Source organism: Netta rufina, assembly GCF_964035555.1.
Source record: "Netta rufina genome assembly, chromosome: 16".
Classification (NCBI taxonomy): Eukaryota; Metazoa; Chordata; class Aves; order Anseriformes; family Anatidae; genus Netta; species Netta rufina.
The window spans coordinates 1,676,769-1,748,857 of NC_140140.1; positions in this window are offsets into that span (position 1 = coordinate 1,676,769).

Consider the following 72,089-nt stretch of genomic DNA (forward strand, 5'->3'; position numbering starts at 1 on the left):
CAAAAAAATTGCTATTTTAAATCCAAGATATCATAGTATCGAACTGATAAGGAACATTTCACAAGGTAAAGATGAAAAAATGTTATATAAAACTGTTCTTCAAAATGCTATACTTCGAGAATTAAACAATAAAACCAATCTCTTTATGGCCTCACTATCCTTGATGGGCCTGACCTTGTTCCAAACTCTGGATACTATATTGCATCTGTCATCCCTCCGACTTAGCTTGCATGTGTATCACAGGAAGCCCAGGAAATCAAATCCCATAGGAAACTAAGTCCAGCTGTAGTTCTCTCCTTCACCAAGGTGACCTGAACATTTAATATCAAAATTAGAATTTGTGGAAGAAACTCAGTGAAAATGAAAACCATATTTATGGAAAGAGCTGGTGATCTTTGACAGAAAAAAGTCACAAGCGTAAGTAAAAGGTAGATGCACTGATCAGTCAGAAAAACAATTTCCTAGCAAACAGCTGATGGCAAATTTTTCAAGAAAGAAGACTTTTTAATTCTGGGTTTAGAGACTGCGTATGAATATTTTTTTGAGTAGTCCTCAAAGAGAAGACTTAATGTATATGCTGATTAAGGCCTTGATTCTGTATTCACTTGCATGAAGTTACTTATTTAGTGCTTACACATTGTAACTGAAGCTAACCTAAACCTACAATGAGATCTGGAGGAACTATGTGCATTTAACAGCTTGAGCATGTTATCCTTTTTTCTTTAAAAAATTATTAATTCACATCATGCTCTACATAGAATTCTCTAAAATACACTTTTTGTTGAACTCACACCTGCTTCTGGATTCTTCCCCCACCATCTGCTCCATTTGCTGCCATTCCCTTTCACTATGAGATTGCTCATCCAAGTCAGTGTTTTTGCTGTTTAACTGAATGATTGGTGCTTAAAACCAAGAAAAAAAATATATTTTTTTTTAAAAAAGCTTTATTAAATGCTTATTTTTTCCCAGAAAAATTAATTTGAAGATATCACAAAACTGTTTCTCTCTTTATGGTTTATTTTTAATTTACTTTTAAATGCAATTACATGTAAATGTAGTTTAAATGTAAACAAAGCTCTTTGTCTATTAGGTGACAGTTTTTGAAACTAGCTTCAGTTTAGGGAATATTTTCCTAACTGACAGCTTGGATGGACACATAGGAGCTGTAAATACTTCTCTGGCAACTGAATAAGCTGATCCTGAATATCTGTGCAAACTCACACTTTGCTCTTTGTTTCTCATTATTTATTATTAAAACTGCATCACTTTATAAGGACTTTATATTCAGTTCTGAGTCACTTGTAAACAAATCACAGTCTCCAGTGAGAGAGCAGAAAAGGGAAGTTTCTCCCTTTCCTAGTTGCTATCAGCCTCAAAATATTCATGCTGAACTCCATCATATGCATGGGATGGCCAAACTGTAGTTGCTCTGAGAAACAGTGGTAGATTGTGGGTTCATAAAAACAGGCAAGTGCAAACAGACAAAAAATATGTCAGAAAAATATGTCCAATTAATGTCTAAGGAAAGCTAGTCAGTGATCCTCCAGTGAAGAAACAGAAGGAATGTCATATGGATCCATTCCACCTCCTGAACATTCCCAACAACATATGTGCTCACTGAAAAAACTGAAATGACTGCTATGTTGGAGACAAGGAATGAAGTATTTGTAGAGAATTACCTGTTTGGCATTGCTTAACATGTTAGTAAAAATCAGAATGTTTTAAACTCTTACTGAGTCTGTATTAAAACAACCAACATCTGTCACAGCATTCAGGAGTCTTTGCTGAAGGATCCCACAAAGAATCCTTTGCTGAAAAGACAAGGGGGAAAAAGTCTCTAGAGAATTGTCTTGCTTGCTTCAAATATTCTCCCCCTAATTCTCCATCTCTGGAGGACAAAGGAGGGGGAATCTTCTCCCAGATGCTAGTGTGAATTTAGCCTGTGTCTTTGTGTCTCCATGGCGACTATGTCAACACATCTGTTTTCTTTTTGCACTTGTGATGGAAGCACTCCACACAGAACTCATCATTGTGGGGAACAAAAACAGTATCTCAGGGCAGAACCAGGGGGAATTCTTTGCCACAATGACCAAAGCTGTCCTGCTTTAGGTCATTTCCATCAGTGATACATGCCACCAGAAGAAAAGACTGGTGAGTGTAAAGTCATAGCCTAAAGCTCAGAACTTGTATATCTCTCGATACTTTACTTTTTAATTAAAGTAAGAATAATAGATATTAAGCCTTTGCAAGGGAAGAAAAAGAAATATAGATCCAAGATATTCGAGGCTGTCAGGTGAATTACAACTTTCTAGACTTGTGCAATGTTAACATGGTATTATAATGTGCCCACAGCTGTCAGACATTTTTGCCCCTTTGTATAGGCACTACAAATGAGTACCTCCCAAGACCTCACTGCAGAGCTCCATTGTATATACATTATTTGTAACTTTATCTCCCATTTCCAACAATATTTATTAATTGCCAGCTAATGGAAGAGGAAAATGCATTGCAATGCAACTATGTCCAAGTTATTTGTTTATCTCACTAAATATATTTCAGCTCCAGAACTGGCAAAGGAAAGCAAAAGTTGAAACCAGCATTGTTTCAGTAGCTGCACATTCATGCAGTGCCTGGAGCGTGTTAAACTGGGTTTTACCAGTCATAAGAATGTCCCATGTTCCTATTCACATTAACTTATGAAAATGAGTAAGTCACTCTCAAGCTTCACTGTCTGCAAAAGGAAATACAAAATCAAGATATTCTACAAGAATTTTAATATTTTTAACAAAACTAAACCATTGATTTTAGAAAACGCACCACATTTACCACAACCACTGTACATTCAATATGCATTCCTGGTACTCCAGCATTTTTTATTTATCATTCCTGCTTGTGAAATCTTTGGCCTTCAATATGACCTAGTTCCGTGATCCACTAGTGAGCTTTTGGCTGTGACTGCAAACCTAGAAATAAGGAGAAGGTCTTTACTCTGTAAAGTGCCTTCTCTCAAGCAGAATTAATTACTCTTTGCCACACAAAGTCCTCACAATAGCAAAGAAACAGAAAAAAAAGGTTTTCCGATATTTTAGATATACTGGAAAGCACAAATAGCAAACCTGTCTGGTATGGACTAGTTAAGTACTAGTTGCTTGCTTTAAAAAACATCCCCTGTATATGCTTTGTAAGGGGAAAGTATTGAGAACATTTAAAATATGGAAAGCAACTACTTTGTATATTTAAAAGCTTATCATTTTAACAGCCCTTTAAAGGTCTTTGCAATAACCAGTGTAATGTCATTCTTCTAACACTCATGATCCAGTACTCAGAGCTTCAGGTTCTGACAACTACAGAGCAACTGGGGCTTCTACAAAACACGCAGTGAAGATAGGATTTTTCATATCTTTTTCTATTTCCTACTAAGCTTGTTACATGCTTCATTCAGTGAACTGGATAGCCAGTTCCTGGAGAAAAAAAAAAAAAAAACAAACACCTTATCTTTACTTTTGAGATGTCACCTTTATGGATTTAAATTTATCTGATAAAGAAGAACAGAGAGAATTATAGATATGAGCCCAAGCTTAGGATTTGTCCCTTTCGATCTTCATACTTCAAATTGTCCAGAAACTCACTCGAACTGTCCAAACTCCAGACACAACAGACATTTCCCTGACCTTCCTGCACAGCTAGTACTGAGGAGGCATGCATTCTGGGGAAGGATTATGCCTTCCTTGCAAAACTGCTGACTTTGAGAAAGGTACAGTAATCATATGCAAGAAAAGAAGCCCAGGCATAAACTTACTTTACAGTAAAAATAAAAATAGTAATACTTACAGCTGTCTGCAAAACACCAAGTCAGTTTATAACACATGGTTTTAAACCAATTTGGTGACAGGCATAAATGATGAGAAGGCATGAGGCAGTGTCCTTACATGCACACAGAAACATCCTTTTATGGTTTTCTGGTTGTAGCAAAAATCCCACTTTACTTCTGCCCAAGCCATGAACCAGGTGCACCTAAGTCTCATTTTCTTTCATGAGTCACAGGTAGAACACCCTGAAGGTGAAACTACTCATATCATGGAAATTTGTTTCTAATGAACAGAACTTTATTTTTCAGTTTTATGCTAAATTCATTGCAATCAACAGGAAAAGTTCTTTGGCATCACTGGATTTTAAATCAGCCTTCAGCCTCTAAGCCCAGCATGGAAGTGATGTGGCAGCAGAATAAAGACCTTAAAATCAGGGGCAGGCAACCAGAAAATCAAATGTCTAGAATTAGACAACACTGAGGCTAATGAGGATTACCCTTCTGTTCAGGTAAGAAAGCAGCACCAGATTCATTGTTTGCTATTTTGCTGATATTCAGACAGGTTCCTAAAAAGAAGCTGTTGCTTCAATTTGCTTTCAATTTCCTTAAGAGAAAAACTTAAAAGCATATTCCCAAGGTTTGGAAATGAGCTTATGTGAGCAGCAGAAGCCTGAACAGCATCCAGCTTCTTTCTAATTAGCTAGAGAAAAAAACTGGAAAGTGAGAATTTGTTAGTCCAACCTTACCATATAAAAGACGTTGCCTTGCTAGGACAACAAAAGGCATGTGGTGAAGAGTTCATATTTCTGCTTTAGCGTGGAGCTTATCCATTCAAATGTTTCACTTTTAGTAACTTTGCTGCTGCCATTTTTATGCTAGTTTAACATCTCAACACAGTATTTATTTTAGAAAGGAATAGGAACCTCCATTTTCTCCAATAAGAACCTCTGAGGCAGGAAGGGACATTAGTATTCAAATGTTGTAATTGGAACTGTTAAACTGCTAACTGGATATGCATGATGTCCCCTAAACTGCCAGAGACATGTCACAGAAAAGACACACAGTGAGCCGTGTTCTCTTAAAGGACAGGGCAGATGATGAAAGCTGAAGCCATTTGTCATTTCACAGCTTGTTTGGGTTGGCCTTGGGTTTTTATGCCTTTCAGAATACTTAGCTAAGGAATTTCACGACATGGCAATACTTAAAGTGAAAAGGGCACAGTAATTAGTTCAAGGCATGGAAGGAATTTGATTTTATAACGTAGACTTTTTGAATGCATAATGCGTATTAAAAGGAGCTTGCAACTTTTAGATTGGCAAAAACTCAAAATTATCCTTGGCGATGGTATGAAAAGTTTCCCACAACTTTGTGCAGAGTGAGACAGAAGTCAAAATGAGCCACTTTTAATAAAACAAATCTTTTTAATTCTCAAAGATAAGGCCTTGAGTTCTTATCCCAGGGCAGGAGTCATCATTCAGTATATACTGATTGTGATTTTTGCTTCAGCTCTGGCTGACCAGCCGCGGTGTGACAAAGCCCGGCTCTGGGCACACACCCAGCTGCCATTCTTGGATCACAGGAGTTCTTGTCCCTTTTTCAACTTTGCTGGCAAAGCATCAGCACAGATCCTAGGGATGAATTAATCTACTGTATAAATATATACTGTGGAATCTTCCCTTGGGAAAAGGATACAAGTTCACAGAGAACTGCCAGTCTAGTTGAAAGTTTCATTGACGCTGGAAGTGGTATTTTGTTACATTTTAGGACATTTATCTGAATTTATTCCATATCTTTTTCAGAAGGAAGTTTCATAGAAATTACTTCCTAATATCAATAAAAGCACTGAATGTATTTTTTCTTGAAATATTTAAAACATATTTCAAGATTTCAGTATTTTTGTATTTCATTCTTTCAAAAGATCAAAATACTAATTTGGAGGAAATCCTAGAATTAAAAAAAAAAAAAAAAAAAAAAAGAGGTAAAATGACCAGGAAAACTTTGGGGCAGTTTAATTTCTTCCTTTTTATAATCACTCCTGGTTTTCCAATGGAAACAAAACTAATAAGATATTTTCTATTTACAGTTTTTTAAAACACTGAACAAGCAAACCAAAACACAGACTTTTCTCTCCTTCTCCCTACCCAGACAACTTTAATTTTCCAAGTAACAGTACCTTTTCATTTATAAATAGGGAAATAAAGATAGAAAATGAAAATAGAGTAAGTCTAGAAAATAAACTCAGAATTCTTAACCATTGTAGCTCAAAATTGGTAGACTAAGTGGGACCACTGCTCATTATTTTCAGGCACAAAGAATGGAAAATTTTCTATTGGGCAATGAAAGTTCATCTTATTTATAAGATGGCTGCTCATTATTTTCAGGCACAAAGAATGGAAAAATTCACATTGGGCAATGGAAGTTCATCTTTCTTTATAAGATGAGTTCTTTTGTTGGGCAGCACCATGCAATTACTTATGACATTGTTACCAAGCTGAAGAGTTTGTTTGTGTACTATGTAATAATTCTGACTGGTGTCATGAACTGTTTTTCTTTTTTAATCAGTGAAAAATGATGAAACTCATATGTGACATGTGAAATCCATGAGTTCCTAACAGATTTGTCACAACTGCTGTTCTCCCAGTCAGAAATACAGAATAGCCACATATTTTTCATCTCCCTCCTGCAAATGGGAGCTCTCTAAAACAACAGGTTGGACTTTCTTGGGAAGCTTGATTTCTCTTGACTCACCACAGAGGACAGGAGCAGAACACAAAAAACATCTTGTCAGAGATAAAACTAGCCATGTGTTAATGATAGGTATCCAAAGCCACAGAACAGAAGTGCTCTGAGACACAATCAGGGAAAGGAAGCTCAGTGACAGAGCCCCGAGCACATCATCCCCACGCCTGCAGGTTTGGCTGCCTGGGCTTAGGGCCAAAGCAGAGCTAGTGCAGCCAAGGGCTGCTTGTGGCTCTGAAAATGCATGCCATAAATTCAACACTCAGCTGGAGATTCAATTGTACGTTGGACTTTTCAACCCATGAAGCTGGTTTGCTTGAAGCAAGATTAGATGTTCTCAATTGAAGAGGTGTGCTGGAGGGGGTGGGATCAGAGTAATTCACAAGACTGCTGAGATTCAAGTGTGAAAAAGATGGAAGTTTTATACAGAACAACTGGTGGGGTCCTGCCATGGATGATTTTTATCAGGTCCATGTCACAGCATTTTTTTCTATTTCAAAATACCTTGTCACTGCAGTATAAGGTTGTGCATCAAATCCTAAGGCCAGTAAGTCAAGAGAAATACCAAAGTTTTTCCTATACGGTAAGTGGATATGTGTTACAGATTTTCAGAAAACAGAAGAGCTACCTTATTTAGGATGGTTTCTGTCACCTTGCAATGCTCATGGATACATATCATATCTTCTGTTACTTCGAGTATAGTGATACTTAAAATGCCCCGTCCTCTCCAAAGAAGCCTTGCCTCTGCCACCCCAATTCCACATGCTGTAATTGAACAGCATACAGGAATCTGTTGCAGAGCAACAGATTGTCTTTTTTTAAAAGACAAGTATTTTAAAAGCAAGACTTGCCCTTGCTTCCAAATAGGTCCTGCACAAAATCAGGATGAACATAACTTGAGTCTAAGCACTCAAATGCAATACACAATTCCTATGAACAAATAACCAATGCTAATTCAGATATTTAGTTGCATATGCAAACATATTTTACATCCCTTTAGCATACTGTGCAATAAAAGCTTATCCATCATACAATTAACTAAGCACTTCAGAAGTGTAAGAGCAATACATAGCTCTTACACAGCACTTGTCTGAACCTCCAGCTTTCAGAAATCATGAACAGCTGCCTTCTAGGGGAAAAAAAAAAAAAAAAAGCTTTTTGAGAATGGCTTTTTAAATATGTTGATCAATTTTTGATTCTTTATTCTTGATGTTTAGAGCCTTTAGGATTCACATCCATCGTTTTTTACCTCACATCCCACTCCAAGCAACAGTCATAATATTTAAAACATTTTTCTAGGGAGGCTCATGATTCTGTGTCAACAACTGTTTCCAACAGCTAAGAGCAAAAGTGAAACTCCATGTGTCCCAAGAGCAAGCCAAGAAAGGATATATGAAATCATATAAAAAGGAGAGCTTACCACTAGGAAATGTCAGTTACAAAAGGCAAAGGGGATATCAATATATAGTTGCTGTTATCAACTCTGCAGGCTGTTGTTTACTCCTTACATTATTCACATCTAAGTGAAATAATAATAACACAGAACGCAACAGAACTAGTAGTTGCTATAAAGCCCTGCTGAATTTATTTCCCAAAGAAACTTTATAAAAAGCAGGATATCATTACTGATGTGAGAGCATACACATAAATCCAATTCCTGCTTCATTTTGTTTAGATTTTTTTACTCTCTCATAATGTTTGGAGTTCTGCATACTCTGTAAGGAGCCCTACCTCCTCAATGTGCATCATGATCACGATGTAAATTTCTAATTTTTCAGATTTTCACAAATTATGGTGGTTTGGTTTTGGGTGGTTTATTTTATTTTTTAGAAGGGGGAGAGAAGCAGATAGCATACTGCATTTCATCTCCCCTGCCATATCCCTGTGCAACAATGTTTTTGCAGCTGTTAACCTCCTCCACCCCTCTTTTTAAATGACTATTGAATTTCTTAAAGGAAATTGGGAAGCCCTAAAGATTTTGAGGTACGCCAAAACAGCCCCACAGACTCAGTTAGATCCTGTTCATCTAATTTATGATCTTTTGTCTCAAGTATACATACAAATCAGGTATGTGCAAATGCAACTAGTTACCTGATTAATATCTTCAGCCAGAATTAACTGCTGATGTAACCAGCACAACAGGCAATTTATAGAGAAAAGAGCCCCCCTTCTTAGAGCCTGTATTCAACATTCCCAAATTGTCTTGCTCTTTAAGTAAGCGTTTAACGCAGTCACAGAAGCAGTAGGGAGTGAGGGGAGAAATGACAATCAAGCTATACAAATATCTCAGAATTCAGGCTTCAACCTTTAGCGAATGATATCAGAACTGCTAAACTCTGGCAGAAGTGCCAGTATGGAAAATAAACTAAAGAAACAGATGGGTTTACTCACTAATAGAGTAAGCTTTCCAAAGGCAGACCAGCTGCAACACACGTAATGTGAGCCACGATCCCACGTCTGTGCTTCATCCTACTGAGAGAACCGAAGTGGAGGTGGGAAACAAAGGACACTGATTCCGACATACCACACAGATCTCTCTCTATCCAAATTAACACTGTCCAAGACATGCTCCTGCTCAGTAGACATTGCATTGTGCTAAGGACAAATTTCTTCTACCCCAGTAATCTGATGCACATTGAACTAGACTGAGAAGCGATGACCTTGCTGTAAATGACAGTAGCAGCTCAGGGGACTGGATGAGTACAGGGCTAGTGAAAAAGCCACACACTCAAATACAAGAATTTGGTCCTCAAAATGGTTCTGCAACAGACTGATTAAACATTTACAAGGAATTAATCCCTTGCCTTCAGTACAGAATAGTGTAGGACTAGTAGTGTAGGACAAAGCCATCCTGTAGAAATCTGGGATTTAATTTTCTTTTTAACTTCAAAAGGGAAAAAAATGAAAAGCAAACACCAAAAAGAGCCCGAAGTTTAAGACTGGCTCTCTGCCAGCTCTTGAGCCATAGACAGTTTGGAGACATTCATGCAGTGCTAAGTCAAGTGATCAGCAGTGAAGCCATTCTGACACAGGAACTGTTGAGAAATGCACATAGCTGGGCAAGTAAGCCAAGTAAGTTACTGAAACCAACATCAGCAGGCTCACCAGGAAACAAGCTGCAATGCTAAAACAAAAAAATGAGAAACCTTTGTGATCTTCTTCTTCTTCTCCCTTTCTGTTAAAGCTTACAAGTGAGTAGATCCAAAGTTCTGTGGCTCTGCGCTATCATAAACTTGGTAGCTGGTCCTCAGTCAGAAACTGTAGTCCACCCTCAGGAAGCTCATCAGTTTAATTCAGTTTATGAAAAAGCAAGATGCCAACCTAGCAGAGCCAGAAACTGAACCTAGGACTCTTACACCATGGAGAATGAGTAGGAAGAACCCTATCCACTGGGCTTTACGCCTCCTGCACTTTAATCAAAGACAAATTGGATTCAAAGTCTTTCTCCAAGTTGAGAGAAAAAATAAGTAGCTGGGAACTGTAACAAGAGAGAAACTCTTCATCTGCAAAGGCCAAAGGCTAGAAATAAAGCAAGAATTCCCTAATTTTTAATTTGGCTTTAACCCATGAAATTGGAGTCCATGGCTTTCCTTGGGGCCGTTTGCTATGCCTTACATGTTGCTTGTGTTTAGTAAATCTGGGTATTGAACATTGTTGTGCACCTATGATTCCTCCACCATTCATGTTTATATATTATTACCCTCTACACATTTGCTATGAAGAGCCAAAGGTAAGAGCCAGGAAGCTGGCTGCTCTCCTAATGCAGGAACAGACTGCTGAAACTGCAACCACAGGAACTGACTGGGCGATGTGCTCTCACCTGCACTACCAATACTTTGGATTATCTTCATCACTTGAAAGAGCATACAGTTATAGTGCACACTTTAAGCAAATTAGCATAAATAGCATAAGCAGTGAGGAAAAGACATTCTACCAATTCATGTGAAGAGTACATCTGCTGTGTAACCCAAGAGTTTCTAGTTAATCAGTATTTTTGCTGAAATGGATGATTTTCCACAGTCTCAGAATGACTACTTATGATACTACATTATGCTTTATGAGCACAGTGAAAAGCAAACCAGGAATTAAATGGATGAAATTAATAAAGCCTTTATTATTTGGGGGAGTTTGAGGGATGTGCTTGGTACTGGATGGCACATCTGTGGCACAGAGTGAGGCAATCCAAAACCACCTATGGACTAAACCTTGCTTGACTCTGAAGGACTGTTTTGTTAGGAGACAAGTGTTAAAGGACTTGTACATGTCTTCGATGAAAATCAAAAAAGCAGGATATATATAACCTGTACATATATATATACACACATATATATACATATATCTATATATCTATATATAGATATAGATATAAGAGAATTGTTCCTCTGTCAAACAGTAGAAATATTTGAAAAGAGATCCTCTGGGTAGTATTGTTGTAAACTATTTTATTTTATTTTAATATTTTCTATATCAGTTTGAATAATAAGAATAGAGGACAGTTAAAAAATCTGTCTATGACACCTACTTTGGGGCCACTGCAAGGATTTCAGATGACAAGCTGAAAATTAAAAACAATCTTGACAGGCTGGAGAGAATCTAAATTCAACAAAGTTGAGTTCAGTACGGGTAAGGGCAAAATGCTCTACACTTCAGAAGGGCAAAGGAACTGCACAAAAGTAAAATGGGGACCATCTGGCGAGGCAGCAGTTCAGCAGAAAAAACATCTAAAGCTTATGGTGAATCAACATGATGCTGATATTAAAAAGGCTAATCCCATTCTGGGAAGCATTGTTACAAGAGTCATATGTAAAACACACAGGCAATCTATTCCACTCCATTTGAGAAATGAAGACAGTATTTCCGCTTTTTGGGAATCAGATAAGAAAAAAAAGTAGAATTGGAGAAACTCTGGAAGAACAGGGACAGAAAGAGGCATGGTCGCAACTGGCAGAGAAAATAAATATGGGACTGTCTGAATATCCTGTAATACAGAGAGTCAAGAGGTACATAAAAGAGGTCCCTGCAAAAGAAAAGATTTCACAGCAGAAATTAATTTTATTTAAGGATAGTCAGGAGATCTTTATCCAAACTGGCAGAGGAAAAGATAGCTATAGGTATACAAGGTTAGCAAATTCAACTCAACACAAAAGTTAACTGAACTTCAAGACAGTGCAGCCAGTGTTTCACCTGGTAAAAAGTATAAAATTAAAACTGTCCTTAAAGAAGGAACAATCCCTACACTTTGCAAAGCCTTTGGTATGCACTGCAGGATTTTTAGAGGGCAGGCAATTTAATAGAAGAGAATGAGGCACCCCTAAAGTCCCAGCACTCATAAAGAACAGGACTGTTGTTTGTAGTGAATCCAAGATTACCATTACCCAACACTATCAGACCTGTTCTTTCCTTTTTCAGAGTTCGAGAATGGCTTTGCCCTTGATGCTGTGCTTAACTTTCCTTCAGTCTCAGTGAAATCAGCCTGTAACTTACGCTGACGTTGGCTTTCACACAGGAAAGGTAATCAAACACATGGAGGCACTGTGAATATCGGACAGAATGCTGCAATTCACATCACTGGAAAGTGGGTGCTCCGTTAGAAAATGCTAATGAAAAAGCTATAAGGTCCCTATACCTCCTGGTTAAGTTTGTGCCTAATTATGAAGAAATAGCAGAGACACAGCAGGATCCATCTAAACCTTTTTGCTAAATAAACACAAAATGAGAGGCTTAGATCCATACACTTACTGTTATGCTAGAAGGCTTCTTAAACACAAAGACAACATTTAAAACCTTGCAAGCCATATGCAAGTATTCTGGCCAGTTATACTATCAATTGGTCTAATCATTTTTTGGAAATGTAGATAAACCAGTCTCTTTCCACTAAAAAAAAAAAAAAAAAAAAAGTTATATTAACTGGTATTAAACATTATTCTGTCTTTTCATTTCCTTCCTGCTTTGATCATCTTAGGCAAATAGCATCCATGGATCCGCTCAAGAGAAACAGAGTGTAACACACTGAAACTTTTCCTCAATTTATAATGGTGTCCAGCACTGAAATCAAAGCTCTTTCTGGTTAGCAGAGGGGACCGGGGGAAAAAAAGGGAACTGTATATGCTGATAAGCATTTTTTGATAGCAGAAGAATAAATTATTGTGGTTCTACTGCAAGTAGATTATTAATCTTCCTGTGAATTTACAATACTCAAACAATGACCATCGAAATACTGTAGATATTTATGAGCAAATAACTCCAGGGAAAAATGTGCCCTATTTCATTGCTTGGAACCAGAATTCACTCCTTCACAATGATTCAGTATTAGAAAGCAGTTCCTATATCTTCCTTTTACACATGCACCCTTTCCCAAATTTGGATTTTAATTTTCTGATGTCTTCTAGTGCATCTTTGACACTGATGATACAGCAATATTGTACTACAGAATAATACAGAAATATTGTACTCATAGCATCATGCGTATGAGGTAAAATTATCTCTCCTCTCACACTACCAGTGATTGACTGTGCTGCTACTACGTATACTATAATGGGAAAACACAACGATTAAGCATCAGTCAAAACCTCACTGGACCCTTTTCACCTTCCAGCCACTTGCTTCTCATTCTGCCCACTGGAAATAATAATAATAAATTAAAAGAACAAAAACAAACAAAGAAAAACTACTAAAAGCTGAAGGGATTCTCTCAGGCAATACGGATGGATTTCATATTAGCTTTTCTAGACTGCTTCAACAATGACAGAGAAGCTCGAAATTAACTTTAGTATTTACAAATACTACTGGTGTGATTCTCCCAGGAGGAACACATACAACATCCCTGAAAACCGCACTCCCAAATTTCCAGATTTAATTCGAAGCACACTGCCTACCTCAGGACAAAATGCCTGACTCCTAAAAGCTTTAGCATCCTCTCTGCTCTGCTGCTGAAGGATTGCTATTTCTAGAACTCAGCTCTGTAAGATAAAGTGTTAATACATTATTTCTGTAGGTCTGTAGGGCCTGAAGTTTGAATTTAATGTGAACTGAATAAAATCATTTGCTTTTTATCAGCATGGTCCATGAACCATGGTTTGAGGCCAAGATGTGACTCTAAGGAAAATGAGTTTAGCTGCAACTCCCTAATCCCTGGATAAAATCATAAAATCACCACACTTCACTCAGTACTGTTTAGTAAGGAATGGCTGCCTCCATAGTAATAATAATAATAATAATAATAATAATAATAATAATAATAATAATAATAATAATAATAATAATAAAGAGCCACTAACTCCTTAAAGACGATGGCCTTTGTAGGTTCAGGTGAGGTACCTGGCTGTGCATGGAGAAGATGCAGCATAGCCAAGACAGAACAATAATGTCCATTTCACTTTGATGTTTGATTTCTGAAAATCTGCTCAGAAATCTACTTTCAAAAGAGAGGAAACATCCTCTTGCACATTCTTTCTCTCTTAACACATGCATAAAGATGTACTTTTATGTCCAACAATTCTGTATTAAACTCATGCTTTGCTGCAGCTATAATTCCAGAATAAACATAGGAGTAACTCTTGATACAGATTGTTGTAATAACCCATGAAAATATAGAAACTCAAATGTAGAGACTGTTGCTGAAGCAATTATTGTTTTCCATAAAATCCACAGAATTACATATGCTAGGAAGGAAAAGAGCTAAGTTCATATGAATTGACCGTTGTTTTAAATATCGGTTCCACCTCTCTTAATTAGATGCAAAGGAATTTCACTAACATCAAGAAGTATACCTACACTTAGGCCTGTAGCACACACAGATACTGACCATTCCTTGGCAGAAACTTGATGGTGTGCTGTAAGGGAGCAGAAACAAACCAACACAACCAATCACAACTAAACCTCCCATTGAATAGGTGAAGCATAACCAAATGAAATACTTCTGACAATTTGATGGAATAATCTTGCATGAGGAATACTCCTGAGAGAAAATGCAGAGGGAAAATACTCTGAGAACATTATTTCTTACAATTTCTTCTCAGAAGCCTATGAGCTCCCTTAAGATTCTCCACACAGTAAGTATGAACTTAATAGAACATGCTCAATTTCTTTCTCTGAAGCAATCTTAAATATTTTTTATTCCATCATATAACTTTTTAAAGTCCTTTCTGTGCACCAAACCATAGTTAATAGGCTGATAAGAGTTTAAAAAACAGCAAATAAAAAGACATAAGCCAAAAAATTGATCGACCCCACCATGGCTCAGATTTTATTTTGTAGAACTCAAGCAACTTCAATCACGCTAATTCTACCCTGTTCTAAAGTGCAACTTCTAAATCCTGCAGAACCATCCCAGTATTTAGACACCAGCAGAATAACTCCAGATTTGGCACATGCAGAAAATAATTTATTTTGTTTGTTTACATACAGTTATACAAGCTAATTTAAGATTCAGCTTAGCAGTGGTATTTTTCAAACAAGGAGGCAGTACTTGTTAGTTTGACCACAGTCCAATGTTAATCTGCACAAACAACAAACAAGGCTGGATGTGAACAGAGCTATCACACAGCTATCTACATCAGCCGTGTACATCTAATGCAAAGTTATTTAGAAACATAGTTAAGTAAGCATATTAATCAATGAAACCTGAAATAAGGGTACCTATGAAAACAGCTGTACTGTTTAAACTAAACTAGTATAAGTATGCATAGATTGGCTCTAGCAGTTTCTGCAGTTCCCATTTCCACTCTAATGCAATGGATTATCTGACTCTACCTCTCCTTAAAAAACAATTCTCATTTGGTACAGAATTTTTAGCTAAGGGTGCCAGATAGGGATATGCTGGGGCCATCTGTACATATGTATCTTTCTTAAACAGTACTAAATAAAATATCCATACTTCTTAAAAAAAAAAAAAAAAAAAAAAGTGTTCAATAAGGAACTTCGGAGTTAGACAGTGGTATTTTGTAGAATATATTATTTTACACTCTGGATTAAACTGAATAACTCATCTGAAAGATATCAATTCCTAATAATTCATAATAAGCATATGATATTATCATATAATTAAAATTTATTATTTGGTGTAGATATGCTGCAGGATTTTCTTCCTGAAGGGTTCACATAGGGTCCAATCCAGTTTTTCAATGTTCTTTTTTCCAGTTCCCTTCTGACAAACAAGAAAATGATTGTCACTGCCTTACACATTGTTTCAAGCCAAATCTCTTGACTCAGTTTCCATCCTTCTACTTGATCACCCCAAATTCCTTTTCCAACCTCTTTCTCGATAACTGTTGGGAAGTTGGGTAACTTCTTTCTGGATAACTTTTTTGGGAAGGGAAAGAGATTTATTTATTTTTTTTATATATAGCGAAGCTAACTTGATCCTGGCTAAAACGTCTGCCCTACTGAAATTGTGCCTGAGAGATACTTGGATCCCAAAGATATCAGATCTTAAGCAACAAGAAATAACTTCAGAGCACTCATCACAAGCATAGCAACAACTCAGAGAAATAAGGAGTATTTTCTTTCAAATGCAAATCTACCTGAAGTAGGTAGAGTTCTGTCATCTGGTGAGAGACCTGTCCTTTCATTCAGTGCACATTCCCAGTAGTAAATAGGTAATTTGCCTGCATTGCCTTTTGGGACATTTTGAGTTTATTTTCATAAGGATAAGCAGAGAATGCACCTTTACTGACTAGCAAGAGTGGAAATAGCATCAAAGCATCCATTAACTCGCAGCTGTTTTAAATGGCACCCTAACAATAACAGGCAAAGTGTTCCATTTGACAGCCTTTCTGTCTACGGAAAGTAGTGATCTGTGGAGCATACTGATATTCCTGCCCTGATAAATCTGTGCTGGTACACAGGCAAAGCACAGTCTGGGAAAAAGGACTCAAAGCAACAGAAATGAGAATCATTGACAAAAACTACCAAGTGGGAGTCTTGGACTGTTATTATAATACCTTAAAAAATTGTCATGATGCTGAAGTTAGAACAACAAGATATTTTAATTGCATGCAAGAAACATGTCTCTCTGCTCTGATTATCAAGGACTGAAATGATTCTTCGCGGGTACATGCCTAGAAGTGGACTTTTCAGCTTCTCCACAAGAGACATTCTAGGAGGTGATTATATACTGAAGAAATGTAAAATCCTATAGGTTTTTACTGTAATTGATAAAATGAGTTTCAAGGATAACAGCTGGGTTTGAGGTATATACAGTGAAATCCTTTGAAAATCCAAACATAATATGCTTGACATTAAGACGTATTTCAGTGACAGCCTGGAGCAAATATAAAGAGCATCCTTCAGCAGAGGAGACAAGGACAAAATATTGGGAACACTGAAAAAGGACTATAAAATACCCTCCCCAGCAAAAGGTTTTAGCACATTATCACTGCAGATTTACAAGAAGAGTTTCAATTATTAGTAGGAATGAGAGTAGAGAGAAATCATTGGAGAGTTATGAAGAGGGCAGAATGATCCATCTGATATTCTCTGCTTCTGCCAGTAATGATTTGAAGCAACAAGGAACAACTGCAAGTTCTCTCTCTTGATTAGGGTTAGAAGCTTACCTAATTATGAACAGTTGTGCCTCAGATCAGACATCACAAACAATGATCAAAGTTAAGATATTCAATACAAATGGCCTCTGTGGATGTCCTATTTGATTTGCATATTTTCAAATTTTAAAAAGCTCAACTCTGCTAGCATTTGTTCTTAAGCCCTCAAGTTTAATAAGGTTGCCCTCTAAAGCCTTTGAAGTATTCCTGCCTATGAAAAAAAAACACTTGACTGCATCACAGAAAGAAAGAAAACACATAAACGCTTCCAGAGCCAGTTAGAAAACAGAAACTATGGACTCAATCCCATCAATAAGGGGATACATCTCAAGCTCATCTCTAACTGAATTGAATGGAGCCCTCATAAACCTTGGCAGCCTCCTTGTAAATGCCTCTTACAAAACATAAATCAAGCTATGAGCTGAAAGACATGACTGAACTGAAGGTAATTTTTCAGTGCCCAGAGGCAGCTTTTTCCTTTTTTCCCCATATTACTGATCCTGTTACTGCCTGATAAGCAAATTAATTTTCTCACAATCGCTACATAAAACATGTAATTAGCATTTCAGTACACTAAACTGCTACCAGCCCACTACACTGGTTTGAGAGCTAGGAATACTCAACAGACAAATCATGCTTTTGATACTGTCTTTGGACCATCCATGCAGTGAAGTTGCTAGTAAGCTATTTTGCAGTGATGATACAAAAGCTGGGTCATCATTTGCAACCCTAGTAAACTTTAGCTGTGATAGGAAATAAGTGTGAAAGGTGACTTACCCCTAACTTGGCCAGTGACTCTTTCATAAATGAGGAACAGCAAAAGAAAACCTGTGAAGTCAGAGAGCTGAAATGCCGCTGATTCTTTTTTCTTAATGGTGGGTCAGTTTGATAAAATTGTACTGTGTTTTGACTAGCCAAAACAGTTTCATTTTCCTATAGGGAATATCAGTGTGAGGTTAAATAAATAAATTAGTAATAGTTTGATATTGTAGTGCTGCATGTTAATGAAGCTCTGCTAATCAAAAGAATTACTCTGAGTTTATGTATATCACATGTAAAACAAATAGTACCCATGAATTACATTAATACATACAATTAATGAATGAGTGCTAAACTTTCAGAGAGATTTTCTAACATCACCTTACAATGCCAGCTGCTCAAAGATGATGAGGTGACAGCAGAAGAACTCAAGTTTTCCTATAACTAACTGAATCTTCCAGTAATGACTCTGTGAATGTTCAGAGGAGCAGACTTACATCCAACAAGGTTAAGATGACCATGCCAAGAAACGTAAGTGTTACAGGCGAAAATAAAGGGTTAGTGGTTACTTACAGTGTATGTTAAGAACTAATAGTAGTGAAACTGATGTCAGTAATTTACTTGTATTGTTTCATTTGAGCGTTGGTCAAAGTTTATGGAATTCTTTCCCAGCTGACCACTGTGGGGTACTTAAGTCACCTGATGGTGTTGTTGAAAAAAAAAAAAAAAGTGTAAACTAGATCAATCTGGACAGTCAGATATTACTCTCTTTACTAACATGCACTAAAGAAAATGAGTCTGTCCTAAAGTTTGACAGGAGATTTAGCAGTCACATTTCTGGTATTCCCTTCAATCCCTATTACCTCAGATTAATAATTACTAACAATTCCCATTCTCACATAAGGGAAAATGATTTACTTATTCTTATTAAGATCAAGGTGTAATCAAAAACAATTTGTTACCTTTTATGGTGAGGAACAAGAAGGTCCAAATAGCAAACATGTAGATTACCATTAAGAAGAAAGAAATACCACCTTCTTTTAATTGCATATACTTTCTTTAAATAGGTAGAAACATTTTCTTTGAAAATTAATAAAATTCTGGATACAGCCATGCTAATGGTGGAACAAGTTGGTCTTAGTTAAATTGGCTAAGATCCCATCAGACCAAGTAATACATTTTGAAAAGTATTGCAAGAATACTTTAAAACACTGGAGAGTTCAGAAAAATACCATATACCCTATCAGTTCTAGTCTTTGGACACACTAGCGCTTGTTAATTGGACAATTAAAACTAGCACTTTAATGCTATGGGAGCTAATGAATGGTAATGGATTTATTAGCTCCCTCTATTTTATCAGGTCTTCGGGCCTCTAGCTGCTTCCATGAACGAAACCATCCTTTATTATATGTGTACAAATAGGACTGAAAGACATCAATCATATTATTAAGGGAATGAAGGAGGAGTCTGATTAAATGATTTTTCCAATTATTCAGAAAATTTAAGGGCTAGCTAGAAGGAAAAAATGTTATTTAGGACATGCATGAAAAAGCCCACTTGTTTAATGAAATTCAGACGAAGATAAATGGATTAAGTACACCAGTTACTCAATAATGAGCAGGCAACACATAAATGTGTAGAAAAAGAAGTAATTTGTTTAGTCTATGGTGAGTACATGATGAATACTGTGTAAAGGCATTAAGATTCCAAGCCTGAATAAAGATGCAAAGTGTACTTATTTGTATTGGTCTGGCTGTTTCTCTAACAGACAGAAACTAAAAGGTAAGTATTTTCTATCATGTTTCAAAATTCCTTAAGAAACAGTTAGATGAGTAGAAACTATAAAACCTCATCCAAGGCACAATTTTGTTTTCTTAATAGAATTTGTTCTAAGTTAGCATCCTGAATGTCTTTTGTTCACTGTATTCCTAGCACTGTTTGATCCAGATATAGATGTTTTTACACAGACATCTGCCACAGATTTTGCCAGTTTTCTGGAGGGTGACATCTAGAACTAACATGGAAGGTGTTTCCCCAAAGAGAAGTTCAAAGTTAGCAAGCACTTTGCAGAAACAATTGGTTTTAAGAACACAACAACACGTGGGGGTGCAAAGTTTTTGGCATATCAAAGTTACCTGCTGTTTCAAGGAAGGTAGCCAGAGAAACCAATCAGAAAGCCTCTGGGCATAGATTTCTGCTGTGTGTCCAGTTAAGTTTACTAAATGCAACAAGGCTAACAGAGAAGAATATACAGTGCAAACAAGCAGTATTGCATGGTTACTAAAGATTTACAGCTTCACCAGGGTTGACCTAACTGTCCATGCACTGTTCCATATCCCTATTTTATTTCCACTTAGTCTTTGTCACACAAAATTCCCCCCCCCCCTTTTTTTTTAAAGGGTTGGATAGCTTCCATGAATTAATGCAGTTCAGAGAATTTAGCTGAATAAGTTACATTTAAGACACACAGTCCATTACTGAACTTATGAAACAACAGAATTCAAACTGATAGAGATTGGCTGACTCCAAAAAAACATGCATTAACCCCATTTTTATGAAAGACGAGAACTAGCAATATTTACATGCCTGGAAGCACATATAAAAATGGGTAACAGATAAAGCAATTGCTGTAGTTAATGCTGTATATAACAAAAGAAAATGTGATTTATTTTTTTTTTATATATTTTAAAATAGATTTACAGTGGTAAGATTATTCCAGTTCTCTGAGATTAGAGGCAAGGGTAGTTATTTATGGTTTTTCTCTCAAGGAAGGGACTCTTGACTCTAAAGGATTTTTGTGAAATAAGGATGGGCTTTTGGTTTATTAGGCAGAAGCATATTAAACTATAACTTTGATGAGAAAGGTGATTTACTTGTGAAATGGATGTTGTCTTGTTTCGCTAATTGATGTATGGGGTTTGAAGGTAGGTAATGTCCCACATTAGAGTTCTGAAAGTTTGTTAACTCAGCAACAGCATGGTGATAATGTACAGACAGCTCAGTCTGATGCTGTGCCTGAGCTGGAGTATCTTTGCAGGATCCAGACCCCGTGGAAACACAATGGTGGGATGCCTACATACCTTTACATGTCAGCACAGAGCTAAGATGAAGGACTCAGAGTGGCTCCATGCCATGAGGTACATTTACAATGCATTCCCCCACGTGTCCTGTAGCAGCTGCAGTACCCAAACTTGTCCATAACTGGAGGAATCATGTTTTCCTAATACTCAGCAGGTAAGAAGTTAATTGTGTACAGACTAGAGAGGATCTAAGCGTCAGACCTGAATGCATTCAGTTACAGACTGATCCAAAGGCTTCTGAGCCTCTCTTCTTACTTTACATTAGTAGCATCCAATGTTTCTTCAACAAAATGTAGGTGACACTTTCAAAATTACCTCCAACATAGATATGGCAAAAACAGCTTGGTAACTGCAACATATGCTTTGAGTTTGATGGCCTAGACCCCTGCTGCTCCATAACAATATGTTAAAAACAAATTACCAGACGTACCACAGTGACAAACGTCTGCTCATTAGCAAAGGTTACTGTTTTGCCAGGGAAGACAACTACTCACTTAAAAAGAAGCATACTTCATGCTGGAAGACAAAGAACCACAGAAGCATTGCGCTTTTACAGATCTTCAAATTAGTACACATTTTTGTTATGTCAGGGCTTTATGTCTGTTTAAATATTGCGAACATTTATGAATATTAATTACCATTTGTTCCAGAAGAGCTGTAAATCAGTTAATTAGGAACCTGTCACCATGTTTATATTGTCTAAAGGAAAATCCAGATCGGAGCAGAATAAGAAATTAAGCTAAGATTTAGTCTACAATTACCATTTTATAAATACGTAACTTGGTACACTCACATTAGAGACTTCACAAAACATGACGTGAGCTACATTTTTTTTCTGCTGGTGATATTTTGGTCTAACAAATAAATACAACAGTTGAAAATTAAATTGTGATGACATTCCATTAACAAATTCCATTAGGCAAAGCACAGATCAAATGGGCCAGTTTTAGATGCTCAGCTCAATGAGGCCAACTTTGGGAGGTGCTGAATACAAAAACCTGAGAACGAATGCCTGAAATCAGCAATAAAAGTTATTTACACATAAATAAATGATATAATGACAAACAATGAAGGCTTAACTGGCAAATATTTAACATTGGAAGTTTCCTTCCTATATGTCCTCTTCCAGTACTTATTAAGCTAATCACTTAGTGTTTTATGAATGTGAATTGCTTTTCCTCCATACTCAGTTATTTTTTTCTCTTAAACAACCAAGCCTCTTCACTGATTCACATCACTTATGCTCTGGATTATTTATATACTCTCTGTATAGAGTATAGAGTATAGAGTATATAAATACTCTAGCAATAGAGCTAGCAATACTTACGATTTACATCCTTTCCTCACATTTTGGGGAAAATATATGTATATGTCATATATATACTGGTAGCATGAGTGTAACAAAGAGCCCTTTGAGCTATCTGCCTGGCTTTGACCCTTCTGTATGCAGCACATATTATAAAGAAGCTCTGCAGAAAGGTTCAGCTATAACCAAATGTTGTTTTCATTAATGTTCTAAGATCCAGAACATTTAACCATACACCAGATTCTTCCTAGGTTTTAAGATTTCTCACTGAAGAAAGCACACAATTTTAATCTGTTAATCAATTTGTGTGAAGAAATTAACAGTGCCTTTAGTGAATAACAGACTCAGACTGTTAACATAGACACAGTAAAGTTATTTCAGCACACCGAAGAAAATGACTTGTATGAGGGGTGTACTTGTTATCTGTCTAACATTTCAAAGTAAACCTCTCTAGTATGGAGAGCAGTTAAGGAGACAAAGTAAGCAACCAATAAGAATATTTCACTACACAATCTTCCTGGTGTGCATGGCCCTTTGACTTCAAATGACTTTTGATGTATTCTCATGCATTCCATTTCTATAAATTTGCAATTAAAACTTACATGCTTTCAATTTCAACATTATCAGAAATACCTGAAAACACTTCCAAAGCTTCCATACAGCTGACAGCTAACACTGAAACGCCTAAAATTTTAGGCATTCCTGAGGAGTATCTCAGGAATATAATTATATATATATATATATGTATGTATATAAATTTTACATCATTTTTCCACTTTTGTGCAAATGAAATAAAGTAGGGCATACCAGTAAAAATATGCTTTTATGCTCTTATGTTACCACTTTTATGACTATCGTGACTCACGTACAACAGAAAGCAACGTACAGGGTGTTTCCCTGCGAGTTAAAGACCCACTGAAGTTAATGACTGCTATCTCTTTTTTTGGGCCATTAAGCCTGCTCACTGGTCATCAATCCCCAGGAAATGCCTGGTTCCTGAAATCTTTATTGCCTAGTTGAAAGGATAGCAACCAACACAGTAGAAAACATACAGCCTTCTACTGGGAATGTACAAACTACAGGCTCACATTGACGAACTCCTTTCTTCCATACCCTCAGAGCAGGGGCTGAGAACAACCTGGGAGGGGAAATAAATCTGAGGATACAAAGAGCTTCAGCAACAAACCAGCAGGTTATAAATAAAATCCCCCCACAAATGCCAAACATTTTTGTTTTTCTTTCTCTCTCTCTCTTTTTTAATCATTACTCACCCTGACATGAATCCTAATTAAAATTTTACACAGTGTGTCTTTTAATTAGCCATGGCTGGAGTGGTGAATGCTATCAATATTTAGCAGGATAATTGTATGAAATGACTTTTCAAAAATGAACAGCAGGCATGAATCCACTCAACAGCAGGGGGTTATTCAGACACACACTGTGCAAGATGGGGTGCCTCAGATAATGTGTGAGAGATAATAATGCACACAGGGAGTGACACATGCTGCCATATTTTGTGCTTCATTGGTTTTCTGCAAACAGCATTTGGCTCTTGTTGCACTCAGGACATCAGGGTTCACACAAGCTACAAGCTGGTGATTTTTATCTTTATGTTGTTGATTTATTTTATCTTAAATAGAAGGATGTGTTTAATAACAACTCACACAAACAAAAGACTGAGACACAGCTCCACGTATGACCTAGTTTGATTGTACCTAGCAGAGGCTAGCGACAAACAGATCAAAAACGGAGTCTTTCTTTCTTCCTCTTTCTTATCAAAAAGAAAACAAAAAAGCTTTGCCTGTCCTGGCAGAGTATAAAGCAGTAAATTGATTTCTGTTTTGTGAATGCACGTAGTAAATATATTCAGACTTATTTTTAAATAGCATTGTAGCAGTTCACTTCCCACATAATTTTTCTCTCCTTTCTTTCATAAAAGAACTAGGCCAGACAAGTTGCTATGGTACAGTAAAATAGGGGGAAACACCTGCAAATCTTTCCCACTTGAACTAAGGAAATGTTCAATGCAATCAAGTAAAACGGGGTTCCAAGGCTGTTAGTCACAATGCGAGCAGTTTGTGTGACCAAGCCCTTGAGGAACGAAGTATTCCAGAGTAAGAAACACAAATCCCAGCACAAATTCCAGCACAAATTCCCACCACAGAGAGCCAGATGTAAAGCCCAAATGAGAACAGCACAGTGGACATTCAGGTTAAATCCGTGCAAGAACAAGTATCTGAGTCAGCTGTTTAGATGTAGAAGACGTGAAGGAGTGAATGAGCATGTTTCTACCTGCTCCCTGCAGGAAGTCTCTTGCTTTCCCGTCATGGGAAAGAGGATTCCCACAGCTCCACGACATTCTCTGCAACTAAGTAGGTGGAGGAGAACGCCAGTGCATGTCCAAGGCTCTTAATGAGACTAGAATTAAATGCAAAGGGCCAAACAGGTACTGAAATGTCTGCTCATCAGTAAGGCAGCAGACTGATGACTGAGAACTGCATGGAATCTGTACAAAATGGTAGTATGCACCTGTAGGATTTCAGCACAACTAAACAGTGGGACTGCCTCCTGAAATGCACAAAAATTCAGAATACCTTGGCCTCTTTTTTTTTTTTTTTTTTTTTTGTTCTTTCTTTCTTACATAGTATGAGATGACTGGAAAAAGCCTGAGCCCACAATGTGATATTCCAACAGAAGTATTAACTCTCTCTTTGCTATGGCATATAATGCAGCATCAACTGCATCCAAATCTTTCCCATAATCCTTTACAGCCAAATTAGCTATAAAACTGGGAGACCAAGACATACAGCTGCATTGTATATCATCTCAGTGCACTGCATACCAGCAACATAACAATTATAAAGCAGCTAATGAAATTAGATTGACAGAAACATGGGAGGTTTACAACACAAGACCGGTAGGAAAGACTTTTCACAACTTAATGGAGGTGTAAAGCGCTAAGGTTTACAACATACCAGGCAGTTGCAGTACTATACCACTAATGAATTGCCCCTTCACAGGCTCTGATCTAAAACCCTGTGAAGTCAGAGGAGGCCCTCCACTGAGTTCAATGACTACTGCAATGGGCTCCCAAATTAAGTTTGTATGTAAGTCTGGGAACCCAAGATCTTGGTCTCAATGCTGCAAGAGATTTGTTGAGTGACTTTAGCCAGTTCATTTCACCCTTTTGTGCCTCAGTTTCAGTTTCAACTGAGAATCACAGCAGTTTTTACAACCTCCATTGAGTAACAGTTATAAATCTCTCTAAAATTCCTAGGAGGTGGTATGCTGGTGCTAAGTATTTTTAACACTAAACACATTACCATGGACAAAGTTGGCGCTTAACAGCTAAGAAGACAGCTAAGGAAAGAAAAGAGGCACAAAAACCTCAGAGAAGTAAAAGCAATACATCAAAGTATCCTAAAGTTAAAAATAGTACTAATAAATAAAATAAATAACAATTAAAGCTAAAACCCAAGACAACTGATTAACTACTTTAAAACAGTTTTATATAAAATACCACAATTTGGATCATAATCAGAATTTGTTTTGTCAAAAAAGGGGAAGACTAAATGTGAATTTTGGAATTACAGTTAATTTTCCAAGGTATGTTATATAGCAAAGTATTTCAATGAAAGAATCATAGAATGGTTTGGGTTGGAACGGACATTAAAAACCAACTAATTCCAGCCCCCTGCCATGGGCAGGGACACCTCCCACTAGTCCAGGTTGCTCAAAGCCTCATCTAGCCTGGCCTTGAACACTTTCAGGGATGGGGCAGCCACAGCCTTTCTGGGCAATCTGTTCCACTGCCTCACCGCCCTCTGAGTGAAGAGTTTCTTCCTTCTATCCAACCTAAATTTATACTCTTTTAGTTTAAAACTGTTTTGCATTGTCCTACCACCACAGCCCCAGACAGATTCCCTCTTCATCTTTCTTGTAGCCCCCTTTAGGCATTGGAAGGCCACTGTAAGGTCCCCCTGGAGCCTTCTCTTCTCCAGGCTGAACACCCCCAGCTCTCTCAGCCCGTCTTCACAGCAGAGCTGCTCCAGCCCCCTGACCATCCTTGCAGCCTTGCTGCTCCAGTGGAACATCAGTTTCTATGCACTCATTCTTACTGTAAGACATAATGAAATGTAACTGACAGAATTGTAACAGGACAGTCAAAAAGTCCAGGAAGACTGACTGAGTGGTGTATCAGCTATAACAGTGCTAGCTGACTGGTTATATACAGCATCAGACCAAGGTTACTATCGTCAGTAGGCTGATGTTTCTCAAGTGTTTTAAATGTGTGAGGTGTTGGCTGAGAACTGGAGCTGGGGTTGGGATACAGGTATGAGAAACTTGCTCCTTCTGTAAATGTAAATCAGCAAAGGAATTAAGTTCTCTGCCAGTGTCCATTACATACCTCGAGAGGCACAGCCTAGGCTCCAGCACTGGTTGCAAGCTCTTGTCCCCCTGGAGCTCGCACAAGCCATCACCCTGACTCTCCCATCTCCCACAAAAATAAATTAGAAAAATAATTACATGCAATAATCTATCTAGAGCCAGCAGCAGCTGGATTGGGTGAGTAACCCCAGAGATACTGTTACACATTCACATCATTCACAATACATTAATCTTGCTGCCAGTAAAAGTAATTGCTTAAGAATTAACTTGGGTATTTATGAAGGCACCTTACCCTTCACATAAATGAAAGCTCTGTCATTTAGCGAGTCTTACAAAAGATACAGTAACTGAAGGGACATTTGAATTAAACATGAAAATAGTGTTGCACCCTAAGGGAATGGAACCTGCCAGAAGTAAAAAAAAAAAAAAAAAGAGAGTGATCTAAACACAAAGTATTATGGTAATTTACAAACTGAGTGGCTGTCTCTCTACCATGTTAATAGGCACTGAACACCCAAATCTCTCAGATGTTTTGAAAAAAAACACCCTAAACAATAAGGCCTAGATTTCAGACAGATTTGTAATCCATGCCTGGAACAGAGGGCTCATTAGTTAGATATACCTCAATAGTAAAATAGCGGACCCTATTTTTCTGTGGACTACGCATTGGTAAAATGCTGCAATAAGAAGTTAGTTGGTTAGAACATCTGTCTGAAACACTGCCAAACGTGCTGTTCTTTGTATAATGGAGGACTTTCTATTTAGCTTCGCTTCCATCCAACCAAAACTGGTGAATGGTGTTGATGTTATAAATGAACTGAACACAGATTTATTTCTCTCTCTTTTTTTTTTTTTTTTTTACTACCAACATGTGTCATCATCCCTGTCATAGTCACCAATGTTTTGTGCTATGATATGTACCCTTGATTTTTTAATAAAAAGCAAATGTGTCACAAATATTCCAAGCACAATTTACAGACCTTTAGTCTAGGAAGCACGAAAGAGAAGGAAAGGGAGGGGAATGAACATCTGTGTCAGTTCTGCTTCCTACCTGTTTGCATAATTGCTCAGAGGCAACTGCAGGCCAGATTTCGATGGAAAAGACAGTTGGACAGGCAGGCAGTTGACTGTTAAAAGCAAACATGAGAGAGGGAGGGGAAAACCATCCACAGGGAATAGAAAGGAGATGGAATCACTGGTGTGTAAGTAATCTAGAGCACCTGTTGGGGAACCTGGAACCACCATGGGCTGAAAACTATTAAGCATTGGAGAAAACAAATGTCCACCAACAAAATGGATGAGAAGCCTGAAAAGCTTGGAAAACTTGGAAAAGAAAACCAGCTTGCCCTGGAGCTCTTGTTGTATCTAGAACAAGTTCATAAGCTGCTTTCATTGCATTGATGCGGCCATTTCAGATCCTTATGAAGAAAGCAGCTAGAGGTAGTGGTAGCACCTGGCCCTTGCCAGTCTAGACTGAGAACAAAAGGCATTATTGATATATATGCCTTGAGAACAAAAGGCATTATTAAAGCCCATTAGCAACAGTGCAGCTGCCAGTTAGGACAACACACAGGACTTACGGATTTGAAAGCCACAACTGTGGAGAAAGAACAGCTGGATGTACAGAAACACAGACAACCTCTTTGCTGCCAGCAGGAAAAAAAATGTCCATATTAAAATGCATCAGACCTTTTATATCTTTGAAATCTAGAATCTGACTTTATTGCAAGCTCTGGGCCTTGACCCCAGACTGAATCACTGCTCAGCAAGAAGGAATTTAAGGACAGACTGAGGATTATTACCAGCTGGATATGACAAACTCAAAAAGTTCTGATAACGTTAACTTTTTAATTTGTGCAATATTCGGTTTTGGACCATATCAGTTTTTGTCATAATCAGTTATTATAGCAGACTTCAAAACACAGTAATCCACTTGGGAATCCTTCCATCAAAGGGATCAGGCAAAGGTGCAGGAACGATTCATGGAACTATTAGATAAACTAAGCAATTACCAAGAAACAGCCTGGCTTTAGTTTTGGAATATTCCAAAATCTCTAGGACATTACAAATGAAGCCAACACAGCTGCATTGAAACACAGACACAGATAAGTAATGAAAAATCCAGAAAATGTAACTAATGAACTTCATTGGAGATATTCCTAAACAAACGTTGATTTTCCAGACCTGAATAGAGAAATTAAAGCTCGATTTTAGTTTTCAAAAACTACCTGTGAGATGTTCATCTATTATTTGTGAATTCTAACACCCCGCAGTAATAAACTATCTTTAAAGTCAAGGCACGTAGTATGAAATTAAAACACTACCAACAGTGATTGCAAAATCCTTTTTACCAGTATGTGTGCTAACTATTCCAGTTTTTCTGGAATATAATATAATAATTATAATATAATAATTATTATTAATTATTCCACAAATAACGTGTGTATACTTCCCATACATCTACAACTGTGTGCACGTACTCAGGAAACAAAACAAAACTAAAACTGGTGAAGACAAAAAGGAAAAGGGAGATATTCAGCTGAATTTGTTTCAGTGAAAGATTTTATCATAGGTTTTTTCTTTGTGTGTGTATGGTTGGTTGTTTCTTTATTTATCATTAAAAATCCTTACTTTCAAGGTCAAAGACAGTACAAAGTAAAAAAAATCAGAGGATACTATTAAGCAGGCTCTGAATATTTGATGCAGATAGCTTTCAATTTCAAAACTGACCAACAATTCAAGCCAAATTTGACAGAAATCAGTTTCTGGTTTGTAAATCTATCTAATAAGCCTGCTTCTAGATGAAATAAATCCAGTTTTATTTACATCTATCTGAATGATCTAAATTACAAATTTCATTTTACTGCAGAGTATGTTAAAGCTCGGTGGCTTACCTAGAATTTCGTTCTGCAAAATGGATATTCAAAGCAGAAAGTAAAACTTAAAATTGTAAGAATCAAAGGCAAAACAAAAATAATAAAATGGCAGTGTTCCAAATTTCAGAGTTCTGAAAACCACCCCAGGAGCTGAACTTTGCTGCACTTGCAATATTCCATTTGGAAGCAAAAAGCAGAGGTAGATCATTTTGTGTAAATGTATTTTAAAAAGACAAATCTGTAATATACAGCAAAGAAAAATTAGGAGCTAAGAAAGCATTAGCAAGTACTCTCCATAGGAAGTGGGAAGCATTCACAGCAGATGAACTGGATTATGAATATTTGACTTATGTTTCTACCAATAGGAATAAACAACACTATTACTGGACAAATTTAAATTTTTGGGGAAAAGAGCGCCATTCTTTCCCTCTGACATACCCATCTGGAGAGCAAAAATATGATCTCTGCTAATTGGGCACGAATACTGCAGATACTTGAGTAAGAGCAAATGATGTTTCTTTACGATTTACCTACAGAAATCCAAAATGGCAATCAAAGTTACAATGCAGTGTGTGACCCATTGATTCCTATCTACAGTTAATACTCCACAGTCGTTATCAGACATCTTTATTCACTTGCCAAATGATATTATCTATTCTGTCTCACATAGCTCATTTTTGTTTGGGTGCACTCATTAAAACACTAACAGTGATATGGACAGAGCCCCTCCCATATTTCACACACATTTCAATTTGCTTCATTTCAGTTGTACTAAGCCAAGCTTTTTGTGTCTGTAATGTCAACACTACAGAGCAATCGTCTATGTCAATAACCTCACCTATAGTGACTCAGACACAAAATAATACTGTGGTGGTACACGTTGCCATGCATTTGCAGAGCTGCAGTAATGACCCTATACACACTTTTAACCCAGAACAAATGCAGGGCAATTTAAACTTGGTTTAGCATGAAATGAAAAAGAATTAAGGTAACCAGTGCAACCTTGAAGATGCTGTTGACAGGCTGAGAGAATGCAAGTGGACAGTCACAGCAACTCAACTGATGCTGCAGAGCTGCATCTTGTTCCTGTGTTTTAGGTCCCAGCCAAACCACTTCTATCTTAAATACCGCACAATCATAGCACTCTATGCTATTTCTAGCCCAGCCAAATCATCTTTCTGAAGCTCTCAAATTGCTGTCAAATTATCAAAGACACAAATTATAATGTAAACTTGACAGAAAAGGGGTGTCTGTGTGTGCACGTGTTTAAAGAGAGGGAAAAAAGCACAAAAGAAAAAAGGAAGTGAAAAAAGCTCCTGATGATAGCCGTGCAGTGTGCCAGTCTGATCCACCAGCTTTTGCTGAGTCCCAGCCAGGTTTCAGTTATCATCAAATACCTGTTTCTGCGAAACAGTTTGTTAAGACAAACCAGCTCATTCTAATAGCTGCTGGATTTTCTATCAAAGAAGTATGAGCAATGTGTTAGGAGACACAGAGAACAAAATCCTTAAAATGGACATCACACTTCTATAGATCAATAAAATCTTTCAACTCAAACTCCATCAACAGCTTCAATGTCAAATATAGACAAAGGGAGCATGTGCAGAAGAGCACAGAAGGTGCTTCTTGCAACAAACTTCACAAATTGAAGACGCTCTCAGGACAGGCCTCCTGATAGCTGTGAACAGTCTAACCTGCAGGCAGGAGGCATGCTCCCTCCTTGCCAGATTCCTGTAGGAGGCATGCTGTCTGCTCCAGTTATCTCTTAGAGGATAGATAGTCTTTGACCTTCTGCTGGATGGGGCTGGTAGTGCTTCAATTCCACCAGCCATGCAGTGACTGCACAGCCCACTCACTGCCAGATGCCGTTTAAATTGCATGTTATCAAAAGGTATGTTACCGAAATTAATTCCATAATTCAAAGAAGCTTGTGATTTATTTTTTTTTCCTAGAAAATCCTTAAATGTAGAAGAGGGTTTGTTTGCTTTTGCCATTGTTTGTTTTTCTGAATATGTCAAGGGCATAAAAACTTCCCCTGAAACATAAATATGCCCCATGTCTCTTCTCCTGAATTAACCTGTACCTTTAAAATGTTTGTTGTTGTTGTTTGTTGTTGCTGTTTTGTTTGTTTTTGTTTGTTTGTTTTTCTCTGAAGGTGTTTCAGTTTGCATTACAGCCATGTATTAACAGATGGACTACAATTTATTTTTACCACATGCTCAAGCCACATGCTCTTTCAAGTTCTCTACTCATTTCTTGTCTCCAACTTTAAAAAAAAAAAAAAAAAAAAAAGTGGAAACAGAGCAGTCACAGTCTCTTGAAGCACTAAACAAACACAGCAATCTTACTGTGCTCAGCAGAGAATTTAGCATGTGGACCAAGAGCCAACTAGGTCAGGTAGCATTAAGCTCAGATGCCACTATACAGGTATAGCATGCACACACAAGTTGCAACAAAGGAAATTTCAGTTAGATACTGAAAAAAAAAAAAATCATGATGACGGTAGCTGAACACTGGAAAAGGGACCCAGAGAGTGCACGGAATGTCTGTTCCTGGAGATACTGAAGAGTCAGATAATAAGAACGTGCAGTATCTGAACATATCACAGCATGTTCTGAATAAAATTTACAATGATGAGAATGAGCAGTAACTCAGTCGTGGCTCACGGTCAGCACATTCTGCAAGCACACTCCCAGATGCTCCTGTCCAGCCACTTCAGGTGCAACTGCCTTACTTACTGACGTACCTACTGCTTGGCATGCAAACTGTTGAAAATGCTGCTTGCTAACTACAACCAAATACAGAACTCCAATTTTTTTCTTAAAATTAAACCTTATGGAAAAATGTTTCACAACATAATCCTCATCAAAATCTTCAAAAGAATCAATAAGGATCATTATTACTGTCATTTGTAGCTTGACACTTGAGAAATTTCAAGAACAGCTATTTTACTCTTGGATTAACTAAGGCACCGAGAATTAGTTAATATTAAATCAAAGTAAGTCAATGGAGGACTCCTAAGTGACTTTTCGATGACCTAAGGGCTGTGACAAGCCATTAGTCCTCATTCCCTTCCCAGCAGTAAATGATTCCTCAAAGGTAAAAAGTTAACTTAAGTTACGGTGTCCCTGAGAAGGGTACAGTCCTTTATGTAACCTCTTCAATTTACCTCTGTTATAAATGGCTCAGTCTTCAAAATAGGACTATAATCATAGTTTACAATTTATTAAAGGAACAGAGGTAAGCAAACAGCGCTGGGTGCGCCAGGAGTCTCTGCTCCACCAAGACACACACCAGTTACATCAAGCAGCTGATTTTTATGCTGCTAGGCTAATACATATTCATTACTACTTCTAAAAAAAACCCAGGGTTATTATAATTAGTTTCCAGAATCCAAACCCTCCTACTGGAGCATGCGTATCAGTCTCTGGTGGTCCCTCTGGTGGTCCCTGGGGATCTCTCGTGCTGAAGGCTCATAGTCTTCCTTCCTCTTTGTCCAACTTGGCTGACTTGTGCAGCGTCCCCTGCAAGCTTTGTCTTTTAGTCGTCCTTCAGCTTTCCCCTTCTCCTTAATCTTCTGGCCAGATATCAGAGACTTGCATAGTTTCCCATGCAATAGTCATAATAGTTAGCAGTTATTCTGAAACCCCCCCAAAAAATCAGAGACTTCAAGGAAAAGCCTACAAATACATTTCCCTTCAAGCTCTCTATCAACACGAATTGCTAAAACATTCCTTTGCAAGATACAAGAATGATATACATTAACTGTTGAGGGATTTCTTGAAACAGCAAAAATCCCATGGCTTGCTGTAGCTGAGCAAACCAAGCTACCAGGGCAACTATGAGAAGTTCCCATGACAGTGTTCCCACATCGCCCAATTGAGGAATTCAGGAAAATATTGTTACCAGTAGCTGGCCTCAAGGACAAGGTCTATGTGACTGCTAATCACATGAGGGGTTGTTTTCTTGCAGGTGGGGTTGTTTTCTTGTAGCTGTTTGTCTGAGTGCTTTTGACCAATAATCTTGTGTGAAACACTGTCCACCCCTGTTAAGTTCTCTATAAAAGTTATGCTATTCGGGCAATAAAATGGAGCATGATCTGACTCTACTGGTGTCTGTCGTACTTTCGGCCGTGCTTCCTGCAACAATTAACCACTCTGTTTTTCTTAGACTGTGGTTATACAAGGGTATGTATGACAGAAGGTCACATTCATCATACCATGCGGCCCTAGCATTGTTCCATATTGACACGAATCAGATGAACACATTTCACACCTCTCTGTAACAAAAGTGCTGCACGCATTGCTGAAGCCTTTAAAGAGCAGGAATGCACAAAAGGTCAAGACCTAAATGACATATATTTCCCTTCAGCCTGCAGATAGGTGAGAGCCAGTTTTCTCAACACAGGCTTAACAGTAAGCCCTTTAACATCCTTCATACCGAAACCAATAACAATTTATAGCTGGGTCACAAAGATGAAAGCATATCAAAAATGTTTAAAGCATCTCCAGAAAATAAGTTCTTCTTTGAAAGTGATTGCTTTATCAAACAACTGCCATCAAAATAAAAAGTCATGGAGGAAAAACATGAAATTATTGTAAGGAGAAGTAAGTTTAAAAAAAATGTATAAAAAAAAAGATTATCAAAGTGCAATATTTGACCAGGTGTTTAACACCTTAATCTGAGCTTCAACCACCTTCTAAGGATAGTACAGAATGAAAAATACACCTTAAACTGAGCAAGTAGTGACAACTTGAATTTACAATGTATTTTAGTACCTCCAGAATTATTTTTATTTGTTCACTGATCCTGAATTTCCATGCCAAAAGTCCTGAGAAAACAGCACTTTTGTGCTTTCACAGATGTTTTCACTTTTAAAAAACATCTCTGCACTTATAAACAATACAAAGAATGTTTTCTTTATAATAATATTCATTATAATGAAACTAGATATTCTGATTTAGAGGAGCTCCAAATCTTAACAAATATGAGCATTTTGTGATTTAAAGTTAAAAACAGCTTTTTTGTTTGTTTATTTCCTTCCAAATTAATATTTGAGCTTTAAGCAAAACTCTGCAATTACTTATTTTTATTTGAAAGCTTTGCCATGGTTTAAAGCAAGGACAGGATCAGAACTACAGTCCCTGCTCAAATAATTTTATATGTATTAACACTAGGCTGTCTGTTTAGCACAGCTAGTTAGAAGGACTACATAAAAATTATACTATTTCAGTCATATCAGATGAAACTCACTCTAGAAGACTTGAATGATACCAGCCCTCTAGGCAAAGGTGACTTTTACCCACTTACAAAGTCCCAGATAATTAGCAGCACTGTAGGTTTCATTTTTTATTTCATTTTTTATGTAGTGCTAGACACCTTCTAGGTGATTTCTTAAAGCTACCTGCTTCCTGAGCCAAGAGCTCACAAAAGGTAGCTGAGGAACATGTTGCAAGCCCACTCAGCAAAACGTGTATCAATTCCAATGATTTCACTGGAGGTAAGCATGTGCTCCTGTGCTTACGTAAAACAGGTACAGAAAGTAGACATTGGGTAGAGCCAGCATCAAGAGAAGAACACAAAGGGTGTATTCTCCTCTTTCTTCTTTGCAGAGAGCATAAAATCTGACCACATTAATATTACAGGTAAGTCGATAATTTTTTTCTCTCCTTATGTTTACCAGCAAACATATAGAACATGGAAAAATAGAACATAGAACAATACAGAACTGGAATTGTCCCAAACAGCAGAGAGCAAACCTGCACATACAATGTGTGCTGTTACCATGTGTTGCTGTCAAATGGTGTCACTTGTAACATCATAGTATCATTACACTTAAAGTAAATGTAATATCAAGACACAAGTGTTAGTCCCAGATGGAAAAATCACTGAAACTGAGAAGTCAGAGATCAATTTCCAGAACACACTTTTTATACAGTCTAACTTTCTTTTCTTCTGTGTATCAGAAAAACATCAAACTGAGGTAATAACAATTTTGGACCAACTACCAGTGCAAAACTGCTGCATCCACTAAAGCTAGCGTTAATTTTGCTTTGGACTTAAGAGAAACAAAGCTTATACCAAGCGTACTTGTCAGAGGGAAATGAAGAAAAGGTTCAAAACAAATTAATAGAACAATAAACAATCTCTGAAAGCCCCAAATAAATCTTTTTCCTGTATGTTAAACTTCTTCCACATCACTTTCATCCTAAAATTTCTTATATTTCCGTCAATTATACTTTTCAATAACAAAAAGTGATATAAACCACTTAGGGGGTTGACATAAGAGAAAATTCTTTTCTTTTGAAACTTGAGATAAAACTGAGAGAAAAAGAGAGACTGTTGCTAATGACGGGAATTGCAGGAGAGAAGCTCTCTGGGAAGAGAACCATATTGAATTAAGTGCAAGGTGTACTTCCTTTCAGTTGATGTTAGCATCTCTCCCTCTCTGACAGTCAGCTCTTGTAGCTTAGTTGCCACCTACTATGACTACTAATCAAAGGAGTTTATTTCTTTATCCAGCAGAAAAAAAGGCTCAATGCTTTTGCTACATTGCTATCACATTTTCTGACAAGAGGCAGAGGAGAAAGCTAATAATCAAGACAAAGTTGAAGAACAATGTTAACGTGACCTTCTGGTGAAGAGAAATCCTATCACTCCCAATCTATGAAATATGTATTGTTGATTCCAACACTGAATATAATATCCCTTTGACTTATACACTTTTTTTTTTTTTTTTTTTTTTTTTTACTGCAGATACCTTTATAATCTTGCTGAATTACATAAGAAGGCACACACACACATATTTATGCAGTAGCACACTTTCTGTTGTACCACAGCAGTACTTAATCAGGAAATAAAACCCCACAGGTCAAAAAGCATATGATAATATTCCAACTGACAGAATTTTTGTAAAGATTTAACTCATCCATGTTTCACTTCTATTGTTTTACACACCACATGTTTGCTGTTAAATGAGATATCTGAATTAATTTCAATTCTTTCCCAAAATGAATGAAAAAAGAGACAATAATTACCCATCCATGAAGAACAAATTTTAAAAAGGAAAAATGCCTGTCAGGCTTTAAAGAGGGTATAGAAAACAATACCAACCATATAAAGAAGGAAAAAACACTATAAAATGCCTTTAAAATGGCTTTGGAAAAAAAAAAAAAAAGTCTTCAAACTCATTTTTTCTAAAGTAAAAGCTTATTCAGCACATTACCCCTGTAAACAATACAACAGTCATGGCATTATACTTATTTCCCTCTGTGATGTTCCTTTCAGTGTGATTTGCTAGAATTCTTAAAATGTGTTTGACTGTTTTACTGTCAAATTGTCCTTTGTTGTCAATTGTTCTCTTTGCAATGGCTCACATATTCAGCAATCTTAAGATTTATTTTGCCAGTGAAACAAAACAGCAACAGAACTCTGCCCGTTGAGCAAAAAGAACTGCTTGAGCCCCTAACACACAGGCTTCTGTACAGGAAGAGTAAGCCTAGGTATTCTGGATCTATACCTGAAATGAAGCATATCCATTAGTATTGAAAGGATGGTACAGGGAATCTGATTTGGGGTAAGGCCCTACAGCTAATGAGATGTGGCAGATGAATTCTGAAACAGAACCAAAGGTCCAAATCTCCAAATCAATGTGAAATGAATGCTCTCAGCACCTGCCAGGAGTACTCAGCGCACCACAGAGCGGGCTGGCGCAATCTGAAAAGCTAAAAATAAAATAACTTGAAAACTTCAAGTTACCTTCTGAAGAGATACCACAGCTGATGCTTGTGAGCTATCTGATAAATAAATGAATCCACTTACAACCTTTGCATTCTGGAAAATGAGAGAAATGGCATTCCCATCATGTCTTTTTTTTTTTCACTTCAGTTGTGAGGTAGTGTTGGAGGTCATCTCCAGATCCATTGTACTTGACAATATGCAAAGGCTGTGTGAAGTGCATGCTCATGAAAGCAGTATCTACAGGATAAGAAAGCCTCAAACAAAACAGCACAAGAAATTTTCAAATCAGTACATTTGCCTTGTACAATGCTCTTTGCAATTATCTTAAATACAAACAATATATCTTACCCTTCACCTGGTGCCAGTTTGGAGGGTTATACACCACTCAGGGTTTTATTGAGTAAATCAGTTTCCCAGTTTTATATTACGAGGACTTTTCCAATAACTTTTGTACATTTTGAATTAGCCCTTTTAAAATACAGTGGGAATAAAAGAAGCAGTGGATTAGACTATCTTTATTATTTTAAAGACATTGACAATTTGCAGTTGGAAAGCTTTGATGATCACACCTAATCGGGAATAGAGAGCACACCTGTAACCTAGTCAAGAATTTGGGACTTCATTGGCAAGCTTTTCCTGCAAGCATAGTAAACACTATGGTTGCATGTGTCACTAACAAACAGCATCGATTTGAAGTCAACAGATCAGCATTGTTGAGATCTGTACTACTAAATATATACCATTTGCATAAAGGAAGAAGCAGCAGAGGCAGGAGTTCCTTTGTAACATGGAAAGTATCACAGAGTCTTTCAAACTCCCTTCCAACTAAATGTTTTCTGTTACTGTTTTTCATGGGGATCACTTATTGTGCGAGTTATATTCAGCCATTTACACACGCTGCCATAATAAAAAATGAAAACAAAGATAAACAAACAAACAAACAACAGGCATTTCTAAATCTATGTTGTTAGCAGAAACTTAAAAGATAGGAAACATTTGTTCTCTCCAAGGCTGATGAGTTTTACTGCTGCTAACATACATTCCCAGCCTCCAGCTTGAGGTGGTCAGTCCACAACCTACAACCAGAATACAGTGTTTAGCCTTGGGCAAAATGAAGAGCAAATATGGAATTCATCATGGACATAATAAAACAGCAGAGAATCCCAATCCTCTGCTTCTGAAGGCTCTTAGCATACTTCAGAACTACCCAAAGAGAGTGTAGATCCCTCTCCAAGAATATCTTCTGAGAATCTGGAACCTGGATGAATTCCTAAGCCAAATGTCATTAATGAAAATAGCACGATTCCTCAATAACTTTAACCCTTGCTTGCTCTCCTCTGCGTGGGCGATAGTTGTGGCAGAACAAAGCTTCAATGTAACTGCTAAAGCAGTGAGCCCAAGCTGAAGTTCTCCTCTACTGCTCTCACACCTCCAGCGGTTTCACTACGAAACACTGGCCAACTGACCATGACAACAGTGTAAATGCACTGTCAACGCAGTCAATGGCAAACTTTGCCACTATCTTTCTCAAACGCCATAGGATTTTACTAAGGAGTTGTATCTTCTGCCATTTGCTTGAGTTATTCATTATAAGTTAACGTGTGCTCTGAGTTTTCAAACAATTGAAATATGCTGAAACCAATTTTGCTTTAAAGTGTTAGTTACGACTTATCCAAAAAGTATTAAGGGCTGGTCATTGCTTTTTATTTCAGTGTAAATGTTCACTTAGGCAAGAAACAAGGCAGGAACAAAAGGGGGAAGAGAAGACAGCAAGTAGGGACTGGCCATTTCAGAATTACGAAAAGAGGCTGATCACAGCCGAACAAGGGATCTGAACTAAATCAGACTGGTTTTACCATCTGTGCATAAGTACAGATGAACTGTCATTGTAACTGATGGAGATTTTATTTCCTAAATTAGCTTCTCAAATGGAAACACTTAAAACCCATTTTGAATGCACAGCTGAGTCATGAATGTGTTTATTCTTATTATTTCTGTCATAATAAATCTTAAGCATTGAAAAATGCTTGTTGAACTATTTTTACTTGGATAGAAATAAGGAAACTGCATTAAATTTGTTGTTCTTCCTATACCCTCTGGCGATCATTGTATCCCACTTTTGCCTTGAAATCCCTTCTGCTAGTTTATCAGCATTGTTTCTTCCTAAATGAAACTTGCTACTCATCTTCCTGGGAGCAATTATTTTTTTTTTTCTTGTTTCATTTGTGTTTAAATAAGCTATTGATTTTATTTTCAAGGTAATTTAAGGTGGGAATACAGTTCTTATTTGATAACTAACAGCCTAAAGTGCTTTGAGTAAACAAATTTTATGGTTTCAATTTGTTGTTTTTGTCATCAAAATCAACCAAGCAGCAACTACAACTCATGTGGTTGGATTTGTGGACTAACTGTCGTGTGAAGCAAGAAGTAACATTAATAATTCAGTAAAGTGCTACCCGCGGCTAAATGATTACAAGAGATGGGGCACAACACTCTATACTGGTACAAAAAGCTTGTCATTAAAATATACCCTAAAGGGGTGGCAATAGGGTAGCTGCATAAACAAAATTAAAAACCTTTCATTTTTAGAGGCCATAATTTTATTACATGAGACTCATTTCAGCCTCAGGTGCTGTCTGCGGCAGTCCACCTGAATGATGTGGTAACATTGCCATCAGCTGCTGGGTTGCTCAGAAACCAAAAATAGTTTGTCCAGGCTGTCCTATCAGCTGCTGAGGTTAGTCATACCCAAAGAAATGGTAGAGGCAGACAGAGGTTAACTATCACTACGCACGTGTCCTGGTTTCAGTTAGCACAGAATTAATTTTCTTCCTAGTAGCTGGTGGAATGCTGTGTTTTGGCTTAGAATGAGAAGAGTGCTGATAACACCCCGATGCTTTAATTGTTGCAGAGCAGTGCTTATACTAAGCCAAGGACATCTCAGCCTTTGCTCTGTCCTGCCAACGGGCAGGCTGGGGGGTGCAGTAAGAGCTGGGAGGGGACAGACCCAGGACAGGTGACCCAAACTAGCCAAAGGGGTATTCCATACCATCTGACGTCATGCTAAACAATATATAGGGGTGGCTAGCCGGGGGGAGGGGGCCGGACTGCTCGGGGTTAGGCTGGGCATCGGTCAGCGGGTGGTGAGCAATTGCATTGTGCATCACTTGTTTGTACATACTATTATTACTTTCGTATTATCCCCATTGTATCATCATTATTATTATTGTTATTATTATTTTTGTTATTTTTTTTTTTTCCTGTCTTATTAAACTGTCTTTATCTCAACTCACGGGCTTCACTTTCCATTTCTCTCCCCCGTCCCAGAGAGGGAGGGGGGAGGGTGAGCGAACGGCTGCGTGGTGTTTAGCTGCCGGTCGGGTTAAACCACGACAGTCTTTTTGGCGCCCAACGTGGGGCCCGAAAGGTTGAGATAACGGCAGATCTGATCAGAGTGTGTTAAACTAAAATTGGTGTAAGGATTAGACCTGCTTAATAGTCACTTGTCATGATGCTGATTGCTTTAATCACAACTCTGCTGCGCCTGTTTTCCAAATTGAGTATTATAGTACATTATTTTCCGTATTTGCTCTCTGTAGTGTTGTTTCTCCTCTCCGGGCCCTGGTTTCAGACCATTATGGTACTAAGTGTTATAGCAATGGCTTATGAGACGATAAGATATCTGGTCATGACTCTAACTTGGTATTTATACTCAGTAACATCGTGGACTCTGTACTTTGGAAACAGCATCTTGGGAACTATTAGCAATTATACCTATTGTTTTTCTCCATTAGAGAGTCAATCTGTGGAGGGGAAAAGGGAGGATATTTTTCCTTACTTGCTTACTCTCCCTTTCTCCTTCACCACCCCTGTATCCTCCTGGGTCACTCTGCCTTCTCCCTCAACCTCAAAAGACTGTCGTGGTTTAACCCGACCGGCAGCTAAACACCACGCAGCCGTTCGCTCACCCTCCCCCCTCCCTCTCTGGGACGGGGGAGAGAAATGGAAAGTGAAGCCCGTGAGTTGAGATAAAGACAGTTTAATAAGACAGGAAAAAAAAAAAAATAACAAAAATAATAATAACAATAATAATAATGATGATACAATGGGGATAATACGAAAGTAATAATAGTATGTACAAACAAGTGATGCACAATGCAATTGCTCACCACCCGCTGACCGATGCCCAGCCTAACCCCGAGCAGTCCGGCCCCCTCCCCCCGGCTAGCCACCCCTATATATTGTTTAGCATGACGTCAGATGGTATGGAATACCCCTTTGGCTAGTTTGGGTCACCTGTCCTGGGTCTGTCCCCTCCCAGCTCTTACTGCACCCCCCAGCCTGCCCGTTGGCAGGACAGAGCAAAGGCTGAGATGTCCTTGGCTTAGTATAAGCACTGCTCTGCAACAATTAAAGCATCGGGGTGTTATCAGCACTCTTCTCATTCTAAGCCAAAACACAGCATTCCACCAGCTACTAGGAAGAAAATTAATTCTGTGCTAACTGAAACCAGGACAGCACGTTTTTAACTTCTATCTCTTCTACATGATTAGACGTCTAAAATGTTGATACTTTCCTAATATCTATGCCTGTCTGTAAAGCACATTTTAAAAATACATTACCAGTTCTAGGATAGGTCTCTTAAACTGTCTGAAGCTTTTACATGTCATTGAATGAAAACTAACCCCCCCCACCTCCAACAAAGACTTTTATTTTGAAAAAAAGTAATACATGTAGCTCTTCATCTTTAACAACACATTACTCAGCTTACTAAGTGTATTACCGTATTTCTTGCCACTAAAGCCTGGACTAAACCAAATCCACCTAGTAATTATTTACAAATGCTATACCCATATTTTAAATATCATCTAATAAAAATATTCTGAATATTAACAGTTTAAAATTTAAGCATCCATGGTAATGATATGTTTTTCATAATATTGTATATATTTTTTCATTATAAAATGTTGAAAGGCCTATGAAGAGCTAGTAAATAATAAATAACATATTGACTACAAAGGGCTGGGCATATGGGTAAGTCAAAGAACCAGTTTCATGGTTAAGAAGTAGACAGAGGGATAACTTTCAGGAAGACTTGATGGGTTTCAATAGCAAATATCAATAGGAAAAACGTATCTTTGACAAAAAGAAATACAAAAAAATTGTGGCCAGAACCATCTATTAACAGCAATAATGAATTAGGACTTGACAGGCATACTACCACGTTTCCTCTAACGATCACCATGACACTGCATATCTCTTTAAGCCAATTGTTTTAATAATCTGTTTTACAAAAAAAAGGCCCTTGAGAACAGGAATCTTTAAGACCTATGCAAGACCAACTAGATTTTGAAAATAATATTGCAATGCATGAATACTACGTGATTCCCTTCCTGTTACGAAGCACACAATCAACCACCTGCATTTGTCTAAATGTAAAAACAAAAACTACCCAAGGACTGACAACAAAGGAGAGGAAGAGCAAAGGCTTGTTTTCCACGCTGAATGCAGTTGAGTTTCTATTGCTAAAAAGAAGAAAATCTGGCAGGTATGTGTGTGGAGGACAGGTAAACGGATCAATCTGCCTACAGGGTTTTTTAAGAGCTGCAGTGAAAATATTGGTCAGTTGCCTAAATTATGAACATTTTAATTGTACAGGACCTAGCAAATGCCAGAGGATTCAAATCCTGCTTCAGGTGCCAGCTATCAGATGTAACTATCCTCAAGTCTCATTTTTGTAGCTCTTACTAACAAAACATCAATTAATTTGACCAGATTTAAACACCATACTAGTTCAAGAGCCACCATAGACTCTGGAAAAATGGAGCCTACCAGTTATTGCTCTCGTATTTTTGGTCAGTCCTCAAGCTCTGTAAGTGACTAAAAGCCTGCATGGTATTGCTTAGCTAATGGCTACTGCATTGAAAGGCTGGAAGAAAAAGTAGTGCAAACAGTTCCCTTTTCCTTCTCCTCCTGCCTTTAAATGACATTACCAACACAGGTTAGATTCCTGCGCCCAGCTGCTGTATCTTCTTCCACAGTGCTGTCTGTTTATTACAACATAGCAGCATGCTTCTGAGTTTCTCCATTACTGAAAGTCTCATGCTTTTAACATTTTTGTTCCCTACAGAGTTTATATATATATATATATATATATATATATATATATATGCAAAAAGCATAAGGAGGGAGATCCAGGTAAGTCACAGAAGCTGGCAGCCGGGACAAGCTGAGACACATCAGCTAGTGCATTCATGGAAATGTTGTGTTTCAATATAGGAAAAATAAGCTGCACTTCAGCCAGAGTATGCAGCATTTATTAAATATGCAAAAAAGAAAAAAATGAAAATCTTTTTAAACTAGTTGTTCATTGTGTTGTCCTTTGATTAAAAAACAAACAAACAAACAAACAAAAAAACACGGAGATGGCAAAATCATTGCTATTGTGGTGATTGGGTGATTGATCTTGTCATCTTCATATTGCTACCTGACAGTTGTCTGGAAGAGTAAAGTGCCTGAAACGTAAGTAAGTCTGTATTCAAGTGCGCCTTCTTCCAGGAGAAAATTCTCCCTCCCAACATTTCTCCTTGTATTTGGTAACAAAAAGCAGTAGAATTTATTTTATAATCATACATTAAAATTTTAGAACCATTTCAATAGCTATCTCTGCATTAAAAAAAAAATAAAAGAAACCTTCAGTAGGGTCACTGACATTTAATGAATTATGAAGTGGTTCTTTCAGAGCTTCCCAATCTGGTTATCTTGCTAGCCTCATTAAGATTTTTCTATCTAGAATACCAACCCTTTGATAATATCTACTTAGTCTTGTTTTCCATCTGACAGCTGTCGCAGAGGAATGAATGGAGTATTTTAAGATTTTTATTGAAGAGATTTTCTTCATATCATTTTGGTGACATTACACAATATGTTGGCTAAATCCTATCTCATGAGGTTCTTTAAGAAATACCCTCACTAATGTAGTCACGGTGAGCATGCCATGACTACGCTAATATAAACACTCTGCAGTGTTTTTGAACACCAGACCTTTTGTCTAAGACCATATATTGTGTACTGTTCATCATAAAGCAGGAAACTGGAATAGCTCTTCTGTGTCCTAAGTTGCCAGAAGACTGTAGGTAGTCACCCAGAGCATCTAATTTATTGAGTTTAACTTATTCATTGTGTTAATATGTAAGTAGAATATAAAGGTTAGAATATGAATGGTAGCTGAGCTTGCTGTACATGCAAAGGATATTGAAAGATCCTCCTTACAAAGGAGGATCTACAAAGGATCTACAGCCATCAAATCAGAGTTTGCTATAATCTACCACTCCATCCCCATCAGTTCTAGCCATAGAGATCTAAGCAACAGTGTTTCAATAAAATTTACTGCACCTTTACTAAAACCACGACCATCAGAAATCACAGTTACATCTTCTGTAAATGTCTTGACTCCAAATGTTTGCAGTAATCTTGTAAATTCCATCAAAATCAAAGGATTTTTCTCAGTACACATACATACCTACAGGCATTACATACTTTCACACATCCCAAACTACACTTTCTAGCTAAAGTACAGCTGTCCTATTTGAAAACTGTAAGCCCAAATCAGTTCGCAAAATCAAGACAGCTGTAGATGATGGTTTGCTTCCAGCACACAGGTTTCAACAGCAGAAAAGGGCTTGTTAGAGAATTCAGTTTGCTGGGAATTTTGCTTAAATAAGAAACAACATAGGGTGAAGTCTATCCATCATGGAATTGGTAAACACTGTATGGAACTGGAACAGGCTCCCCAGGGACATAGTCACTGCACCAAGCCTGTCCGAATTCAAAAAGCGATTGGACTGTGCACTTAGTCACATGGTCTAAACTTTTGGGCAGACTTGTGCGGTGCCAGGAGTTGGACTTAATGATCCTTAATGATCCTTAAATCCTTGGACTTAATGATGGACTTAATGATTGGGATATTCTATGATTCTATGAATCAGAAATCCAGTTCCTTCAAATAATTTCAAAGAAGAATTAACTACTAATGAGAGGAATGTTACAAAGGCACTTCTTTTAAAAAGCTATACTTTGAAAGGAAGACTTTCAAAATTGTTCAGCACTGGCCTACCCTTGATTTTATAAAGTATCAGTTCAGTTCAGATGAAATTAAGCTAACTGACCACTTCTGAACATTTCAGACTGCATTCCTTAGAATAGAGGTTTCTTCTGTTGATTGCCAAATAGAGTTCATATAGTTCTAACATTAATAGTATACTCTTCAGTAATTTCATGGAATTTTACTTGCATGCTTTTGAGGGTTCTCTGACACACAAGTGCATATTCTTTCATTTATTATTTGTAGAGATTTTAAACAATCACTGAACAAGAGGTTTGGAAGGACCACAACCTATAGCTGGATATTTTACTAAGGAATGTGCTGGTTTTGGAGTACCCCATATAAAATTACAATTATACTGTGAATGAGGCAGTCTTGAAAAGGTTGTTCAGACAGTAGACATTCTTAGCCAGGAGACTTGCAAGCATAATTATTAAAGTCACTGCAAAGACAACTAACAGCATCAAGAAGTTCTGCCTATATCTGTATTAATCACCTAAAATGCTTTAGTAGAGAGGAGGTGAAAGCAAAGGACAAAGAGCAAACTAACTGTAGAAAGTCTAGCTAGGCATATTTCTTCAGTTATCTAAAACCGTAAGCTCCCTCTACTGGTATAGCTGAATTACAAGATACTGATGATGGTCCCTGATCATGTAGTTTTAGCCCTAACACATGACATTATTGCTTCTGTACTGTCCCAGACACCACTGACTTCCAGTTTCTACAGTATTTTTTTAATCCTACAAATAAAAAAGAAGTAGATGCAAGGTCATACAAATTTCCTAAAAAGACCCATCAATCTTCAACATTTGGGCTAGCTACCAGGTGTGGGTTTTCTCACATTTTCAAAAGCATTTCTGACTTATCTTTTACTCCATAAAATAAGAGATTCAAAGACTATAGCACAGCTGATCCTCAACATTATGTCTGAAGTGTTTTGGGAATTAACATGAAGGATCGTAGAAACAAGAAATACATCCAATTTCTACAGGAAAGCCATGCTCATTCTGTCCAGAAGACAGAAATAAATGTCTTGGATCAGCAAGAAGTCACATGAAAAAGCAAGAACAGCCATCCTAAAAGTAACTATTGAAATTCAATTTCAAAATACTAACAATGTCAACAAGACAAATTCCAGATGGCAGCCCAGACCACAGCCTCTGGAAGTGTGTACAACACACAGTTTCAGTTGCAGCAGTCTGAAGGAAATACGCAGTGACACAATCCATGGCTGTAGCGCAAACAGGCTCATCTTACTAAAACAGTGTTTAAGATGTAGAACCTTCACCGAAATAGGTCCATAGGGTAATAATGACACAGTCAGAAAGTGACTGATAGCACCTGCAGGTGTTCACAATTTAGTGTAGACACTAACAGGACACAGAACATAAAAATGTTAGCCCTCCGATTTTAAAATACATTTTTTGTTGTTGTTGTTGTTTTGTTTTGTTGTTGTTGTTGTTGTTTTTTTTCCTGCAAAAGGAGAATTTACAAATAGAATGAAGTCAATTCCATCTGTGAGATCAATCCCACACTTAAGACTTTTCAAAGAATGTTTCTGCACTTCTGTGCTTGTCATAGCTCTTGGCCTGTCACAGTTCTTGATTATGAGTAGTTTTACCTTCAAGGCTGTCTACAACTAAAACAAAAAACTGAACCAAGAAAAAATATCCTTTGTTTACTAAAAGGGCTGCTTCACTCAAAACCCAGGAGCAACTAACACTACAGTTTTAACAGTAATATCTCCAAACAGAAACATGCTGGAGAAGTTGCTCATTTTTCCCTTCTTTTTGTAGACATGGATCAGTGTCTTGGGTTTGTGGTACTTTTTTTTTTTTTATATTATTTTTTCCTATTTTTTGACGTGCCAAAACTGTGTCCATTCTGAGTAGATTTCATTTCTATAAACCCTCGGGCAATGTCTTCACAATTTTGACTTCACTGTGATCTCTACACAGCTCCTGTCTGGGAGCCCATTAAATGGAGAGAAGCTCAATAATCCATTCTCAAACTAGCCAAAGCACAATTACACGTTTAACCCCAGGATGTGAAAGGCAACGCTCCTACCTAGTAGTGTGTACTCAGTGATGAAATGCAAGTCTGGAAACACCAGAAAATATTTACTGAGATCTAAATACGATCGTCTTAACAGGCTTCATTCAAGTGAAATTTGCTGGTAGGACTTTTTCCAAGCAATGCAATTTTATCTGTTCAACTTGCCATTTGGGTACTCCTTTTACAGAACAGACCCACCACACGAGTATTGGGAGTACTGCAGCACAGGAAGTGGGAAGAACATTGCCATTATATATCAACGTAAAGATCTGACCATACTACCTGAAAAGCACTACTCAGAAACGAAACACAAACAAGAAAGGAATTAAGTTTCTGTGTAATCGGAGGCAAGTGAAAAAACAGAAGGAATGACAAAGTTTGTGGCACCAAATGAGGTACTTACGGCTCTTTCAAACCTCTCCTAAGCAGCACACCTGACATCTAAAGACCCTTCTTAACAACACAACAACAACAACAACAACAACAAAAGTAACAACAACAAAACCCCACAAACCAACAAGAAAAGCAGGAGACAACAACAAGCTTAGGTGGAAGATTTTGTAGTCACTCCACATACAGCAGGACAGGACTTACTATCTGTGCTCAGAAAGAGTTCCATACACCCTGAACAAGGAAAAACTAAAATAAAGCAAAGCATTCTCTAGGAAAGCATAAAGGAAGCATCCAGGTCCTTCAGCGTGCACACACATACTGCCTCCTGTGGCTTTATCACACAGCCTGGTTAGAGAACCTGGGCAAAGCACAGTTCCTTGCACCAGTGTTCTCTGCAGAGGCGGTTTTCATCCAAAGTGAGTAATTTCCAGTGATCACATAAACCTCCAGTGTGAAACAGCTGCTGGTACCCATCAGTATCTCTCAGCATCCTCCCTATCTCACTGTATTGGTGTTGTTGCCTTGGAAAAAATCACTTTTCATTGGCAACAGAACACCTTCAATAAATTAGGGGGAAAAAGCTCTGCCTGTGTGCAACTCCTTTACATCGTTTAAGATGGACCTCAGGAAAACAAAAGCATGCAGCACTGAACATCCTTTTCCTTTCTTTCAACCTTGCTCACTTGACTTCCCCCAGCTAAGAAGTCTCTAGAGATGCCTGTAAATACCTGTGACGCATACCTCTCTAAGTAAATGCTGATCAGGAACCTGAGACCAGACACGCCATGCAGCTACAATGAACTGCACCATTTACCTTTGAAGTCCCTGGCCATGGCCATTTCATAATGCCTTATACCCAAACAAATCAAAACATCTCTCTAAGAAGAGGCAGGCTTTGTTTCTCCTGTCAACATGTGATTTGTTGAAACTTTAGAAAATTGAAACTTAGAACAACAAAGCCAGTATTCAGTTCTAGTCTCTGACAAAGATGTGATCTGTTGCTGGCCAACTCACTTGAATTATATATTATTTCATGTATCCTGATTTTCATTGGCTTCTTTACTGAGATAACACAATAATTTGGGTAGGACTCTCCCCAGCCATCTGTCTGCACAGAGTGGAGCACAACAAAGCCACAGCATTCTGAGGTTCTACCTACTGTTACACTGTTTGGTTTTTGTATTAAGTTACCTCATAATGCTTCTTCTCCGTGGAAGACCATAAATGCTACTTCATACACTAGTTTAAAGCTAATACGTGCAACTTAACAAATCATGCAGGCTTTTATGCACCGTGACTACTATATTTTCTAGTCACTTTGATACCCTGCAGGTACCTTTTTAATTTCCTTTCTCTTTTTTTTCTTGTTATGATTAGGCAGAACTTACAGACTCAGCTGGATATAGCAAGTATATCTGATCACTTCTGCTGTAGAAAAGTGTGTTTTGGTGAAAAACGCAAATCTTCCTAAACTACAGTAGCAATCACCTTTTCTTACTCTCTAAAACATAGACCAAAGTACCACCCCAAGTAAATGGGGTGTCTTTATAGATACCACAGCTAGAGCCACAGCTGAAGCAAGCCCTCAGAGCCAACAGACAGATTTGCTCAGCTATTAATTAAGGATCTGTGGCTCAATGACACAATTCATTTTAAAATTCAGCCTGCGTATCTGAAACTGGCTTTGGCACACAATAATTGCAAGACTTTCTATAGTTTCTCTGTTCCTCTCAATCACTAAAAATGTCAGACAAATGGAGAGTGAATGCTAGGGTTATGAATAGAAATCTGAAAGAAAAAGGCATATAATAAGTAGACCTAACGATGACAACTACACCCGTTGGGAATCAAAACCAGAGCTCCTACACATATCCTTGTCACTTTTCCAACCAAGACTCTGAGGCTGTGGTTTAAACAGCATCATTCCCTAAAGGGTACTTGTGTGAAACAGATCATACCCTATAGGGAAAAGAAAATAATGTATTAACTCTCTTTGATAATCACACAGAGTGATGCAGCAAATAGATGCTGCTCACTCATACTTCACAGAGTAAAGGATACTTGGGAGCAATAGGATAATGCAAGAATCTTGGCATTATTTGCAAAACAGATCAAACTGCTGTATATCTACTAGCTCTGGCTGTTCTAGCTTTGACTTGGAGATATTTTGAGACTCCAGGCTGACCCAAATCTGGACCTAATTACCTTTGAGTTACCAGTCTCCAGTTATATCTTCTTTTCAACATCCAAGGAGATGTTGAAAACAAAGAAAGTTACATCCAAGGAGACGTACCAAAGAAAGTAATCCTCAGAGAAATATTATCAAATGAGTTCTCAAGACAAAGAAATAAGGATGTAATGCAAAGAATGAGGATGGAAAGACAAAGAAATAAGGATGTATATACTGCCCAGTGTGTATCCTATAATACGTGTTCACGTATGATACTTCGGACTAACACTTCAGCTCTTCCCAATAAAGAAGGGAACAAGTATTCTCCAAAGCATAATGCTCAGTTCAAAATGTCAGACCGTAATTCCCTTAGATACCTCTCTCTCTTGCCCTTCCCTAGGAATTGTCATCCCAATTCCCTGCTCTTATTCACTACGTATCTGGCAAGATGCAGTGCTGGAAGCAGCCTACCCCTCTGAACAGGGCAAGAGCAGCCAGCCTCACTAAGATCTGTCCCAACATGAGGGCAAGCTCGCATGCTGCTGATACGGAAGCATCTAGAGGAAGGAGACAGCTGCTTTCTGTAGGCAAGTGTGGGTATGAAAAAGGGACAAAAAGCTTCTCAAGTATGGGTGTGGAAAGGGGACAAAAAGATTCCCAGCTCAAACAACTGCTCAAGCCAGATCAACATGATCCTTTGGGATACTGAAACAGAGATGGGGACCTTTAATCCAGGCAGACAGCCAAGACATAACTCAGAATCTATCTAATAACCTGATGGGTTTTTTTAATAGATATACACATGTATATACATACACATACACACACATATATAAAATATATATATATATATATATATATATATATATAAAGTATATATATATATAATAGAATGGTTTGGGTTGGAAGGGGCTTTCAAAAATCATCTAGTCCAAACCCCTGCCATGGACAGGGACACTTCCCACTAACTGAATATGTTATAATATATAAATCTGTAATATATATGTGTATGCATGTGTATATATATAAATGAACCAAGTGATCATTCCTAGGTATTTCTCAATTTCTTTGTGATGGCCTGAAGGCTTCTTTATGGTGCACTCAATTTTAGAATCAAATGTTCCTTTTCTCTGACAGACATGGTGAAGCAAAATACCTAGGCACACAAATTTTGTTATTTGGAAAAGATGACGGCATCCTGCCTTCATTTGTAGTAAAGGTTATGAGGTTCATTGCTGCAGTTTTCTTCCAATGAAGTAACTCAATGCACCTTGAAACAGAGACATCAGTTAAGGAAATTTTTAGCAACTCTTTCAAACAAAACTAAACATGTTTAGTCACAAAATACACAGTGTGGGACTGTAATCTTAACTTGTTTATGAAATTTTTATTTTGCTCTCTGGATTTCATACAAATCCACCATAAGCAGTGTAAGCTTCAGTTACTGACATGTATGACAACATTGCACCAGTTGCCCACTTTTCTAGCTTGGAAATCAACTTGAAAAATTATGACCAGAAATGCATACTTTGTTATACTTGCATATGTTATACTTGTTTCTGTAAGATCTTAGATTTGTTAACGTTATGATGAAAGTTGTGACCTCATTATATTACACAATATAAAGGGCAAAAAATAGCACGTGTCAGAATTTTCACAACACTGTACATCAATTCTCTCACCTTCCTTCAGTCATGATTGAGAACTTGACTTGGATTCTGCCAGGGAAATTGTTTTCAGTTACAATAAAGTGCCTTCCTGAATATACGTCATTGTAGTACAAAGCACTTCTCTCCAAAAATGCTTGATTGAGCTCAAGTGCTTAAGCTAGCAACATTTCACTACCTCCTGATTAATTACCTCTACTGAAAATCTGGAAAAATCTCTGATTCGTCCAATATCAGCCAAATATAACAGCAGTCTCTATTATTTTAACTATTTCCAGACATAACCAGTGAAAAATCTAGGCACTGAGTAAGAATACCAGAAGTTATAGAGATTACATCACTTTATTACAACGAAGAGGCCAATGATGTATGCAAAATGTGAACTAAATTATATTCTAGCAGTACCATAAATTTCTCCAGAGTTTGAGCTGTGCTGTATAAGCCTATAGAGCAAATCTAGTGCACAGCAGCTTAAGGAGGAGATCATAAAAGAGCCTGCTACTTCAGAATACATTTTGAAACCCCTTAAGACTATAAACCAGAAGAAAAATCTTTAAGGGGGAAAAAAAAACACAACATAACCCTTTTTACAGCACTGCTGACTGTACCAGCTCTACCCAAATAAAATTTGTGTAAGACTTTCAGATGTCACACATTTTCATATTACAATAATGTCACTGATAGAGAGAAAATACATTAACCTAATAAGGGAAGAGTTACTACTGTTTTTTAAACTTAAAGTGTATAAGAGCAAATAATATATGAAGGATAGAACTTCTATTCTTTCCCAATTTTTTAGCAGAAAGCAAAGGCAAGGAATTCAGGTGAGACAGCTAGATCTCAACCACAGAAACAAATGGGCAGAAATACCAGCATTTGATTCTCCACATTGGACAGAATATTTAACTGTATTGGCTTATATTTATCAGTTAACAACTACAAAAAAACAAGCAGCTCTTCAAAGCTTACTCTTCTGATCATATGGCAGAACAAATAAAGCTGCAGTATGAGGTATACTCTGTTAGCATTACTCTCAATTTTTCAGCTTACCTACGGATTTAGGGAATGAATCTGTCCAAAATACTATACTTGTATATATATACACACACACAGCCCTGTCTGTGAACTTTACGGTAAATGTAAATGCTAAAGACACTACAACCCCAGCTGTAGATGGAATAGACATACATTTTCATTACCTCTTTTTCTTTACTACAGGTTTCCATGTGATTCAACAGCATACAATATGGTAAGACGTATCGTAGCACTAACAAGGATCATTCCAGGGAAGTGAGAGACATCAATCAATAAAAACTGCCCTGGATGGCACTTAGTTTTGGGGGGGCACCTGCCTGTAAGCAACAGAGAAACTGAAACAGGTAAACAGGTGAAAGTTTCACTTCCTTTAAAAAAAAAAAAAAAAAAAAAAAGTAATTAGGGAGAAGCAGAACTGTAACGTCCCTACAGGGCGTGTATCCTACAAACAAAGATAGCACCTTGCAGTCACTCACAGATTTTTGAAAGGCAGAAGAAACATCAGTAAAGTTACATTGGGTGGGAGGATGAGGTAAGGAGAGGCTACCCATTGATTAAAGTGCAAGAAACAATATTACTCAGCTTCATAGCAAAGCTACAGCTTGGCATGTCAGATCTTTTGTTTTACAGTCTTCAGCCAAGATCCTGTTTCTTCTTGCCTTAAACTAGACTATTGCAATCTTGACTTCTATGCTCTGGGCCATTTAAAGTTGTAAACAATATACCTCTGTTGAGGGTTTTGTTTCTTTTGCTGGGAGATACAGGTTATGATCCATGTTTCCACTTTTCACACAGAAAAAGATGAACAGATAAAATAAATCAAATTAATCAGATTAATTAAAACATTATCTGAGCAGAATGGTATGTAGGTGGTATTATACTGGTTATTATACAGGCATATAGCAAGACAGGATTCTTCACCCAAGATGATAACAATCAAGTCGAAAGATTAACAGGATGGTTTGAATAGGTAGTAACGTACTCAGGTGTTGGGACCAAACTGGAAGATCCAATCATGCAGTTCTCCCGTTTGCTTCATTTCTAAAGTTATGAAAAATCAACTCCCTGAGGTCTGCTCTTATTCTGTGGCAACAGTCCAAAATCTCATAGCTTACGTTTTGAATACTGCACACATATGAGATGATTACTCAAACACATCATAGTGACTTTGCGGAGAACAGGAGATCAGGAGGCCAGTTTTGAGAGATTTGGTTTAAAGCTTACTGAAAGGAATAAGGAGTAAACAACCGAGAAATAAAAAAAATGTGCTCAGGATAATAATTTATGCTTCTTCGCAATGCTGCTTTATAAACTAAAATTTTAGTCATAGTATTTCCGTTCATGCCAGTAAAGTGTTAAATTGTAATTTAATGTTATAAACTGAAGTAGATCTGCTGGCACCAGAAATCCCTCCAAAAATAATCTTTCAGAAAATGGATCCTTTGAAATAAATTCCAGAAGAGTTTCAAGCTGCATAACATTTTATCTGGCAATTTCTTTCTAGAAATTTAACCATCTTCCCAACGTGATTCAGAGCCTAACATTCCTTTTATGTTAGAAAATATGCTTACAGGCTCTTTTTTCCCTTGGTTAAACTGTCTTTTTTGGATTTCAAAGTTAATTTCAAACCTTAGATTGATAAATGGTTTTGCACTAAGTCAGTAGAATGGCAACAACAAAGCCTACAATTAAACCACTGTCTTGAACTGCTAGCAAAAACAGCAAAACTCAGCATATTTTTAAAAGGAATTTGAAAAAGTCACAAATATAATCAAATAAACCTGAAACCTGTTCAGCATTTATCGTCTCTATTCTTTGATGTTTTCACACAGAGGTATAGAAGTCTCATTTCTTAGTCTTTTCCAGCACAATGATGTCATCTACTCCTCTTGTAGCTCTTACTTGCAATGTTAGCTGGTTTTTTTATACTTATAAAGAATTGTTGACAAAAGTATATACACATATGCAGTACATACAAGATACAATGTTTTTTATCATTACTATTAAGAATTTGGTGGATAATTTATATAAAATATAAATTTATTTGAAGGAACTGCAAGTCTACCTTGGATCCGTCTGGGACACTTACATCAAACTAATTGCACATGCAAATACATATTTTCCCAAGTAAAATTGATATTTGATCTGCAAATAAATATTTCTTCACTCTTCCTTACCAAGCATACCAAATACATACTTTCATTATGGATTTTTTAAATAAACATTTCTACACAGGAGCACTCCCTCCTCCTGGCCTACAGTTCTGCTAAGGAATTATTTTAGACTAGTATCTCTAAGTGATTTTTATCCTCCACAACATCCAGGTTTGGTCTTTGGCACTTTGGGTCTTGCTTAATATGTCACCTCTGTTACCAGAGTACATCAAAGCCCAAAACATAAGAAATAATGTCACCAGTGTCTGAAGGTTGGGGAGTTTAATAAGTTACAATAGTAATGAAGCAACATCAACAAAAATAGCTACTTGGAGATAAGCAAAAATCACCGCGGGACAAGAAACTCCTTCTCCATTTTAAAATGTTGCACTGTGGTAAATCAGAATTATAACAGTATTGAAAATTTTCACAAATATATAGCCTGCGCAAATTGTGATGGATTAAAGTTACTTTTTAACTTTTGCTGGAAAGTTTACTTAATTTTTATTAAATTAAAAAAAAAAAAAGTTTTAAATAACTTTTATACAAAAATGCTCACAAATTTTTAAACTTAAAAAAAAGAAAAAAGTTAAGGTACCTGTTGACAAATACCTTTTCTTCAATGAAAACTTCAGTTTCAGTGAAGATTTCTGGAATGCTGTGTCTATACTTACTCTTGTTAAATCAACAAACTTGCTAATACTGCATCTTTTATAGAGAATGTAAAAAGTTTTGTAATAGAGCCACCTAACAAAACATTATTGCAACAAGACTCATGATGGAATTATTAATCCCTCAAGATTTAAGATGGAATAGAAAAAAACACAATGCAGATCAAGAAAAGGTATGTTGTGTAAGTGGAATTGCATCACCATTCAAGAGCAAAGAATCTGGCCCAAAGATCTCATAATATGCCACAACCTTTCTCCCTTTCACTGTAAATACACCTACAGAACAATTAATTTATCCATATTACAATGTAGCTACAATCATAAGGTATTTATAGAGCATAACACTAAAGTACGTGAGTCCATTCTCAACAGACTGACCAGACAGGCCATCAGGGAGCACAAAGAGGAGTAATTAAATGGCTCAGCTGGGGATACTGAAAGATTAGTGGTAAACCACTAACCTACAAGCTAGGATGGAGCACAGTAATGCCACAGGCTCAACCCTGAAGGAAAAAGCTGATAACCCCAGTTAAAGTATTTGAACTGATATCTATCTCTAACATTACTGTGGAGATCAAATGTAGCTCTAGTGCTACTGCAGTGCCAATGCTGCACTGTCAGGAAACATCTTAGTGTGGTTCTGAGACACCAATGCAGAACAGCCTCATGGAGGTGAAGGAACCAGGATGGTGAGTGAAACCTGGAGACTATTTAAAATGTTTTTGGTTGTTTCTTTGTTTCGAGGAATGTATTAGTCTGGTAAATAAGTGGAGTCTAGGAAAGCATCTTAGTGAACTCTCATTGGGGTCGCCTAAAGTTGTGAATTCTCTCTGGTGCTATCTCCTTGCTGGAAGAGCAGGGGGTTACATTTACGAAGGAGACATCTTTCCAAGATCTGGTACTTGAAAATGCCATTATATTCTGAATCGCAATGTCTTGCACACAAACACTTGAAATTCTCAAACTTGTTACCAGTAGTCACATAACAGTTTGTCTGTACCTACTCAGGCTCACTACCTTTGGAAAAATAAAAGTGCTCAATGTTTGTCAAATTCAAAATATCAAAGAAGCTTCAAAACAAAACTGTATGTATTGCAAGAGAACAAATAATTAAGTTCTTTATGTCAAAACAGGAAACAATTATAAAAGAGAAATTACACTAATTATGTAAATGGTTCTTGGAATGTTTTACACATTTTCTGTTGTATGGATGACTCCCTTTATACATACAGTAATAAGTTTGTGAGTTTATTAACTCACAAACTCTAATGTGCTTTTAGCTTCTTATGTTCATAATACAGGTAAAAGCTTTGATGTTTATATTTTTCAAACAAAGCCCTTTGTTTTCTGTCCATTTTATGTGCTTCTAGAACATTCACCTAACCTAAGGATGTTAAGATTGGTATTTTGCATCTTTGATGGCTGAAATGTAGTATCATAGGTTGAAAATAATAATAATAAAAAATTACTATTAAATCCCTACTTCAAACAAACAAAAAAAACTACTTACTCTTCATTATGGCTGAATCAACACTTTGTATCTACAGTTATCATGGTAAAATACTAAGATAGACGATGCTTAGAAAAGGAACTGTAAACAAAATTCTATCTGGAATCAGCATGAGTTTTCCCAAAGGAAATGCACCCAGTTTCTTCACAGTAATAGTCAAATATTCGTGTTAAGGGAGAAACAACTATTCACAAGAAGAGAAGAAAAAAAGCTAAAGAAATTTAACCTCTTAAATGCTGTAAATTGACGACTCAGCTGAAAGAGTCATATGTGTAGCATCCAGATATATGCACAGGACACACACACAGGGAGAAGATGAGTCACACAGATTCAGACCTATATTTGAAAAAATAATACTGAAAGTCTCTGTGTGTCTACAGGAGATTCAATTTTAAAAGCCAGTATTTCAGATCTTCTCTTTCTTTATACCAGTTGGAATAGACAGAAGCCAAGGTGGCTGTAAGCCAGCTTTACCTCAGCCAGGGATTCCCGCTTGCAGGGGAAATCTCAGCTGCCAACTCTGGAAAGCTTTACAGATCGTTTTACTGCAAAGGAGACTGCACACAGTCCAGGATATGGCTTAATATTTCTTTCCCTACTAAAGTGAATTTTATGGCAGTTAGTACATCTAGAAGACCCTTGCCAAAAAAAAAGGAAGATGGAGGTCCATATACAGCAATGTATCTGGAGCTTAATTTTCCACTACCAGTTCAAAGTAAGTATAAATATTGCCATTTCCATTAGCTCTTTCCTTACAGTTTGCAGTGGCTTTGCATAAATTTAGATAAAGACATTACATGGTGGGCAAGGAGTAAGAAAGTTTATTTTCCTTAGTACAAATGTGATTTCTCCTTCAAATTTATCTGGGGCATAAAGAATATGACTTTCTTTTAAGGAATAAACAAGATGGAAATAACTAATAAAAAAAACGTACATTGGACTGACCAAGTTGTAAATGTCATGTCAAAATTGAAGAAAAGTGCCTAAGAGATATTTCACAGTTACTTATAGTCAGACTTTTGTTACTATCAAAAAACTATATTCAGAAAAATAAATAAAAGCAGCACATAACAGAGTAACTGGTAGATAAGACATACAAACTTTAGATTGAAATGAGGTAAGACATACGAACTTTAGATTGAAATGGACTTAACACCAACAGTCTATCTTAACACCAACATCTATCTTTGCTGCTCTTTCCTAGAAAATCTGAAATGTCATCTATCAAAACTTTTAGATTACACTTCAGATGTATTACTCTATTATTCAGCATTAAAAGGGCACAACATGGGATGCACTGAAAACAGAGGGACTAACTTTTACATTCAATCTTGAAACAATAAAAGCCATTCATCTAAAAACGCATATGCAACCAGACACAATCCATGTTTTCAGGTTTTACAGCTCAGTCAGCTGTAGGTTCTTAGAAACCCTCACTGTGACCTCACTGTAATAGTGGTTGATACAAATGGAGGGTTGACTTTTGAGTTGTACAGTCAAACAGAAAGAAACATGGGTGATTTCATTATATGTGTCTATTCTTTTTTGACCACAGTAACTTTCTCCTGTTGCAATCACAAAGTGAGAAACACAACAGATGCAACTAAAAAGAATGTAATACAGTTTATATGCACTTCTCCTTCATAGTTCTCTGATGCCTTGTGCTAAGAAATAGGTTAAACAAACAAACATATAACCAGTTTGCTCAAGCAGTGGAGATGGAAGTTCAAATGATAACTACCTCTCAGCAGGAATAAAATACAAAATTGATAGGGAATTTCATTTTTAATTATATTAACTACATGCAATTTTCCTACAAAAGTACCTGTCACAAATGAAAATGTTTCATTTAGGGAGTATAATGATTTATTATTTATGCTAAAAATATCAAGAAATCATCATAAATACATCACAACTCGGAAATCTCAAAGTCACAAATAAATCCACCCAGCCAATGGCACTTGATTTGAATTCCCTTTCTAAATCCTTACTGATTTAGATAGCGTTACTAACTCCTATCCCTTTGCACACCATGTGCTCATTGTTTTCTATGTTTCAGTAGCCAGAACATGATGATTTATCTATTTTAGGGCCAAACTCAAACGTGTAGACTTCAGTAAAATGTCTTGTCTTGCAAGGATACAGTTCCCATGCACATTTAGGCTACTCACTTGCAAACACCAGGTGACAATTTTTTATTTTTCTGCAGTTAGTTCTACTCTCACAGCATAGCAACAAACATTAGAAATGATTATACGTGTTTAAGTTTACATTCTGCCTGACAAAGAAAAAAAGACAGGTTTTAGGCAAATCGTGATCCTTGGAGGCGCTGTGTATCAAACTATATTTTACTGTGTAACATATATAAGAACAGCATTTGCTGTACTGTATGACATCATATATTGAAAAAGAACCCTACCTGGGATAAAGTGATTAATAAAAAAGCCTTCTGTTCTAATGGATTTTCCAAACAAAACTTTGATCCTTTACAAAAATCAAAGCAAATGCAAATTCACGTTTTTTTCAGTCTGGGAAACTTCAGCTTATTTTGGTAGGTTTTCATTTCAGTGACGAATGGGTTAAAAACCAAACAATGGCCTGGGCATTTATCCCACAATGTAGTTTCTTTCATAACAACCATATAATAGAAACTTCTGGGTGGGTTTCTCATTTGCTGCTCCTGCTTCCTAGAAGCTGCACAGCTCAGTCCCTTCCCCCTCCATAAATACATTCAGATTTCTTTACTCTGCCAATACAAAATTAAAAGGCAAAACCTTAAAGATCATAAAATAAGGTCTGTAGCATGTGATGGCACTGTACTGGGAGCAGAAATTTCTTCATAATTTCTCTATAAAGGAAGAAATCTATTTTTTTTTATTATTATTTTTGATGTTTTATAGCAATATAGCAAGCAGCAAGAAGAGTACAGTGTTCACAAAGTACACTTGTTTTCTACCTAAAGAAAGGTATGTGCAAAAAGGATGTGTTACTGGGACATATCCTTTATGCCAGGAACCTGTTTTATGCTTGGAAATCCAACTTACATGAAAGACTGACACTTGTTCATCCTTCAAAGAAAGACATGATTAAACAGATGCATGTAGTCCCAGGAAAATTTTTACCTATATACAGATTTACAACTTAAAGACAGCATTAATAGATACATATTCAGTCCATATATTTTATAAGATTAAAATGCAAAAGAACTTCTGCACATAACCTCTGGTCCCTAGCACAAGCAATTCCCTTCAAGCCAAGCACCCTTGAGAACCCAGAGATTCCAAATATTGTTTCATTCACATTGAGATGTATCTCACTCTTGCAGGTCTGGTCTGAGTCCAATTATTATGTTAAAAAAAAAAAAAAAAAAAAAAAAGGAAAATGGCATTTCTGTTAGCGATTTTTAAGTGGTAGAAGACTAGCAGCTAAATTCAGGTGTGACTGTTATTCAGATAGCATGCCCCAAAGGTCAGGGAGTGTTTGTTTTATTTTAAGGCTCAATATATAAAAACACATGTAGCATATATAAGTTAAGATACTGCCTTCCTATATGTGAGATATTGAACAGTTATCATGGTTGAGCCCGTGGTAACCACTGAAGCTTGAAAGATTTGCTGTATAACCAGAAATCCTAGATGTCAGAAGATCTAGTTAAGCTGTCACAACAGTTCCTGCTTTTCTTAGTATCTATGAACCTATGCTTGTGTGGCCTAGCCTATAGCTGCACTGTTCACATTATTATGTCTTAGATCTCTAACAGGAAGCATGAGGAAAAGATTTAAATCCAGCTCGTGAATTAACCTATGTGATTGAAGACAGTAGCAGACCAATGCTTGCTTCTGAGGAGTTAAACTCAGAGCTGATTTAAAGTCTTGAAGAGTACATACTTGTCTGTTCTCCATCTACAAAGTACAGATGTACTGATTAATATACAAGGGTACCTGCAGTAGCACTGTACATGTAAAACACAACTCTCCAGATACTGTAAGAAAAAAATCTGTTGTAACTGTTTAATCCCTCAAGAATTTTTTAAGCAAAGAATTCCCATAGAATTCTGCAGAAATTGCATTTTTGTTGATTTATGATACTTTTGAAACATACAAATAGTAGAAAGATCCATGTGCTTGTAACCAGGAAAGATGCCACATGCACATTCAACCCACACCAAACAAAATTATTAGATCTATGCATAAATCTGTATATGCAAGAGTGAGTAATTTCACAGTTATTGCAAGAAACTGTACTGTTAATTTGCCTGGTTCAAAATGAAATCATCAATCATGAGACTTGGCGCATATTTCATGGAATTACTTGATCTTTCTCATTAAAAATACAATTAAAGCATGTCATTTCTCTATGCACATTGCGTATGTATGTACAGGCATGATCTATTGATACAATCACAACTTTCTGACTTCAGTGAAATTGCAAAGGTTCATTAGAAAGGAAGAGACAGAGAATCCTGGCAGTTCTGAGATCTTAGGGGGTCATTTATTGTTGTAATAAATTTCATTTTTCTATCTGAAGGGTAGAGTCTAAACACTGTAATAGAGCAATATTGAGGTATTTATTTTACCTCATTTTTTCTTCAGCTGAAATACTAGCAAGGGAGTGTTTTTCAGGTTGGCAGGCAGCCAGTCATTTCTCAGTAAATAATGTGAACCCTGTCCTGCAGCATAAAGTTGTACATCTTTTCAAAAAATGCTCAGTCCCCTGCTAAAGTCCAAAGAACCTTTGCTTACAAAGCGTCTGCAGAAACTTCTATAGAAAGCAACTCAGCCAAGGCTTCTCCACTAGATAGAGGTCTTTCTTACTCTGTCTCTTTTTCCTCACTGAAATGACTTATTTTACTCCTCCTCCTTAAGATGCTTTTCCTCAATATACCAGAGATAAAAAAATAAAAATCTTCTATAGCCTAAGTAAGGTGTCTTAGACCATCTTTCACCCAAAACCTGAAAAATTCTGCTCTGTAACTTTTAGTGCAAGATGCACAGCTGTATCAAAGCAGACATGCAATATATGCAATTGCTCAGACAGCATCATTGGCAGGGCTCCATTATGACTCATGCATACTTGTAGTACATAATGAGTGTTCTGTGAATTTCAAATTAAGAAATTTGGTTTAGTTTCCAGTAGTTGATGTTGTAAATAGGCTCTGAAAGGGTAACTTCTGGATACATATAATTCAGATCATTCACGCTTAGTAGCTGGCAAAGGCAGGTTTAATGTCCTTAGACAGAAGATGCAGAAAATACAAAGCCAAAGAGTATGGGTGAACACATCTAGACAGGTGTATCTTCATAAATTGGACTGAAAAGGGAAATTCCACATGACAAAGGGAGTGCAATGAACATTCAATCAATTTTATGCAATGTAGAAACCAATACAGTAAGTTTTGGAAAGTCAGAAAGTCAGAAGAGAAAGTAGCATCTGAGCATGTGTGGGTAGCAGAAGGAACCTGATGGCTGTGATCGTTGTGTCAGCACAGCAACCTGACTTTATGTGTAATACATCAAAGAGAAAGCCAAACTTGTGGAAAGAAATATTGAGGCCTTTTTAAAAACAAAACAAACACACACACGCATACACAAAAAGACAACATCAAACCTCCGTGTATCATTTGGCACCTCAAAAAAGGAAAAGATTTACAGCCACTGTTAAACATGTTCCTTGTAGCTACCCAAATGGTGTGCCTTAAGCAGATATTGCTCTAGTATTGACCCTCTGCACGCGTGTGCTCACCCAACCAAACAGCACAGCTCAGGCTTTAAAATCCACAACAAAGCTCAACTGTTCAGTAGAAGGACTGCATGCTTTGCTGGAATTGAACACAGAACAGATTAATTAATCAATGTTTGCAAAGCCCTTTGAAATGGAAAAGTGTTCTGGAAACTACAGATTTCTATTACTTAAAACTTCCCTGTTAGCACTGAAGTTATACTCTATTTCCCTTAATGTGTTATGAGTAAGAGGATAGGAAACATGACATTGCAGATACCGGTTACCACAATTATCAAAGGCCGTGCAAAAACTCAAAGTTTCGATAGCTGTCTTTACACAGTAAGAGTAATCTTTAAATCAAATAGAAAATTGTCTTATCTTCTGAAGTTCAGACAGTACTTTATGTACTTGTAGTATCGTCTATTGATATTGTTGTTTTTCTTTTTTCCCTTCCTATAACAGATAGAGTTGTTGATTGCCAGCAGAAGACATGGCCCTGTGGGGTAGGAACATAACATTTCACTTACCATCCGCTGGCATTTTCAGTGGTTAGCACCATCCATCAATGCTTTTGTTTTCTCAGTAGTGTCAGCACATAAATGACATTCCAAATGCTTTCATTTCTTCAGCTTCTGAGATGAATTTGCTTGCTTAGGTAAATTTGCTACGCTATCTAAGTCTAGGCCATGTCTTGCAACATTTAAAATAGTACGTTCATTTTCCTAACAGTTCCTGAGTCATGACTGGCACATAACCAAAATTAAAAAAAAAAAAACAAAAAAAAAAAACAGCTTTCGACAGTTTATAAAAAGTGGCAACATTCCCACAAATCTGCTTTGTCTTTATAACAAAGCAGCTTCTTTCTGACTAAGGCTGTAAGGTATGTTTCTGATTAGTTTACTCAATCCTGAGATGTTGTGTGTTGTTTGTTGTTTGTTTTTTTTTTTCCACTGGGAACTTAACATACATCACATGAAAAAAAAATAGGGCTTTAAGATTCAAACTTAATCTTTGTATTCACATTCTGAGTTTCACTCTCATGTTTTTGGCTGGTTCACTTCAGAGATTAGCCTGCTGCAAGATCCAAACCTGAACCAGTGGATTATTTGAGTCTTAGGGTTTGTTTTCAAGTTCCTGCTAGTATTTAATTACCGATGTTATTAATGTAATTTGATATATCTTTATTTGGGAAAAAGCAGATGGCAAGCACAATCGAAAGTGTTGGAATGATTGTGCTAATGGATCTTCTAAGACAGTAAGGATTTAAAAAAAATGATTATTGCAAATAATGGATACCAATATTTTTTAACTCTACAGAAGCATCAGCCTAACGGGTCACATTTCTCTCACCTTTGCATAAAGAAACCACGTGGGATAAAAGCTACAGGTTAACTATATGTAACATGCATATACAACTGGAAACATTTTTAATGTATACAACTAATTAATAAAAACTGTGATGAACCAGGTGAGAGGGTATATTTAAAATAAATAAAAAATGAGCAACTGACTTTGGAATCAAATACTGTAAACGCATTTTGTTTGTAAAATAAAAGACTCCATAGGGAAGCATTATTTTTGGACTTAAGGCATAATTTCTAAACTTAACAAGTGATTTATTACATCTGTGGACTGAGATACCACCTACCTGTACATGTTTTTGAGTTCTGCCAAGACTTCGTGTAGAGCTGAACAAATTATTTGTATTTTCAGTTTCTGTGGCCAGTTGTTTGTCTATGGATTGTTCCGTTCCTAGCCGTTATTTGTTTGAGGTCTACATATGACAACACGCAAAGAGAAGAGCGTCTTTTTATGCTTATATTTGGTACCTAGGACAGGACAATTGGTTTAAGATGTTAAATGGAATTGCTATGTATTAGTAAAATCAGTAACAACAACATTCTTAGAATAGCAGGAGAAAACCTTGTAGTAATGGTAAAAGCAGCATCTCAAAATTATGACAATGAGGCTTAATTAGAATATATATGGGAATAACTTAGGTTTGAGAATAGTCTTATAAAATTAATGGAAAATTCACTAGCTAATTTGTCATTCTAATAATTAAAACTATATATAAACCATTCCTTAAAAATATCTTGTAATGACAAATTCTCCCTTCAGACTTACAGACGTTCTGCATGCTTACATGAGGGTAAAATTTCATCCATCTGGAGGTTCATGAGAAAAAATGTAAACCATTTAAAGTATTTTTGAGTATTAAAAGTAATTGTATTTTTTATTATTTTTGCAATAATAAGATAAACTTCAACTGTATTGAGATCCTCTAATGCAATGAAAAAGCCTTCCTAGTGGGTTAGAGATGTGTGTCTTTGAAAAGTGTCTATAAGGAATAGCATGTGCTGTATGACAGAGCATTAGAACAGGTTGCCCAGAGAAATTGTTAAGTCTTCTTCAGAGATACTCAAAACCCAGCTGCATGCATTCCTGTGCAATATGCACTTGATGACCCTGCTTGAGGAGTGGGGTTGGCCTAGATCTCCAGAGGTCACTTCCAGTATCAATCATTTTGTGATTCTGTATTATTTACATTTAATGACAGTGCTGGGGTAGAATACAAATGGTTGACTTTATTTCCAGGAATCATAATTGGTCCACATACTAGTTTTAAACCCCAAACTCTTCTGAAACTGCTCTAGTGAGAAATAAGAATGTGGCACTTTCAAAAAATGACAAAACTTCATTCAGAACATGGTTTACCATATGCAATAAATATTTTTTTCTTCTCCAGCACACATCTCAAGACTGTTTTGTTAACTTTAAGTTGTTGAATGCTGAAAAGAATTTACACCATTTTCTTGCCATGTCATCATAAAAACGTTACCCTGGAACCTGTCTGGAATAAAATAAGGTTCTCAGTCCCTGGATTTTCGGTGGAGAATCAACTGAAGATGTAGGGACTGGATTAAAAAGAATCATCTGGGAGGTCCGTAGCAAGGAAATAATTTTAAAAATCTCTTTCTATTCCTTTGTTTCCCTGTAAGGTGTGAGTGCATTTCAAATCTGTAGGGAGTTATGGAGAAGTGTGAAGTAAACCTGGAATGATGGGGCTGTTTTGCATGGTTTACAAGTATATGGTAAACATCTGAGCTACTTCCACTTGGAGTGGAGATAGGGACCCAGAATATGAATCACAGAATCACAGAATTTTCTAGGTTGGAAGAGACCTCAAGGTCATCGAGTCCAACCTCCAACCTAACGCTAACAGTCCCCACTAAACCATATCCCTAAGCTCTACATCTAAACGTCTTTTGAAGACTTCCAGGGATGGTGACTCCACCACTTCCCTGGGCAGCCTGTTCCAGTGCCTCACAACCCTTTCAGTGAAGAAGTTCTTCCTAACATCTAACCTAAAACCCCCCGGCTCAACTTAAGCCCATTCCCCCTCGTCCTGTCACCAGGCACGTGGGAGAACAGGCCAACCCCCACCTCGCTACAACCTCCCTTGAGGTACCTAAAAAGAGCGATAAGGTCGCCCCTGAGCCTCCTCTTCTCCAGGCTGAACAAGCTCAGCTCCCTCAGCCGCTCCTCGTAGGACTTGTTCTCCAGGCCCCTCACCAGCTTCGTCGCCCTTCTCTGCACCCGCTCAAGCACCTCCATGTCCTTCTTGTAGCGAGGGGCCCAAAACTGAACACAGTACTCGAGGTGCGGCCTCACCAGAGCCGAGTACAGGGGGACGATCACCTCCCTAGCCCTGCTGGTCACGCTGTTTCTGATACAAGCCAGGATGCCGTTGGCCTTCTTGGCCACCTGAGCACACTGCTGGCTCATATTCAGCCGACTGTCCACCATCACTCCCAGGTCCTTCTCTGCCTGGCAGCTCTCCAACCACTCATCTCCCAGCCTGTAGCTCTGCTTGGGGTTATTGTGCCCCAGGTGCAGGACCCGGCACTTGGCCTTGTTGAACTTCATGCAGTTGACCTCAGCCCATCGGTGCAGCCTATCCAGATCCTCCTGCAGAGCTTTCCTACCCTCAAGCAGATCGACACACGCACCTAACTTGGTGTCATCTGCGAACTTACTGAGGGTGCACTCGATGCCCTTGTCCAGATCATCGATGAAGATATTAAAGAGGACCGGCCCCAGCACCGAGCCCTGGGGGACGCCACTAGTGACTGGCCTCCAACTGGACTTGGCTCCATTCACCACGACTCTTTGGGCCCGGCTATCCAGCCAGTTTCTAACCCAACGAAGCGTGCGCCAGTCCAAGCCAAGAGCAGCCAGTTTCTTGAGGAGAATGCTGTGGGAGACGGTGTCAAAAGCCTTGCTGAAGTCAAGGTAGACCACATCCACAGCCTTTCCCTCATCCACCCAGCGTGTCACTTTGTCATAGAAGGAGATCAGGTTCGTCAGGCATGACCTGCCTTTCATAAAGCCATGCTGACTGGGCCTGATCGCCTGCTTGCCCTGCAAGTGCTGGGCATATATATGGGATCCTGTCCATACATTGTCCACATCTGTGGAAAAATCTTCAAATTAGAAACGTGGAAGGCTAAAACTCAAAGCCGTTTAAATGGTCAGAGTATTGATTCTCCTGGAACAGCTTCTCCACAGGAGACGTAGAAGAATTCTCTACAGGAGATGTAGAAGTCTCCACACACCCACAGGAGTCGGCTCTGTGCCCCTCACAGCAGCCTGAAGCACACTGCTCCGTGCAGTACCACGGCCGGCCTCCCCACACCCCATGTGGAGGGCCCTGCCTAGCGTTAAGTGGGACGTGAAGAAGTTTTAATAGGCCAGAATTTTATTCCTCCCACCCCCAAAAGGATCTGACTCTCCCCTGCCCCCCCAATTTTTCCCTGATCTCCCCCCAAAACCTCTATATCGCACCTGGCGCCTGCAGCTGGGGCCATCCCCAGGGATCTTCTTCGAGATCTTCTTCTCCCCTCACCCTACAGCCACGGCGGGGCACTGCGGGGAGGCGCCCACCCGGCAGGGAAAGAGATGAGGGGAACGGACGGCGGCTGTGGGGAGGGAAGGGCACCGAGGGGACGGGGGAAGGCAGCGGCGAGCCTGAGGTGAGGGGGGCAGGAGAGGCGGGCACCGCCGCGGTCCCTCAGCGCGCTGGGCGACGGAGAGCGGCCGGCGGGGCCCTAAAGCTCCCCTCACGCTCGCCACCTCCTCGGCAGGGAGCCCCCCGGGCTGGGAGGCGGAAGCCCTTGGAGGAGGTGCCTCGCAACAGATGGTTAAAGCCGGCTCCTCGCCGCGGCCCGCATTGGAGGGAGGGAGGGACAGAGGCAGCGGCCGGAGCTGCGCGGAGCGGCGCGCAGCGCCCCCAAGCCCGCTTTGCTCGCTCCCGGGGCGGGCGCTGAGGAGAGACCGCCGCCATCCCGCCACCCCCGCGCCTCCAGCCCTCGGCGGCTCCGGGCCACCTGCGAGTTTTAATCGCCCGCCGGGCGCTGTGAGTAACGCCGGGCCGGGCTGGGGCCGCCGGGAGGGCTCTGGCTGCGGGAGGCCCTGAGGGCTCGGCTCCTCAGGCTGCCACCGCCCGCGCTTGAGGCGGGCGGGTGAGCCGGAGCCGCCGGCTTTGCCGGCTGGAGCCGCCTTTTCCTCCGGTTTAACCCGTACGCGGGGAAGGTGCGGGAGCCGATCCTCCCCGGGACGGGCGGCTGTGTGGACGTCGGGCAGATTTTTATCACCTGTGAGGAAAAACCCCTGCCATTCGGTCCCCTTTCCACCCCGGCTTCGACGCTGGAGGCGGCTAATTACCGGGCTTTCCTGAGGTGCGGGGAGCGGCCGGCCCAAGGTCACGCAGCGAGGCAGTGGCAGAGCAGGGGAATAGCTTAAAAAACTTCTGGTGCCCGGTCCTGGTGTCGGCTCAACGAGGCTGCAGGGCTCCGGGCAGGGATGGGGTCCAGCTGTAGGTAGGTCTCTGATTACCTCGTCTTTTTGTTCTCCTTCAAAAGGTTGCCTACTGATGTGAAACCACACAGAGGTGCAATGTCCGTGCTGTCTCCCTCATCTTCTCTAGCCTGCAAGCATGTAAATGAGTACGTATATAGGCTTACTTTTCTTTACTAATATTAAGTTCAGTAGATAAAAACAGAAATTGTTAGATTATGTTTTGTCTTCAGGTTTATAGTATTAATAAGTAATGTCTGATATTAATAGTAAATGTATTCACGTGCCATCAGAGAGGAATTATCAGAAAAAACCTTAATTGCTTGGGTGTTAACTGTATGCCAAAACTAACCTGCAGTGCAATGTGTTTTATGCTTAATGCATGTAAAAGATTTGGTTGGCCATGTCATAAAGCTAATGTATGATGGGTTTAAGAGTTCTCCAAAATATGCAGTTTCAGTAATTGTCTTAATATTAGATTTTTGCAAAATGATCTTCTTTCCTCCCTTCTCTCTTTATCTCTAAACATATTTTTTATGAGTTCAGATAAAGGTATTCTACATTCTTCTGCCCCCACTAACAGTCAGTGTTTCTCTGAAGTTTCTTCTTATGTTCAAATATACATTTAGATTCTAAGGATAATGCTTTGACTAAACATATTAGAGTCCTCTAAGTAAATCCTCTTCATGTAATTTTGCAGGGCTTTGCATTTCACACCATGTCATGCAGCAATTAAACTTAAAAAGTTAAATGTGCTTTTTCAAAAACTGACCACCTATCCTTCTCAATTTTACCTTACCCTTTCTGCTTGGTTAAGGGGTGTGTGGAAATGCAGTATGAGGGATTTAGGAAGGCACTCAGAATATTAGTGTAAATAGGACAGATTAATTTGCATTAGACAGTTCAGGTGAACTCTGGACTCTCTTCTAAACAAATCTTGGAATTCAAGGCAAGGTTCCTGTATGATTTTTGCATGTGTGTCTTTGTTTTAACTTTATTCAGAAAACAATGCATTATTCCCAAGGTAATTAATGGACTTTTTTTTTTTCTTTGGACTTTAATATTTGCAAAAAAGAAGAAACCTCTTTGTGCTTGCATTTGGGCTATGCAACACTTCTTTTGCTGCAAGGATTCCTTGCAAGGAGTCTTACTTCAGGTAACTTCTAGCTAGAAGTGTTTGCCCTTGCTGTATAAAAACCCTCTTGATTAGTCATATGTTTCAGTACTGATACTTTATCACTTCTTTTAAATGGATAGGAAAAAGTCTGAAGTCAGTTCACCGAAGTTAACTCACATTATTTCATTAAACAAATTATTAAGTTAAAATAGTTGATGCTTTGCTATGGCCCTGTATGTTTTGTTTTTAAAAATAGTCTGTGTTGCATTGTTGGCACTTACTTTCAAGCATCTGTTACAAGGACTTCAGGCAAGAAGAATCATGGGTGTTCATCTACATAAACAGAACTCAAAATGGCTTGGTGATGTCAAACTTGGAAATAAAATTGATTTGTTTACAGTAAGTTGGTAACGTAACTGAATGAATAGGACTGTTTTCTGTTGCAAATGAAGAAAAAGGTGGTGGAGTAAAGCAAATACTTGTGCAGTATAGCAGCAGAAATATTTTTGAGATGCTGGAATTAATAGTAGGAATAAAGATAACTGTAAATAGCTTCCTTTTTATGAAGGAGCTATTGCAAAAAAAGATTAACGGGCCAGTAATCAGTATGTACTGTTGTCTTCTGTTATTACAGTGGAAAGTGGAAATGGAAAAATAAATATCTGGTATCTCAAAGATCTCTACAACTTGGAAAAGGTGTGGATTTATTTAATCTTCCCTTCAAAATTGTTTTTAGAAATAATTAATTTGAATTTCAGGCTTCTTGCTTTTTAGATAGCATAGAATGATTGAAGTCTTTTCTAAATGATTGTGCTTCCTAAAAACCACATTTTTCTCTTTTCCTCTCAAGATTCTTTCCTCAGCCACCTATGAATTTCAGAATAGAGCAAAAGTGAGCTCAAGAGCTGCTACCAACCCATCAGAGCATTTTGATTAAAGTTGTTTCTGAGATCCTACTTCTGTGTAGAATTCTCTGTGCTTTTGCCAATTTCCATTAAGTGTAGATAAGACTTGGCTTTCTAATTTTCCCTTGCAATATCATTGATAGAACAGATTCTCATTTTTGTCAATACACTGGGCTAATTTCTCAGGCTGGAGTGGGCATTCTGGAGAATGAGATATAGGCCTACATTTTCAGTATGAAATTAGATGTTCCAGAATGCTTATGGGTTTTGAGAGTACCTGGATTTGTTCCAGTGTAAGCTATGATTTGATTTGAAACCTGAAGAGCTGTCACGAGTGTCTTGTCATTTGTTTTGTTTTTGTTTTATTTTCCCTTCCCATTAGTGGTATCTAATACACTTGGATTTTTAGTTAATCTTTCAGAAACTGTCTGCATTTCTCACAATTGTTTGTTGCTAGTTACCTGCCTCTACCCTATCCCTCTCTCTCACACACACACCCCAAATGGTACATATGGAGTGATAATGCAAGTCTGTTAAGGGAGGATGTCAACTAATTAGTGGTTGACATCTGTAGGAGGATAAAAGATTTGTAATACTTGCAAATATTGCACATATTCAGAAAACAAGTCTGAAATATTACCTCAGCTGTGTCTCATTAGTAGATATAACCATGCCTTTCTACAAATACAAATGCTGAAAGTCCAAAGGTCTTCAGCAAGAAGCAGCATCCAAAGAAACGTTGCTTGTGAGGCAGTAAGAACGTCTTAGTAAACAGATAATTTAATCTTCCCTCTTGTAAGGAGTTGTACTTGAGTTCCAGTGTTCCCATAACACAGGAAATGCATGCCAATCTACTGTGACTGCCACAGGATCTGTCATGTGCAGATCTCTGCATGCTAATATCTACAGTGGTCTTATCTTCCCACAATGCAAAATTCCATTTTCTGTATCAACTCAGTTTAAATATACAATTGGGTAACACTTTTTTTTTTTCTTTTTGTGAATACAGTAGTTCAACAGTTTAACCTAGACCCACCTCTGTGTCTGTGGTTGTGTGTGTGTATGTACACGAGAAATACGGGGTTTCATGTACACGAGAAATACGGGGTTATGTACTTGTATTCTTATTTTTCCAGATCCTGGTGAGTGAGATTTCCCATGAAAGTGTTTGAGATAATGTCTTACTTCTGCAGTTTGGCTGTGGTAGGAAATCTGTTTTGGTGCTCAGAATGACACTAAAGTGAAGTAATTAATGTGAAAGATCCAAAAACATAACAATAGGAGATCTTATTCAAATGCAACTTTCTGTAAAGCTGAATAAGAGTCACTGTTAAGCAGCTATTACTTTATTTAGTTTTACAACACCCTATTTTATACTTACAGCCTTTGCAATGCAGATACAGTTCCTACTCTAAATCTGTACAGAATAAACTGAAGTAACTAAGCAGATGAAATATATACGGTTACACGTTGACATTTCTAATCTGGTTT